The 53,259-nt window shown below is 31.4% G+C and overlaps 1 protein-coding gene across 1 annotated transcript; it reads left to right on the top strand.

Moving 5' to 3' along the window:
* The first annotated feature begins 2,051 nt into the window (after positions 1–2,051).
* LOC129231171 (intermembrane lipid transfer protein VPS13B-like) lies at positions 2,052–51,233 on the top strand. Its single transcript, XM_054865419.1, has 15 exons — positions 2,052–2,138; positions 8,936–9,460; positions 17,437–17,737; positions 20,495–20,607; positions 25,707–25,922; positions 26,827–27,058; positions 27,315–27,491; positions 29,742–29,917; positions 30,438–30,635; positions 37,591–37,888; positions 39,941–40,057; positions 40,141–40,194; positions 45,864–46,013; positions 48,138–48,301; positions 51,099–51,233. The coding sequence occupies exons 1-15, from the start codon at positions 2,052–2,054 to the stop codon at positions 51,231–51,233; spliced, it is 2,943 nt and encodes a 980-aa protein (XP_054721394.1).
* The last annotated feature ends 2,026 nt before the right edge of the window (positions 51,234–53,259 follow it).

Genomic DNA, 53,259 nt, shown 5'->3' with positions numbered 1-53,259 from the left:
TTGTAAGTTTTTTAAGAGTTTTTGGGGGAGGAGGGGAAGTCTACCAAACTGACCAAGGGGCTGCCTTGGTCCTGGACGGCCCTAAATTGAATTGGGAAAGAGAGCAGGAAGCCCTAATAAGTACCGAAATTTTAAGTACGCTTTGCAGCTAATGAGAACCAATTGCTTATTCTGCATTTCTTCAAATTTTCACTCGTTTAATAGTTACCCAGTTAAGACTTTAAAAAATCCTTTCTTCTATTTCACGTTGCAAAGTGTTTCGGGGGAGGGGGCTGGGCCCGTCGCCCCCCCCCCTCCTGTGGATTCCTCCCTAGTCTGCGGGTACGTAGATCCGGGTCAGAGTTCCTGAATTCTTTAATAAAACTTATGTGTTATGATGTTATGATTTTTCTAATTACATGACATTTTACAGCTAAAATATAAATTAATTTATAAAAACTCAAATGAGGTATGGGTTTATTTAATAGCTTTGCCCTCGTGTTATAATCAGTACGACAATGTTCCTAATTAAAGCCGCTCATTTTATAATATCTCGGTGATGTTATATTGGGTTTAGTATTTAATTCCCTTCAGGGGTGCCCATCCCCTCCCCAAGTTCAATGTCACAAATCCCCCCCCCCATTTTTCTCAATCCTCTTTCTGTTTTTTAAAAGTTTTCATTTGTTTTTGCTCTCTTTTTTTGTTGTATTTATATTTTTATTTCATTTTATTTATTTAATTTTAATTGCTATTGCGATTATTTTATCAGAAAAGTTCTGTGCTACGCCAATGACATACATACACACACACACTAAATAAATAAATGAAATAAATTATAAACAGAATGAAATGTAATAAAATAAACAATTTAAATTAAAAATTAATCAATAAATAAATTCAAATAAATAAATAAAAACATTAAAACAAACCCTCTCCGCCCAAAAAAACTTTTGATTGCGCAACTTGCGCCATAATCCCCTTTTGTGGGCACCCCTTATACGCCTGAAATGTTAAAGATGTTTTACGTCCACATTCAAAGCATATCAGTGTATAATATTTATGTACCTAAAAGTAGACGAAAAGGCCCTAAGTGATCCTAAAAGAAACATTTAAAAATAAAGTCATTAAAACTTTGTTATGAAACATTGTAGCGGGAAGGGGGGAGGATGCGCTATTCAAGTTCCGAACCCCTTCAAAAGTTTTTTTTGTATCCGCGCCTGTCACAGATGAACCGTTCTCGCTGAAGTTTTAATATTTTGATGCTTGTATAAGAGCAATTATATGCACTAGAAGTTGGCATTGATTGTTACAAAAAAAAGCTATACGCATCCGATTTAAAATCCAACACTGGAACCACATTGAACAATGCAACAATGAACAACAAAAGAGCCCTCGCGTCACACTAAACGTGTCTATAGTATTTGGCGACAAGCAAAAGAATCTGGCTTCTTATTGGCGTTGGTGTGGGGAAAATCAGATGGGGAAGAAACAGAGGCGAAGTCGCTTTTACTTTTCCCTGGAAGATTGGTGCCGTTTTACGGTGGCCGGTGTCAACGAAAGCAAAAGTTCTGTATTCGTGTTTTATTTCGTTATCATTCAACTGAAAAGTGAAACCTGCTTTCACCTTTCATGAAAAACACTAGCCGAAATGAATTCAAATATTCTCGTACTAAGAGTTGATATTATATTTCACACCCTATCCCATTTGTAATTTCATGTAAACAGGTAAAGAAGTAGTATCTGCCAAATAATTTTTCTGTATTTTTCAAGTTGGTCGTACTTTTCCCTTTTGTTAAATAATATCACGAAATGTATTGCGTAGAATTTTTGATTTATTTTTAAGGCTTTTTTCTCAAGAATATCGGTAATCCGTACTAAATGTTTTGTTTTCTCACCAATTACATTATTAAAGTTTTTATTTTGTCATCCAATCAAAATAGCTCTCATTTTTAAAATGTTCAATTTGCGTATTTTCTATGAAACGTACGCAACATATTATGCTTAGAATTTTTAAAATTTTCTGCAGGATTGCTATTAAGTGTACTTTTTTTTGATATCTAGATCTGTGAAAAATGTTCAAGTTAGAATCTTACATAACTCCTTTGTTGCTCAATTATGTTGATAAATATATTAAGAACTTGAAACCTGAAGACTCACAGGTTAGTATTTTCATATACTTTTCATTTAAACTCAATCTCAATTAGGAATGCAGATTAGTATTTGCTTTGCTCAATTCCATTGCTTGGAAATTTGTTACAAATTTCCTTTATTTTCTTTGTTCACTAGGGTGTGGTTAAGTTCTTATTTAGTTTATTAATATTTTAAAACAGGTTGTCATAAAACTGTTATTGTGTTTTTTTATCTATATAATATTGGTATTATTTTTTCATTAAAGAACAAGACTTTATTTTCAGAGTAGAAATGTAGTGAACAAGCATTAAATAAGCTTGCCTATCAAAATATGAACTACGCTTGTAGCAATAGGATGTTTCAAGAAGAACTTGTTTTAAATTCAATACTTTAGCTGTGGTATGTTTAACCCTTTGTGGCACAGAACAAGGAACTGAGCTGAGCCAAACTTATACATTTGAGGAAGGGGGGGGGGGGAGAGACTCTCAATTTGATGAGTCGAATAAACTCTAAATTTTTCTGCGTGATAAAATATGGGTGTACGTTGCATACGTATATGCAACGGAAAGGGATATTCAAGCATTTAAAAATCCCTATGTTCAGGGTTGTCCCGCCACAGGGAAATATTTAAAAATGAGGAAATTCAAATATCACAAAAAAAAAGAAAAGGGAGGACAAATCCAAGGAATTTAACTTGGAAAAAGCGGGGTAATTTTACTTTTTTTAAAAAATTGAAGTAGCAAGAATCATTGCCTCAATATTAAATTCACTAAAAAACAATAATAAATAAATAATTTTCAATAACAATAATAATGAAGTAAAAAGTGGTAATTTTATTTCAATGTTTTTTTGCCATGGTTTAAATACAGTAATTTGTTTAAGAAAATGCCGCCAGATTTACCTGTTTAAAAGTTAAATTTTCGGAGATGCGGCTTTGTTGCCAATGCAGAGTTTGTGATCAACTTTTCTTCAGGGTTTCTTTTTATCACACTGGTTTCATTCCAACTGTTCTAACAAAGTAACGAAAAAATAAATACTGATACATTCTCATTTATATTACATGCTCGTTAATTAAAGACTTTGATTACAGCGAACGGTGGAATGTTCAAAAAAGTGGGAAAAGCTGAATTTCCTGTCCACAATTTTTTTTATATCGTTGATTGCAATTAAAATGGATCCCATTTTTTTAAACAAAAAAGGTAATGAAAAACCTTAAAAGGAATTTAAGATAACAGAAATTGGAAAGAACGAACCATTTTAAAACATTGCCAAAATGAAATTTTTTCATGTTCAATCAGTCTACATTATAAACATGATTGTACTACAGTGAAGCACCGTTTATACATTTTTGAAGGGACTGTATGAAAAAGCGTATAAATGAAAAAACGTATAATAGGTGTACGTTAATGTGTATTATACTCTAGAGGGATCAATTTAAAAAACGTGTAATTGATAAAAACGTATAAAAGAGAAACCTATAAACGGTGCTTCACTGTATTTTATTTTCTTTCTTTGTAAAGAGTTTTATTTGCAAAAAAAAAAAAAAAAAAAAAAAACTGCAGCAAAATGTTCCAAATTTTTCTCAAAAAATTTGAAATCAATTTAGACACAGGAATTCGCTTTTTCTTTTAAAGTTGGGGGATAGAGTTATACACAAGTATATACTGTAAATTCTTTCTTTTTTACATGCTTTTTAATGGATATTATCTATTCTGACACACCATGGAGGAGTTAATCTTTGTTTTAAAGTGCAGCGTTCTAGACGATATGGTATTTCTGAGCATTTAAAATTTTTCTGAAACACTTTTCATGAGGGTGTGGCAATTATGCTAATGTGGCGTTTCTACCAAAAATTACTGTAAGTATTAAAATGTCTTTCTTAAATGCAAAGATATTTAATGCTTTATTTGACATGCATCTTGAGTTTTATGCTAATTTAATTAAAATCGCTTTACAGTATAGTTATCAATATTATTGTTCTGCTTAATTTCTTCAATTTTTTTTCTCTTAAGATCCAAGTAATGAATGATTAAGGCATATTTTTTTATGTATATAAATAGTTAAATATAAATATTTGTTAGTAACCATGCTTTTACAGTTGAATACCTTTATAAGGCCAACCTGTATAACGCAATTCTTTATAAACCACGCAACTTTTCAAAAGCAAGCGGTAAGTTTTACAGTTAAAAAACCCCCCTCTGTTCTGTTACTGTATCTGTATATATAAATTGTTAAGCAAATTAAATTTTGAAACAGTTGTTCATCTTTCCATCTTAATTCAAAGTTTTTAAATAAAATCTAGTTTTCAGAGTAAAAAAAAAGATTGCTCTTGAAACTGCAGCTGTTATGCAAACCATAAAGCTAGCAGAAGTGTAGGATAATTCACTTTCCTTTGAATATGAAACTTATTTATTTGCAAATAAAAATGTATGTATCATATTGTATAATTACAAATACAAATACAAAATACAAAAGTGACGACCAGCAACAGGCTCTGGGCCCAGCTAGACTGGTCCTATAGTCAATTTACAATCCCCAGTGAAGATCAATGGCCCTCTCAAAACTGTCTACTCCTTTGCTCATTACCACCTCTTCCGGTAAATTGTTCCAAGGTTCCACTACCCTGCTAAAATAATAATTTTTCCTAATATCCATGTTAGCCTGAGATTTAAATAGCTTAAAACAATGACCCCTTGTCCTGTTTTCAGTGCTAAACTTTAGCCCCGTAACATCTTTCGTTTTAATAAATTTAATCAGCTGAATCATGTCCCCTCGGTCTCTTCTTTGCTCAAGACTGTACATTTTTAGCCTTCTAAGCCTGGAATCATAATCTAAGTGGGAAAGTCCACTTATTAGCTTTGTAGCCCGCCTTTGAACCCTTTCCAATACATTAATGTCTTTCTTAAGATAAGGAGACCAAAACTGAACAGCATACTCCAAATGGGGTCTTACCAAACTTCTATATAAGGGCAGAAGAACTTCTTTAGATTTATTTGAAATAGATCTATTGATAAACCCAAGCATCTTATTGGCTTTGTTGCTAGCAATGCTGCACTGTTGGCTAAACTTTAAATCCTGACTTATTAGGACCCCCAGAATGCTTTAATGCTCATTACATTAAAAACTTATCCTGAAGTGCAAATATATAGATACATTCTGAATATTAGTTTCAAAATTTGTGAAATGATCTATATACCGTAAAATCCCGAAAGTAACGCCCCCCCCCCTATTTTCAAAACAAAACTTGTCGATTTCAGAAGGGGGGGGGGGTTATAATCGAGATTTTTCTGAAAAATTAGCCAAAATAATTGTTTTTAGTAGTATTAATTTTAGAGTATAGAAAAGAAATAATAAGTAAATAAGAGTTAATATTAATGAAGAAAGAGAAATTAATTAAAAACAACCTGTTATAATTTTCTAGTAGTAATAAATTGCATGAGGGCGCCATTTTTTTTTCGAAAGAAAGGATTTTGCACCTTAAGTTGGTAAAACCCCTATAATTTATCACTTGAAAATTCGTTATGTACTGAATGTAATAAGGTAAAAGAAGTAAAATCTTAATGTTCTTGTTTCAGAATAGAAGCAAAAATCACAATCACGGCCGCAAATTCGTTACGAAGATCGTAATTTCGAAAACTGAACTTTACAAAGTTCGCGAACGCAAACACAGACAAATCTCTTACTCGATTTAGTAAAATTTACATTTCTGATGATCCTAAACTTGTTCAATTACATTATTTCTCCTTTAAAAAAGGTTATTTTTAAGTTTCGCACTACTTTTTAAGCAACGCGTTTCTAAAACGGCGTCACATTTTCGAAATGTCGCCATGTTGAAGATCGTTCAGTTTCACAAATCAGAACAAAAATGCTCCTTCCAAAATGAATAAAAAGCAGTACAATCGTATAAATTTCTTTAGTAATACTTATGAACAAAAAAAAAAAAAGACGCCCTTGCATCAAAAGGAGTCTAGACATTTTGAAAGGAATAAACCGGGGAGACCACTTTTTTTCCTTTTTTGTTTAAATCATTGTGGATTCTTTCTTTCTTTCTTTTTTTTTTTTTTAGAAAAGCAAAACTGCACATGGAGGGGGAAACTGAACCTTTTTAAATGCTTTCCAAGTAAAGCAGAAAATGCTATCCTTCTTATTTTGGAGGGAGTGGCAAATAAAGATGATTGGAAAATGTTCAGGTGAAGAGGGGGGGGGGGGGTATATTCAGGATTTTAAATTGATTTCACTTTCCACAAAAAAGGGGGGGGGGGCTATAATTGATAGGGGGTTACTTTTGGAATTTTACAGTAATGTCAAAATCTGTATAACACTAAAGATGAGCCCTCAAGGTGTGCGTTATAATGGTCTTCTACTGTATTTCAGTTTTAATGAATTCTTCTTCACTGAATTTATTTCAGATCAGAGGATCAGATAAGAGGATTTACCATTGTGTTTTTTTCCAGTGATGAATCTAGGGTTTCCAATCCCACAGCGAATTCAGTCTCGCAAGTTTTCGGGATTGGAACGGGCCAATCCCACAGGATCCTGCATTCTGCCGGATTGACTTTATTCTTCCCAAAGTTAATTTTTAGTGTCAAATAAACATGTTGTGCTTTTTAGGAAAGACTTCTTTTGTTACTTGGAATTCGAGTAATTAATTGATACATATTGGAGCTGTTCCATTCTTGCTCTAAATATGTATGGGAAAAGGGGGCCCATGTGAACATTTTTTTTTTTCATTTCTTAATTTCTTAGAAAATATTTTCAGTTTCTCACAGAAAAAGAGTCCCTATGATTGAATAGTCTTTTCTTTGTGCCATGGAATTTTTTCAGATTAAAAAAAAATATTTCAATACTTTAAGGAATTTTTAAAAAATGTCTTCAATTGTTCACATATGCCACTATCGGGGGGGGGGGGGCAGATGTGAACAAGCTTGGAGCACATGTGAACATGATTGAAAAATGCAGGATGAGCATTATATTTCAATGAAAAACTCGTTATAATGAAGCATATACGTATATACAAATTACATTCAAGGGTTTGTAACTTACCGTATTTTACTGTATATAATCCGTGGGTGGCCTATAATCCGCAGATCCTAAAATCGGCCTGAAGAAAAAAAGCTTCATATAATCCGCGGATAATACTATGTAAAAAAAAAGTTTGAATTTAACATACCACTTGAGCAACTAAACAAAAATCGTAAAAAGGTAATTACTTTGAAGGCATAATCAATATTAATCTGAAATATAATCTATCTATAATGATTTCTTTTTGAAATCAAGATTATAGTTCGCTAATTACTTGAAAAACATAGTCAAGACAAAGGAGCAAATGGTCTTATCTTGTGCAAATGGCTTCCTAATTCACTGTAATGTTGATTATTTTATAGGGCCTGAATGGTGTAAGAGGAACATGCAAGCAACGTAAAATAACCAACATTCAGGGAGGGAGTGAGAAGGAACATGCAAGCAATGTAAAATAAACAACATTCAGTCGGCTTACGGTCTCTATTGGTGCGTCGAAGCGAAGCGTTGGTGTTAAAAAAAATCACAGATAATCCGCGGCAGCCTATAATCCGCACCTCATAAACTTTGCCTTTTTTAAAAGATAATCCACGGGTTATACGCAGGTAAATACGGTATACTGTGTCAGTTTGAATTGCATTAAGAAAATATTTTTTTCTGAATTATAGAACTCTGCTCACAGTCAAATTTTAAAGTTTCATAGCATGTTCTAATCAATGGATCAACAAGAAAAAATCTTATAGGACTAAACAATGCAAAGAATATTTTATTATGTAAAGTATATTCTTGTTATATAGTACGTTTAAGCTTCCTACAGAATATGATGATGAATTTAATAAGTTTTCTAAACTTCAGTTTTTAGTTAAAGAAAAATATTTTGTCTTTAATTTTCCATGCAAACATTATATACCACTAAATTTTTAGCTAACTATTTAGTAATTAACAAATAAAAAAACTGAAAATAATAAAATAAATAATTAGTAATTACGTAATAATAATTAACAATACATTTACAAACTGATTGCAGCAAAATAGTAATTATAAATATCTACATCTCTTACAGCACTTATAATAAGCGTACACTAATATTTATATATGCAGAGAGGGTATGAGAGTTGTTCACATGTGCCCCTACATGTTGCATTCACAAGTGCCCCGGCATCTACCTCAGATGTAATTTTTAAAAATAAAGAAATTTTAATTTAATTACAAAATTTGAACATTGGCATAAATTTATGTGAATGTTCATATAATGGTTCATAATAATTAAATTTAGCTTATTAGTTAGTTTAAAATATGTTTTTACACTGAGAAGACAGTGATAAAAGTACATCAGCATCAGCTAAAACAAAGAAGCTGTCACCGCAGGAACATAAACTAGCTTCTTGCTCTGAAAGTTGGGTTAAAAAGTAGGGCTGGTACTGTTATTGCTGGAGATTTGAGATTTTTTGCTTGACGTTATCCTAGTAAAACATACCATGTTCACATGTGTCCCCTTTTCCCCCCACAATAATCCAAGAGAAGTTTGGAGTTTCAATAGTAATGCAAATAATATTAAGTTCTATGAAGAAAACAAGACAAATCTTGTGATAAATAACACTTTTAACTTCAAAATAATACTGCATTATTAATGATTGTTTCCCCTTTCTCCTGAAACGTAGCCTGTTGAGCCTCCTTCCCTAACTAAAACTCCCGAATCAGTTCTTGTATTTGAGTTCTTATGGAAATGTTTCAGTATTTCAAAGACGGTAGAAAAAGTGATTATTACCTTGTTATGAATGTTTAATCTATAGTTCTTTTATTTCAGTTTTCTTTATGGGGTGGAGATGCTGTGTTTTGCAATTTGGATTTAAGACTTGATGTTTTGGAACAAGAACTGCAATTGCCATTTACTTTTGTAAATGGCCATATTCATGAATTGCGCATACACATTCCATGGACTAAATTAGGATCTGAACCTGTGATCATTACTATTAATACAATTGAATGTATTCTCAAACTGTGTACTGATAGTGATGTTCCTGACTGTGATGCAAAGACAGTTTTATTATCTAAGAAGATATCCAGCAACAAGCTTTTAAAAAGACCTGAAGTTATTGAAGCACCACCTGGATATGTACAAAGTCTTATAAATCGTGTTATTAGTAATATTTCAATTGTTTGCAATAACGTTATTTTGAAGTATGTTGAAGATGATATTGTGCTGTCTTTGAACATAAAGTCTGTGGAACTATTTAGTGTTAATGACAAGTGGGAAAAAGCTTTTGCAGATTTAAGTGCTGCTGTTCGAAAAGTTATACACATGCAAGATCTGACTGTCTGCTTAGACAAGGTATGTTTTACTGAAGCAAAATCAAATAATTTTTTCATGATAAGTGCTTATTATTTCCATTAGTTATATTGATACTCCTTAGATTAACACTTCTAAGTATTTAATTTTTGATATGTTAAAAATATTTATTTAATTGTTTTGAGCATTTTGTGTCTAAGAGGCTAAAGAGAATTAAGGATAAATATTATTATTTTTGTGTTCTGTTTGGCAAAAAGAGAGAGAGAGAGAGAGAGAAAGAATGAGATCATGAGTATTAACACAAAGGGGAAGGGTGGGGGGAAGAATTAAGAATGTACAAAATACAACGTGTAAATAAAAAGGAAAAACAGTAAAATATTTCCTTTGTAAAAGGCAATAGGTTCTCTTTCATTAGCTGCTTTTCATGCCGAAGGTAATCTTAAGTTTAAAATCTTACATAACATTTTTTTTTTGAAAGGAAAGTAGGGTAAACTCTTTTTAACTTCATGTGAAAGTACCGCATTTTACGAAAGCCTTTTGCCCAAGGGCTTTGAAATTAAAACTAACAGTTGAAATATTCTTCATCATATGGTACATTTATTTTTTGTTCAAAAATAAATAAGTTAGTAAATGGGGATAAAATGGACAAAAATATTTTCTTTTCCCAAAAAAATTCGGAAATCTCATATTTAAAAAAAATTCCTTTCACATTAGGTACACATGACACTTGTCATTTAATAGAATGGGTAGTTCTCAAAAGGTGGGAGCAAAGTTGATTCTGAGCAATTTTAAAAATTTTACAATTTGACGTCAATTTTGGTTTTATTGCATAGTATATACACCTAGAATATCATATATAAACATAAAAAGACAACAGGTATTTGTAAAAATTTTCAATTAGCAAATTTAATGATCAGTCTGTAAGTGACAAATTTTGGACATCATCATAATATAAGTTTTGCAGTTTTCGAGCTTTTCCAATGTAAGTAACAGATTTTGGACATCACCATAATATAAGTTTCACAATTTTCAAACTTTCCAAATGAAAATATTATTTATTATTTCTTAAATTTTGAGAGGATGAATGAAGTACTTTAATGGCTCTATGTACTGGTCTTCACATAATAGAAATTTGTTATGGTTTTGCAGATCGGGAGGGAAAACATCCATTTTGCCAGATTAAGTTGCCAAAACTGACGCAACTGATGAAAGCGGGAATTCCCTGCTGGGTAACCCTTTGCTTATCGTATGTTGTGAGTTGTCGCCCATAAGGGTTTCTTGGCGTTTTTTGTGCAAAGAAGAGAAATACCTGAATATTAAAGCATTAAAGACCTATTTATTAAAGAATTGCTGTTTAGATGTCGATTTATTGTCATAATTTGCTAGCTTTTTTCCCAAAGTATCAGTTAAATAACAGATAATCATGTTCAAAATTTCATAGATTTATGAGCTACCACCATTTTGTTTACTTAGCACTAGAACCGCGGCAGTTTCGGTATACCGAAAACCGCGGGCTCGGCCAAATTGACCCCAATCAATGAAAACCCATGTTGTTATGCTAAAAGTATGCTGTAACTATTTGGCAATGACAATTATTTATTTTAACCATTAAATTGTTATAATAAGTGATAAAAAAATAAGATACTACAATACGGAATATTGTATACAGTTACTGAGAGATACAGACAGCTGAAATAGAAATATTTAGTTTCTTACCAGTCAGTAGTAGTCAGAAGTATTTTTTCTGCTATTACATCATCATCATAGTTGGCTCGACAGCCCAGGGTGGGCCAAGGCCTTCCTTTGGAGAATCTTCCAAGACGTCCTACTTTTTGCCTGGGTTTTCCAATTTTTAACTTTGAGAATATCGAAGTCAGATTCAACAGAATCCAACCATCTCATTTTTGGTAAAAGTGCTTTACTTTTGTATAAAGACAAAACATTCCAGCTTCCAATTCTCAAGTCCATTGTCCGTTTTCCAGGTCGTTTTCGTAAAACAGTCGGGTTATTTTCTCCATTGGATTTCGAAACGCGAGTTTTTTTACGAGGTGGGGTTGTCAGCCCCACGCCCAACCCCCAACCTGGAGGACCAGTCCCCTGTACAATCCCCAGGGGCAGGGTGCCCGGCTATCCTCCCAGGCACTGAGCACCTATTTTAGTCGCCTTTTACGACACGCATAGGCTACGTTGGGACTATTCTTACCCCCCGGTCACCACACGGTATTTCTGCTATTACATTGTCCAGAAAAATTAGATGCTGTATCTTCATTCGAGGAAATATTTTCTTCATCTGGGGGCACATATTCATCATCGCTGAAAACAATTTCTTCATCATTATCGTTTTCGGATTCATTTTCCGATAATTGTTGCATATATTCCAGGGCCTCGCCATTTGTAACAAAAGTTCCAGATTTTATTTCATCTGGATTTGAATTCGACAACTTTTTTCGTTTATGTAAATATTGTCTTTTCTTCCCAGAAGTATAGTTTTTCTGCTAGTACATTGTCCAGAAAAATTAGATACGGTATCTTGATCCGAGGAAATATTGTCCTCATCTGGGGGCACATATTCATCATCGCTGAAAACAATTTCTTCATCATTATCGTTTTCGGATTCATTTTCCAATAATTGTCGCATATTTAGAGGGCCTCGCTAACTGTTAATTTATGCGTATTTCTTCCAGCCATTTTCACGTCAGATCAATTTTATCTCCGTGTAAACAAGGCGCCAAAAAATCGAACAGACTGGTACAATCAAACTATCAAAGACAATGCGAACAACCAGTTGTGAAGTCATAAAGAACCGGATGTGTGCCAGTTCACCACTTTCCCTTCTAAGCCGAAACAAAAAACATCTGAAAGAAAATATTCCTTGAATACAATAACCAGACGCATTTTTCCCCACAAGGAGCGATAACGTTAGGGGAGGGGGGGGGTCTGCAACACTTGTTACTACTACTGCAGATGCACCCCCCCCCACCTGCACTTCTGTCATCAGTAACAATTTACTTACCTTGAAGTATTGTTCTGCCTTCATTTGGGAAATGGAGAGAGGACTGAAAAAGCTTTTCCTATTCTAGGAAACGTTGAACTGCAACTTTAGTGCTTGTGATTATAATGGGGTCAAAATGACCCATTCTGCGGTTTTAGGTATAAGTATTAAAAACAAAAAAGTTTTAAGTATTTAACGTATCATAATTTCAGATTATTATTGGTATAAAAATAGGAAAAGTCACGAATTTTTTTTTTAATTTCGTTCGTAACTTTTTGAGGAAATCGGAACCAAAATTGCTTTTGGGTCAAAATGACCCCATCCGCGGTTCTAGTGTTAAATGCGTTCGTTGAGATTGCAAATTTAACACATTTCTTCTGATATTTATGTTATGTTCAATACATAACATATTAATTGTGCCAAAGACTAATGGATTAAAGAAATTAACATTATAATATCCTTTTTTTATTAAGGTTATAAGACAGTAGAGCATCTATAATAATGAATTAACAGACAGAATTTTCGGCATCTAGATCATATGCAATTTGGACTTCCCAAATGTATATTTAAGAAAAATGATTTTATTTCAAACATACTATACAAAAGCACACTAGCAGTACACACACGGCGATGCCGTGATAAGAATTTAAAGGAAGTACTTTGAATAAAAAAATCCCCCCCCTCCTTCTGATGTGAAATGATCCTTTTTCTTCAACTAAAATGTGTACACACCTTTTCAAAAAAACTATTAAAGTGTCTTTGGAATTTGAAATAATTCGCCGAAACACATAAAACAATTAACGCTAGCTTTAAAACTCAAAATAATCCTTCAACTGTATAGTTCATCGCTTAACGTGCCAAGCAACCACGCTATCATGAGCCTGCTCTTTAGCGAGTGGAGCATTTTTTTTTGCTCTTTAAAATGTTTTGCCACATAAACAATACTATAATAAAAACGTTAAAAAGAACAATAATACAACAAATCAAATTTTTTACTTAGATGTAACTATCTTCAACTATAAAAGAAAGAATAAAGAGAAGAAATATAAAAAACAGAACCAAATAGAAAAATTCTACAAAATCAAATTATGTACCTGAATATTGAAATAAAAACACACAAAAAAAAAAACATTCAAAAATCAGTTCGCTGAATCTTACCCCGGCATCTATTAGGAACTCATTGAACGAAACAATTGATTAAACATTTAATTTGCAATTACAAATATTTCAGTCAATCTGATTTAAAAAAAAAAAGCCTATAGCCTTCCTCAAAAAATGGACAATTCAACGCAAAAAGAATTTTTTAATTCGAACCAGTAGTTCCTGAGATTAGCACGCTCAAACAAACAAACTCTACAGCTTTATGTTATTGGTATAGATTTAAAAACATTTTTTAACAATTAAAAATTTATTTTGAGGAAAGATTTTTTAAAAAACTTATATTCCTTCAAAACTTATTCATTGTATACTTGGTTCTCAAATTGTCATGTCCATATTGTTATGTTTGGACATACTTCAAACTACCAACTTACTTTTTTTGTAAATAGCCCAAAATAAATAACATGTCTTTACTTTTGAAATTTGTGGAAAATATTATCAAAGAATATTTAGTTCAAGGTTCATACCCTTAATTTTTTAAGACATTTGGAAATAATTTTAAAAATTTTGTTTTTAATGGTGCATTTTCTCATTTGAATGCCCAAAATTGTACCTTTTATCATTTTTGCCATAATGTATGTCAATTCCTGTCTCTATACAGTATTATAATTTACTCAAAAATATTTGTGTGAATTAAAATAAAAGTTATTTCGTGTTAAACGCTTTAAAGGTAAGGTCTGTGTTTGTTCTCGCCTTTTTAGAACTGCCCAAATGCAGGACTCTGCAGTGGCCCTAGAGAGTACCCAAGCAACTGGGTTGTCCAACTTTTTTCATATCATTAGTTATATTTCATAATACTTTGTAGTATATCTATGCTTGCTGCAGAGTATAGGGTGTTAATTCCAATAACTGTCTTGTTAAATATAGTGTGTGTTATTTATATAAATACAAATATGGGGACCAGCAATAGGTTTTGGGCCCAGCTAGGCTGATCCTAGTCAGTTTATTAGTCCCCAATGAAGATCAATAGCCTTCTTAAAGCTTATCTATCTCGTTTCTCATTAAAACCTCTTCAGTAAGCTGCTCCAAGTGCCCAAAACCCAACTAAAGTAATAATTTTTCCTGATTTCCATATTAGCCTGATATTCAAATAGTTTAAAAGAATGACCCCTTGTCTTGCAATCTTTCTTTGTCTTTCTGGGACCAAATCAGGGAAAAGCTTCTTTCAAGGAGCGTACAATATAAATAGTCAATAGCAACCTGCTTCTTTTTTGTATAGACAGGCATTAAGAACAACTGTATGTTGAATTCTTTATATAGCAAAAAGATCTGACTGTTGATTTCCTTGGTTAACTATCTGCTGCTTAGAGATTGGTCTGTATTATGTTATGCACTTGTGATCTCCAACCTACGGCAGATTTTTCCCGGCCCGCGGGAAGCATACAACTGAAAAAAAAATTTTTTTTTTAAAATTTTATAAAAAAATTTCTTTTAAACATTTAAAAAGAGTAAACCCTAGAAAATCTCAAATGCCTCTACTGAGCATGAGCATAGCCAGAGTAAAGCAGGCAGGATCTGTTGCCCCTCCATAGAGAAGGGTCATTGAATCTCAGTTTCGTCCTTAAAGTTTCCGAAGATAGTTTAAAATTGCATTTTAAGGACTTCAGTTCCAAGAAATTTCTTTGGGAGAGCTACTTACCTGCCCTTTTTTCCTTTTTTTTACCCAAAAAAAGCTTAAAATGAGGTTTTGGGAGTTTTAATTTCAAATGATTTCTGAGACGAGCTGCTATCCCCTTCCCGAACATCTCAACGTATCTAGCTTAAAATTGTGTTTTTAAACTTTCACTGTCAAAAAATTCCTGGAACAGCTCCTGAATTCTAACCATTCTTCTAACATCATCAAAGATATCATGATATGTGTTTATGGGACTTAATTGTCAGAAATTTTCCCAAAAAGCATCAGGGCCTTCTTCATTTCTTTAACATCACAAATGACTAAAGATAGTCTAAAATTGCGTTTTTAAAACTTTAATTTGTGAGGGGAAAAGCCTTCAGTGTCACCAAAGATAACCTTAAATTGACTTCTTGCTTGGAAAATAATTTGTAGGAGAGAATCGCAACTGCTCTTTTTCTTTGACTAAAACTTGGAGAGCTTAGGGTCACAGAAATGTAACTACATTTTTCCCCCATTACTTTTGGGCACAGGCATATCAGACTTCAACTTATTTAAGAGTCACAAGAGCGTATGTCCTCCTGGCTGGAGTTCTGATTTGTGCATGCATATCTACGTATAATGTATATCGTGTTTAGAAAAACATAATCCTAACGGCTGATGCGACTTTGTGTCATTGAAAATTTATGGTGAGTGTAGTTATGTTAGTGTGACCCCAAGCCCCTGAATTGTGTTTTAAAGAACTTGGGAAATTTCGGGGGATATCACTCAATCCCCTGCACCTCTGTCCTTCTTCTGATTCTTAGATTGCCTAAAACTTTTAAAGACTTGTAACTTTTGGTATCTATATTTTCTTCAAAGCAATAAATTGCTCAAAAAGAATTTCTTAATGTTAAACTTTTCTTAAATTTTAAATATTTTATCATTTTTTTATAAATTAAATGTTGTGATATGAAATTGAGGCAAGATAAAGGCGGCAGAGTAAAGTGTTTGACTCGCCTTGAACAAACAAAGCACTGTGGACGGGGGCCAGCTAAAAACTTCCATCTTGTTGTACCTCATCTTGCCCCCTCATAATGTGAATCCTGGCTAGGCTCATGCGAGGGCCCGAAAATTATATTGCCCTACATGCCTGGGGCATGTAAAAATTCTGATCGAGCATGAATCTTTAACCCTTACATGCCGGCAGGGCATGTAATTATTATAATTTTTTAATTATAGTATTTTAATTAAAGTATTGGTAATTTTAATGACTACTTATAATGGACTATTTATTTGAACATTTTTTAAAATGTTTTATATTGAAATAATTCTTGATTCAGATATAACGCTGTTAAATTAATTTTTTGTCTGATTAATGCTGTACGACAAATTTAAATATCTTAATTTTTCTAGCCCTGGCTCATTCTACTGACCATTTTTTAAGTGAAAGATTATGGGGGAGGGGTGATAGCGCTAACTAAACCATCTGAATTTAAATGTTGTTGGATTATTGGCCCGCCTCACCTCTAAAAACTTACATTGTGGCCCTCCAGTAAAAAAGGTTGGAGACCCCTGTTGAAAATAAATTACAAACTACACAGCAAGCAATGAAAATATCCTCAAACCTTTTTTTGATCCTTGACATTTAGTAATCATAATTAATCATTCTCATGGATGTTATTCATCCATATCATGATAATTTAGTGAATGTCTTACTTTTGATGTAGAAGTTCTTTGATTAAACTAGGCTGACATGTTTCTTAGACATGAGCCCAGTTAAACATATTTGAAACATTCATTCACAATTAGTAACCGTATAAAATTTATTCTTATGCATGATTAACCATTTCATGATAGTGTGATGCACTTCTTATTTTATAATGAATCTGGTCAAATGTGTTTGAAAGGTTGTAAGCGAAAAGGTTATTGATTATTTAGCTTTCATGGTAGTAATTTAGCTGCTGGAATATGAGGAGTAGGAACGTATACACAAATCATCCCTACATATTGTTCACTTGACACTTCAAAGACGTTAAGTTTGTTTTTCACTCAAGCATTGTTGTTTTAAATTTGTAGGAAGATTTTGTAAAAAATATTTCATAGTGTCTCATGTATTATTATTTAAATGAATATCTTCCAATTAGTCTTACCATTCAATTTTCACTCTCATAATCTGTCTAGAACTTGTTATTCATTTTTATTCCTTTTAACTTGTGCTGATGTAAATGAAATTACTATTCTAATTATCTATCCTATTTGTTCTTTTTGATATAGCGGGATGCCAGTGGTAAAATTGAAACATACCAAGACCCTTTGTTGTATCGTTGTTCTTCTACATGGCGGCTTTATAGCATTTACAATTCTCCTCATTCCAAATATCCAGCTGTAACGAGGATACATATGTTTTGTGAAAATTTAGACTTTTCACTGACTAATCAGCAAATTCCTATGTTTCTCAGATTGATGAATCTCTGCATAGCATTACAGAATCAAAGTACTTTCAAAGATAAAGAAGCTATGAATGTAATAGATGATAAGACTGATTGTACTACTTCTACCATTGATGAGCATACAGGTACCACTTTAAAAAGTGTTCTCTACATAATTACTTAAAATTTTATAATATGTAACATGGTGCTTATAAATTGAAAAAGTGAATGTTCTAGTGTCTTCTCGAGCACAAAAACTGTACAATTCAAACATGGATGTTTAAAAAACACAAATTCCTTTATTTCTTATGCTATTCTATAATTTTTATGTTGTTTTCAAAGAATTGAAATGCAGTCGGACCTCCGTATATCGAAGTAGCAAAATTCCGGAAAAAAATTTGATTTATAGAAACAATCTTATTTAATCCTAAAAATCTCCTAAAACATTAAAAATTAAAGCTAATTTTCGTGTATGAAACCCAATTTCTAATTTATATGAGCATCGAATTAAATAAAATTTAATAATTAAAAAAATAACAGAAATTACATTTTTGCGTCTTCATACATCTTCATTCTTCGGCAATTCAACTTGATCCGCAATATTAGGGAATTTTCGTCTTGACAATGTAATCGAGAGAAAAGTAAAAAATCAATCTACTTAACGTGAATGATTTTTACTGCAGCTAAAAAGACTAGGAATGATAATCAACAGACAAAAGGGATAACTTGAAACTGATTTTACAATGTTACTGGTTATAACTAAGATTTGAAATAAACTTGAGGGAATTTAAGAACTCTAGAATGAAACAACCACCTTTCTACACACCCCTCAACCCCAGATTCCTTATGAGTTTCGTAGCAACCTTTAGTGGACATAATTTTCTCCTCTAACCTTCATTTTTCATGAGACAAAGTCTAAAGTGAAAAAAAAAAAAAAAAACTACGAATGTCTCGAAAAAAATTTGATATATAGAGATTTTTTTGATATATAGAAACACTTTTTCTAAGTAATGAACATATAAATTTACTGGGATTTCGATATATAGAAAATTTCAATCTTTGGAAGTTCGATATATGGAGGTTCGACTGTATATATTCAAGTGATGCATGTACACAGTTGCATAGCTAAGTTTAGGCGGCCCACCTTAAATGCCATCTGTTTGTTTAGGAGTTACGCCTGGGCATGATGAGCACCCCCTCCCTCTCCATTAAAATCACTTTGAAATGGAACAATAGCTAAAAGTAATATTGCTCTGTCATTTTTTTTCTTTATTATAATTAACGGAGCAATATTTTTTCTTTGAAAATTGTATTCTGCATATTTTTTAAGCGCTGAAGTTGTTGGGGATTCAGGATTTTTAGAGAGTGAAAAGTATAAAGAAATAGCAAAATACCTCTAGGTTTTACTTTTACTCTTGCATTGTCTTCCCTGTACAGTAGCAGGTTTGTCAAAAGTGGAGGGTGCTGAGGTTTTCAAACACTCCAAGAAAATATTTCTATTAACCTTTAAAATGTCAAGTTTTAGATTGGTCATCAATATAAGCTTACGTTTAGAACATTTCGACTCCTTTAAGGTTCCTTGTCTTACCCTTTTTTACATGTTACATTGAATATGTAAATTTTCAAATGTTTTAAACTTTCAGAAAAAATTAATCAAATTTTGCCACCTTAAAAAACATAATTTAATAGTTTGCATTAATTTCAATCATTGTCTTATTGGGTTTTTTTCTGATTTAAAATTTCATTCTATTGTATTTAACTTTCTTCAAGTAAGCTAACAAAGGAGTTTGAATATACAGTCAAACCTTATTAACACGAAACGGCAAAATATTTCGTGTTAGCCTATTTCAGGTTAACCAATTTCCACGTTTACCAGAGTTTTGTATACGCAGATAATGTTTTTGTGATCTGAATCAAAGTAAGTTTCTACGAAAATTTACACACGAGAATTTATATTTATAGTTTAAGTAATAAACTTATATTCATTATCAAAGTAGAGGAATAAATTTTAATCTGTGTACATTAATTAAAAAATATCTTCTGTAGATTTTTGCTTCAACCTTTTGCAGTAACCACATGGCATATAATAAAACGACCAAAAATTCATGTTCATTATCAAAACTTTGAATGGTTTTTCAGACCATTTCTCTACGTCTACATTTTCAGGCATTTGGTTATTCCTTGATCGCAAGGCTGGATTTTAACTGCAGTGTTGGAGGATAAAAAGCACTTTATCACTTTGAGACCTTAAACCTCTACATGAGCAGAACGGTTGTCCAGAATTAGAAATTTTTTTCTTTTTCATGATGAAATTTTAAATCTAATTTTGTCAGCCACTTGGTGAAGATTTCATCGTTCATTCAAGCCTTTTTACTGTGAGCATAGTCTATAAGTAAAGTTTGTACTTTAATGAAACAATGAGGTTTTCCCAATTTTCCCTCAACAAGGAGAGGAATTTCCATGCTGCCATCCATGTCCCTTGCATTTAAGTGCAGATCTTTCGACTTTCAAAAATTATTTCATGTAAAAGAATGAGGATTTTCTTTTCTTCTCTTCCTTTTTTCAAGACCTAAAAATGTTCTTAGCCTTATGTGGAAATTCGTCTAAATCATCTTAGTGTTAAATGACTGTTTTAACACTAATTTCTAGCTTTATCTCATGAGAAATGGCATTTATTTTGCACTAAGCGTTAAGGGATTTGACTTTTTGTTTTTGGTAATTCATTTGATAAACACTTATCAAGTTTTAAAACAATGATTTTCAGTTTTGTTATTGGAATTTTAATTTATTCACTTCAGCCAAAATTAGCTACTGTACTAATGCACATTTTTCAGACATTAATATAATTGATGTATTTTCAAATGAAATATGCTTGTTACTCAAATTTATCAAATTGATTTCAGATGACAAAGAAAGCAGGACTCAAGAAGAAAGTTGGGGAAATTGGGCTTGGTCATTCATACCAGATATGACTCCAATGTGGAATGCTTCTGAAGTTGAAGAACAAGAAAAAGAAGCAAATTTATTAAAATCAACTAAAATTCTTCATTTTGGTATATATATTGGGAAGACCTCCTGCATTTTGAAGGTATTTCTGGAGATAAAATATAATGCAATCAAATCTGCCGTGAAACCCCCAATTTAGTACCATTCAAATGAATAAAAATAAATGATTGTTTTGTATGTGGAGCGGCAAAACATTATTGATGTAATAATGAGTTAAATGACATGCATATTATGTTTTTGTTTTGGAATAGTTTATTGATCAGTTTTAAATGCTATTTTCATCAGTTTTGAATTACAAATTACTCTTTAAAATTTCCTTTTTTACTACTGTGCAAACTGTATAAGAAAATGTGGTATAACTGAGAGTCCCCCCCCCCCTCATGGTAGCTGTATTGATTGAGATTTTGTTTTACTAGAAAATTTGATGAATATCCATATGTAAACCAATGTGTAATAACAGAACAGTATGCTAATAAGTTTCTGTAAAGTATTCTCTCTGTTAAAAATTTTTTTTCTTGGTTCATGTTCTGTTGAATTGCTTTTCTTATTCTTAACAGAATTTATTTTTTTTAAAATTTTCTCCAACTAATATTACTATTATTTCCATTGTTGTCTGAAACAACATTTGGTAAAGCAGTCATTAGCATTTCAGTGGTTTCCACTTACAAGTTAACCCTACCCAAGTGTGAATCACATATTGGAATAAAACTTTGCATATTGATAAATTGACTTAAAAATATTGAACCCATTTTTTAAAAATATTGAAACAAACATCTCTAACAGTGTGAAATTCACCCCTAAATATTGGATAATGATTATTTTAAATGCTACCAATTCCTCCATGACTTTTTTTTTTTTTTTTGCAACTTTAGAAATAATTTATTTCTTAGGAGACTATTTTTTTTCTGTTCTTTCCTGAGTTTCCAAACTAATTTCAAAATTTCATGCAATTTCTTTCAGAGAAATTTTTATATTAATGTTAATAAAATCGCATAATGTTAATTAGACATGAAAATTCAAAAAATATTAGGTCACAACCTGTGGTCAGCAGGCAAATTAAGGAGCATTTTTTAATTTAACTTTTAGTATTCCAAGTTTTTTATTCATTTAAAAAAATTATGAGGATATCTAAAATCACTATTCTAAAGAAGAAAAGTATCGACTCATGAAACACTATTCAACATTGTATATATGTGCATATTTATTCAAAATAAAAAAATAAATGGAAAAATATTACTTCAACTATCAGTTAGAAAACAGAAAAAATAAGGTGAGCACACCAGTAGTAACCAGTAGTAGGCACACACACACAAGTAGTGGCCTCGCTTCAGTAGTAGCCACTTCAAGGTTTACATTTGAAAAAATGGGATTCCAGTTGCCCCTATGGATTCAAACGTGAAAGTGGTAATACCTCCTGCATGTTTGAATCCATTGAGACACCTGTAATACTATTTTTTCAAATATAAACCTTTTAGCCACCTCTACATAAGCACTGGCCACTACTTGTGTTTTACCTTCGCGTATGTATCTAATTTTTTTTACATCAAATGATAGTTTAAAAAAATAATTTTCTTTTTGTTGAATCAAAAATTTATAAACTAAATAGTAAGTAGTAAAATGTACAATGTAATAATATGTACATCTACAAGGAACAAAATAACTGAAAAAAGAATCGAGTTGTGTTACCGAAAGCTGGGGTGAGGAAGATCTTTTTAGAAAATGATTCTGATTTTCTTTAAGAAATAAAACAAAAACATTTGGAAACTTTTTCTTTTTTGTTGGAGAGAGCTAAGGGGAGGTTCCAGTGGGATCATGTACACATTTGTTTATTTCTGTTACATTTCTGTCCATCAAAAGATAAATGGAAATAACATTAATAACACAAAAATAAAAAGTAACTGCGAGACAGGTGATATGAAAGAAGTAGGGGAGGGCTGGAGAGGATAAATATTTTTCGCATTTCAAGTTAAAGGTCCTGGAATTTAATTATTCTTAGTAGTTTCATGTGAATATAAGATGTGAGAAATATTTTTTAGTATTTCATTCAGTTTTGCCTTTCTAAGCTATTTGTTTTTACTCAAAAAACTTTCATACTGAAGTTCTATTATAATGTTTGCAGCAAATTACATTCATTTATTGTTCATTAATGTATTCATCATAGTTTCTTGTTAAGTGTATGCTTAAAAAAATATTTTGAAAAATATTTTTTTTCCTCCGTTTAATCGGAAAGATTTGGTTGATTATAAATAATCGAAAAAGTGGCTAATTAATTGGTTCTGCTGATTAGTCGATGTATCCCTATTAGAGGGTACAACATATTATTTTATTTTAAATACAAAAATTCAACCAATGACTGACAATTTGATAAAATTAAACAAATTAAAGTTGAAGTGTTTATAATCAACTTAATCAATTTTCTAATTTCAGAATTTTGATAATTCTTGACTAGACGATGAATCGTAAAGGATCGTTTGCAAATAATCCATTCTTATCACGAATCACTCTGCAACGATAGCAGGAAAGTGTTGCCAGTTTACAAACAACCCCTTACCCTTCTTCGCCTATCCAAGAGTTATAGAAATTCGGCTCATTAGATTGCTGATAACTTTATAAATTTTACAGATATTGATTTGGAATTTTTTTAATGAGTTTTAGAATATATCTGAGTTTTGGATTATAAACATTACAAATTGCTATCTTTTGCGCATGCGCAGTGAAAAATTAATTAATTTAAACGTTCATATTTCATTAAATTTTCAGTATTTTCACTTCAAATTTTATTATCATGTTTCTCTAGTATGCTGTCAAATATTCTGAAAGTTTAGTAATGTTTGATAGAAAACTCTGCATGATATGAGCCGAAAACCTGAAAAAAAATCACATTTTTGAAAGAAATGCTTATATCTCCATGGGTAAAAGAGATACTTTCAGGAGAATATAAAAATAAGTTCTAGATAGGTTTTGACCTAATTTCTGAATTTTATAGCTTATTCCCAGCTATTTATAATGAAAAATGGTCAAAAAAACCTTTTTTTGTTTCCTCAATTTGTTGTTCATCCCCTAAATGAATAGTAGAATAGTAGATGAAATAGACTTGGCTTTTATTGGAAAATGACAGCTAGAGTATACTTTTTATGTGAAAAAAATTACAGCGCAATTTGTATTTTATTTCTCGAGAAACCCATAAAAATGTGAATTTTTGTAAGTGTCCCAGTACTTTTGATCATATAGTGTAAGTAATCCTGCCGATTTTCAGGTTTCTATTTTGAAAATTGTTCAAAATATAAGCCAAAAAAAGGGGGGGGGATGAAAAGTGTGTTTTTACAAATGACTGTAACTTCTTTCCTAATTTTAGTAGAATGAAAATTTAAAAAACATTGTAAAGCTAAAAAAATAATGCTTTCTATTGATGTATAGCATGACTTTCTTACGATAGATTTAAGTTTGAGGGTCATTCACGGTGACGGGGTAATATTGCAAATTATAGTATATTGATTGCGAATTATAGTACAGCTATTAATAGTATTTTCAGAAAAATCCTGCGACATGACAACTTTATATTTTTTAAATTTTTCAAATTTTCAATCATTTTTTGAATTTTTGTCATTAAAATTTAAAATTGAAGAATATATTGTACCCTCTACATAATTCCCTACTGTCCATTAGTAAGGGGTAAATTTCATTCCGTTAAAGGTGTTTGTTGCCAATAAAAAAAATACTGGTTCAATGTTTTTAAGTATTTTATCAATGTGCAAGGTTTTATTTCAATTGGTGATTCACACTTAGGTAGGGTTACTTGTAAGACATTACTGAGCCTTTATCTCAAAATTTTCATTGAGCAGAAGCTTGTTAAAAATTCTTTCTTGTGAACATTTAAAAACTCTTCTAGAATGCTGTACCAAGTGTGTTAATTTTTTTTTATTTGCTTTTGTATTGTTTCAGTATTAGCTTCAGCACTTTTACAGCTAATAAAGTTTTTTCTTTTTTTTAAAAAGTTTACTTCCCAAACAGAAGCTATGCACATATTCTAACAAATCTACTCAGAATTGAAAATATTATTAAAAAGCTGTAAACAAGTGCCTTACCTTAAATGAGTTGTTTAAAAAAATTAAAAATATTTTTTAGCCATTGCTTTGTGAGTCGAACTTTTTGGATCTCTAATATTAGTAATTTAGAAATCATTTCTCTAGTCTTACCATTTTAGTGAATTAACTGCTATGGAAAGTTAATATATTGGCCTGCAGTTAAAATCATGAGAATTCATCAGTAAATGCAACTTTTTTCCGTTCTCTGGCACCCAGATTTTGTCTTGTGGGATTCTATGGCTGAATACAAATGTCTAGTAGCAAAGTACTTTCTCATGATTATGTCTAAAACAAAACTTGTAACTGCAGTTCTGTTTATCTTTATTTATGTCAAAATCTGAAAATTTCGAATTGTTTTTCCAGCTGAAACATCTAGTATTCTTTACCATTTGCAATTTCACAAGTCTTCTCATTAATTGACAAAATCTAACTAGGTTGACCTGACAAATAGTTTTTTTAAGTTTTCCTTCTTCTTCTAAATTAATGAGACAAAACCTTTGAAGGTTATTGCATTGAAAGATTTTTGAATGCTTTGTGCATGCAATTTTTCGAATTCTGTTATAATAGTATATAATATGAATGCAACTTTGAAAATCATTATATAAGAGGATTTTTGAGAGATGAAAAAGTAAATTTTGTAGTAGTCTGCTTTGGCAGTACTAGATTCTCTTGTCCACTCATTTAATCATCTGCATGTGCTAAGTTGCCTACAAAGTTTTGTAGCTATGAAAATATATTTTTCTTGATGTCTGTTTTTGAAAGTTAGTGTATTCCAAAGAAATTTAATATATTTTTAAAGTTCTTTAAATATATTGAATAAATAAAAAAAGTCTTTTGCCAGCAACATCAGTATCTAAAGATGTTTCATAAAAACTGAATGATTAGGAACCAAATATTCATAACTTTGTGCAGTAATGCTTATGAAAATCATGCTGTAGTGTAAAAAAATAGAGTTTCATCTCTAAAAAATAATGTTGTCCAAGTGCACTCCTTAACATTTTATTTCTTTTTTTTCTTGATATAGCAAACTGTTGTTGTACCAGATCCTACTTGCTGTGGCTCTTCGAAATTCATTTTTTCTCCATTATTGGTTCTTGATTTGTATGGTTGCTGCATGGAATTCACTTCAAAAGGCAAAGACTTTGTAAATATGCAGATTGGTATTTCTGGCAGTACAGTAACTGGCTTAGAAGATTGTGCATGTGGATACGAAGATTTTTCAAGCAATGAGTCTGTGATGGTAATTTTGAAAAATTTATAATCTTTATTTTGACTATATAATGTTTTTCCCTCTTTCCTCCACCAAAGTCTGCATGTATTTTTAGAGACAATTTTTTCATTTTATTGTAGTGCGTCGTTGCTGCATGTACATCTTTCCTAGCATTGATTCTTTTTATGCTTTTAATGTACAGCTTTGCTTGCAGCAGTATTGTAGGAATTCGATATAAATTAGCAAAAGTTACATTGAGCAAAACCCAAACTTATATTTCAAAGCAAAATTATTATCTATTAAAGCAGAAAATGTGGCAAATATTAATGAGTAAATATAAAATTTAATGAAAATTAAAATAATAAAAAAGTAAATGTTGAAATACTGAATGAAAATTAAATGAAGTTTATATGTAAAATAAACTAAAATATTACTGAGAGTAAAAGTTCTGTAAATTAGCAGACAAATATTTTGATCTTTTATGTCTTTAAAGGCAACCATGCTTGTTATTAAAGGAATCAGTGTGGGAGTCTATTGCGACACACCTCCCCCCTAACATAATTTAATAACGAATTTTTATTTGTATTTCAGTTTTTTGCATTTGAAATGTATCATTTTTTAACTTTTTACCCCCCCTCTCGCCACAAAAAAGGAAAACCCCCCCCTTTGAAATTGTGTTTGATTAATTGTAACACATGCATAATAAAATGCGAAGGCAGGTTTGAATCTATGAGTTAAATTGGAGAACTGAGCATTCTAATTAATGTAATAGTATTGAGGGGGGGAAACCCCCGAAAAAGGGGGGGGGAGAGAGAAAGGAAATTCAAATTAAATTGACATGCTTGATTATTATATTGCATAAAATTTTTTTAAACTAAAACTTGTATTTTTGTACACATATTTAAAGTTAACATATTTACCTTTTCTTATGTAGCCAAAGGTATTTCTGAAATCTGGTGTACCTCCTAGCAGTGGTCATGCCTATAATTTTTTATCATCTTCCCTATTTGATCCATTAGCTGTCGAAAATTGCAATCAGAGGAGAAAGTATTGTTTCAACAAAGAAGAACATTTGTCAAAGTTTACGGAAGAAGTTTTAGTAGAGAGGTTTCCTGCCTTTGCTTTTGACTATCTTTATGAACTTGATGTTCCTGAAGAATGGTTAGGTAAATGAATTATTTGTTACTATAATCAAGTACATTTTGTGATTTCTTCAACATTTAGAATTTTTGAAAACTTTTTCTATAATGATATATTCTTATCAATTGATAGTAAATATAATTTCAAGTGTAATCATTTATTATTGCAATCACATACTTGCAATTAACATGTTCAAAGTATAGAATTGTAAGTAAATTTGTTTTCCAGAAGAAAGTTGCATCATTACCATTCCTAATCCTGTGATATATTATTCTTTTTTAGATAAAATGTCTACTGTAACAACTCTTTTTTTGGAAGAAAGTAATTGGCATGAGAGTTCTACATGTCGTTTGGTATTTGGACCCTTATGTGTTGATGTAACCAGTAGTTTGGTTCACAGAATATCAAAACTAATATTTTCTGCCAAGGATGGTGATTACTCATATTATTCTGAATCAAGTAAGTTTTTTGCTGCACTTCCCAGTGTGATTAAGGTGAAAAAACAACGTAAATAAAGCACAAATATTCGAGAAAATGCAGCATATAGCTATTTCAAGGCTACAATGGAGCCTCTTCATCAGTGCAAAAAGCTCACCAACACAACCAGAAGTTGCGAGAGAACTGTCAGTTCTCTCGCAACTTCTGGTTGTGTTGGTGAGCTTTTTGCACTGATGAAGAGGCTCCATTGTAGCCTTGAAATAGCTATATGCTGCATTTTCTCGAATATTTGTGCTTTATTTACGTTGTTTTTTCACCTTAATCATATTGTAGCACAAAGCTTATATGATAATTTTTCATTTAACTTCCCAGTGTTTTTCTCTTGGACATATTCAAGTGTTTTGTTTATCCAACAAAATTTCTGTCTGTTATTGTTGCATGTTTTTAAATATTTTGGAGCAATAGGATTTGTTATTGATTTTTCTTTGTCATGGCTTAATATTGTTTTTATTCTCTTTTCAATTATTAGAAAATAAGATAGTCTCATAATTCATTGCTTTATGTGGCAAGTGACCTTAGGTTCGGTGATCTTGGGTGGCCAACCTAAAGTCCTTAGTTTTGGTATAGAAGCCTTTTTTTGGCACTCTTAAGTTAATCCAGTAATACAAAGTTAAATAAACAATAAAATGAAATGTTACTGCCTTGGGGTTCACTACCAGTGGGAATAACTTCAAGTCTTTGGTGGCGAAATCCTGACTAATCTGCTGAAGAAATCATGAGCATTATGTCATGTGCAAGTATTTAATTTTGAATATTCTGCTGCAAAAATGCAAGGATCGCATAGGCAGAAAAAGGTTGTAGAGAGATATGATCATTTTGGGAAGGAGTAATGGTCAGTTTTTTTAAATCTTTTTTATGGGGGGAAAAAACAAACTTTGTTCTAAGGGGAATATATCCCCAACCCCGTGAATGCGCCCTCAATGTGCATGACATTGAATCTTAGGTGTTGGCAGTGGGTAAGGCAGGATGAATGTTGAATCATTCTCCTGCATACTTTTTTCGTTGGTTTGTCAAATATAATATTCTACCAATTGAAATCTTTTAAATTAACTTGAAGTATTTTGAATGATTTCAATAAATATTGGTAAAAGAACAAATGCTTGACAGAAATTATGAAGATATTTTTCGATATCCAATCTGTGCCAGAAAAAAAGTCATTATAAAGAAAAAAAAGAAGACTGATTTATGTTGAAGAAATTCTCGAGAAATAGTGAAATTATGCTTAGAAGTTAGTTACATGCTAATAATAAAATAAAGTGCTCCACTCACTAATAATAACATTTTGGTGTCAAGTGTCAAAAAGCTAGATATTACAAAGCAGCAAAACGGATATAAAAGCTATATGACAACTGTTTGATCATAGAAACCTACATTGTTCATGCACTGCGAACATCCAATGGTTCTCAAAGGCTTGAATTGCTTATGAGTAGATATTGCTGTTAAATAAGGGGCATACCATTAGGCTGACTATTTCTATATCACTGATACAGTCCAGAAAATGAAATGTTGTAAACTGAGTTCATTAGATTGTTTTCCTTTTATCATTACAAAATTTTAAATCAAAAGGCTATGTTATTTGTAATATACATGCCTGAAAACCTGATCAGTTGTAGTAATAGGTTTCATCTAGTGGTGCCTTTCTAAAGAATACAGAACAGAATTTTCTGTAGTATTTTTCTGTAGTTTTCTAAATACAAGTTTAAGAAAAACTTGACAGCTGAGATTCAGAAAGTTTTCCATTGTGTAAGAAAGCTTTGTTGGACTTTCAAAATAATGGTTGGTAATTAATTTAGTAATGCTCTTTTTTTAACTTTTTAAGAGTTGAACATTTTCTTTGAAAATGCGTATAAATATTAAACTTATGTTTTAGTATAAAATTTTCTCAATGAAAAATTTCACTTCTACTTATTTCATGAAGAGTAAAGAATACAGTTTATATAAAGATATTGATGAAGATATTTCACTTTTTACTAATTAATGAAAAGTGGACTGCAGTTATATAATCTCTTATATACCCTCACTTCTGCTCTGAAAGTCTAGCTTTACATCACTGGACACCAAAATATTTATTCATCAGCATGTATGATCTATGCAAATTTGTATGCTCAATTCTGTTACATTCAGATAATTCCTTTTATGTCCTTTAGCAGATGAAAAATATGTGCGAAGTTTTGTTTATTTTTTTTAAATGTAATTTACATCTCAATTTAGGTAAACCATCTTCACATGCAGTTAATATTGATGATGATGTCATAGAACAGCTTGAAGAATCTGTACCTGTTAGAATGTATCATCTGACTTTATTCAAACCAGTCATTCGATTATATGTTGCTGATCATACAACCTCTTTTACAGCTGCAAAACATGAATCTAAAAGGAAAAAAAAGGTACATCTTTGATAAATTTGCTAGCTAATTAAGTAATATTCAGTGAATTGCTTTTTTTTAGATGAATTTCTGAAGGGTTTTTGCCTTTTGTACAAATAATAATTAATCCATTTTATTCCAGTTAGACCTTTTTTGCCCATAATTGTAAGTTTTAATTTAATCTATTTCCTTGTTCAAGACATGCTTCATATAATTCTGTAATTATTTCCCTTTTTAAAGTAGTTTTCTTTTAAAGTTAAGTCCTTGGATTTATATAATACTGAAAAATGATACGCATTCCATATTTTGAAGCGGTCAAATAAAATATTATGTTCTGGATCCAGCAAACTCTGATTTAAACACTTTCTCTACCTCAATTTAAAAATAAATCCTGTTTTAATGTTTCATCACTCTTCCTAATGGTTTTTGATGTTGTGCTGTGCAGGAAATTATAATGTATGTCAAAATTCATTGTTCTATAATTTTTTATTAGCTCTTTTCTGTGTTTAATATATTGTTTTTTTTATATCTTTTTAAATAGAAAAACATACGGTCATCTAAATATTCCAGCATTCCAAAAGCATCTGAAGCAAATGTTTGCGTGGAGCTATATGCAGACTGTGTGGATCTGCAGTCAAGCATGCCCATGTATCCTCTACGTCTTGTGAAAATCATTGATAAGTTGCCAGATACTTCTCAGTTTTTACTTCATCATTGCTACAACTCTAGTTCTGTTAAGGTATTCCAATTTGAGACAGTTAAAAAACAGAAATAATTTTTTAGCTGTGTGAAATTTGGTAATTTTAGATGTTGGTTTTACTTTTTATAAATTTAAAAAAAAAAGAGATTTTTTCCTGTATTTTTTTTGTTAAGATAAAAGGATTAATTTTATTACACATTACTTGAAATTACTGTAATTTATTCTAGCTTAAATATTTTAACCATCATGCATTGAAATTGCATAATGATATTTGCATTTTAAAGAACCAGAATCGTAAAATTGCTATCAGCAATCAGTACTTGATTAAATTGTGAACCTACATAATGCAGACCTTATTAAGTCAAAATTAGAAACAGTATATAATTATAGAAGTTTATGGGGAAAAGATGAATCAAGTTTAAGATTATTCAGGTATTAACTGTAAACATCAGTTATGTGGTTTATTAATTAGTTTGGCATTGTAATTTATAAGATTATTTTCAGAGGAAAACTTCAGCCTGTATACGCAAACCGTTACGGCACTAAAAACTAATACTACTGAAGATATTTTGAGCTTGTGTTTATTTCATGGAAGATAATTCCAAAATATGCCAACTTAACAGTCTTTGTAATTTTACTACTAAGCAACATCAAAAGTTTTTTTAAAAATAATTGCAGCAGATATTTTTTGGAAAATCTATTCGTTACTTAACCTGATTGGTCAGAACCTTTATATCAAACACTGATGCAGTGAAATTACAATTTTATCTATTACTCAAGAGAAAATATGTTGTAATGCTTTCATTGCCTTATTGCAGTCGTGCTTAACTCTTTAAGACCGGGAAGGGGGGAATTTTTTACTACAGTCAAGTCCTGACTTTTTTGACCAAGCTATTTTAGAAATGGAATCTTCTACTCTGAGACCCCCATTGGCAGCAGCTCGTCAGTTCTTGTGTGCACTAATTGCAGGAGGCATTGTAAGCTGTCGCCTTAATCGCTGTTGCACTTCAGGCGCGTGGCCTTTTTCACTATTTCCCTAGTCTAGTGTTTATCGCGCATCTTTCTTGTTGGTTCAACTGTCTGCGATGTATAGATACATGGGATGTTTTAAAATTACGAATAAAACATCTGAACAAGAAAAAAGTATTCAAAAATCAAACGCAACTTTGGAATGAAGAATTTCAAAGGGAAAAAAATAGAACAAGTTGCGTGAATGAAAAAGTTACAATGAATATCAAAGTTTCTTCATTTCCCCTTCCTCCCAAAAAGCGTGTATCTTCACAAGTTATTAGCTATCAATCCTTGTAGTTGTCTTGCCATTGGGAATTGTATATCACTGTCACTTGTCCCATCAGTTGAAAATACTTGGGTCGGAAGAAAGGATCTTTGAGGTGGTCTCACATCATGACTTTCCATCAGTTCCTACCCATATTGCTAATTAGTTCGTTTTTTGTAGATATTATGTTCAGCCTACAGCGCAAAATGCCTAACCTATCTAGTAGCTTTAGTTTTTGGAAACATTTCCCCCAATTTCGATTGATTAAAAAAGTTTGAGCATAGCCAATAACATTTATTCTTCTGTAGAATAAATAAATTACAAAACATATAGTTCTTTTTAATACATGTTTTCCTTTTTTATAAAATTATTGAAAAAGGGGTATAGTAAAATTATAAAACATTCTTTTTTTTAGAAATATACATATTTTTTAAATTTTTAAGAGACATATTTTAGAATTACAGAAAATCAGAAAATATATCTCTGTACATGTGTTTAAATCTACCTATGTCTGTATCCATCTATCTATCTATCTATCTATGTCTTTATATTTTTCTAATTTTCTGTAAGAAAAGGTAAGCATTGCCAAATTCGTAGCTCAACTTATTACAGCCACGTTATACGTAGCACAACACACAACAACTTTTTTTTATTTTTTAAAATCTCATCCTTAACTGAACTGTTCCTGAAATTTTCATTGTTAGAGATTTCTAATGATTGTCGCAAGGCAGATAAACACAGAACTTCTTATTTCATTATTTTAATATATATAAATATAGATATGTATGCATAAAAAATATTGCTTTGAGCGTGAGTGACAGGTTGTTCAGAAGAAAATTAGAAAATGCTATTTTGTGATTACATTTTTAGAAGTGCAAATTTTTAACATATTACTAGTAAGTATGGCTTTACTCAAAATTTTGAACTCAAAAGGAAAAGTGATCCTTCGCTAGATTAAATATTTTATAATATGGTAGCATAATTCTTTTTTTCTCTCCCATTCTGGGAGAATAGTTGCCAAAGCATTTTCTTTAGTCACCAGAGCAACCTGAACCTTGGAGTTGGTCGAACCATGCTTATGTAATATATATATATTATTATTGTGTGTGCGTATATGTAGTTATTATCTCTTAATGTAATTATGACCTTGTATCTCATTTTTTGTTGTGCTATTTTTTGGGTAACAGTTGTGTGTGTGGGGTGGGGAAAGGGGATGCAGTTTATTTTCAAGGGCCCATTCAAGCTCTAAACAGATCTGTTTAGATGTCTTTTTAGCTCTGATTTGCTAAGTGTTGCTTTTAAGATTCTAAAACTGGAAATAAATAAGTACGTTGAGGCTGAAAATAAAAATAAGGAAAAAAGTTAACAGATAGCAAAATTTTGCAAATAGAGTTGCATACACGTGTTTCGAAGTTCCTTTTAACCCCGAAGCATGTATATGTAATTATTTGCAAATTGTGTGCTTTATCAACATTGTTTTGTATTATTTTTATTAATGATAATTCGTACATAAATTTATAAAACCAAAATACCATTTGTTTCAAAAAACTGGCATAAAAAGGTGAAAATTAAAAGTTCAGGAAAATTAAATGCAATTGTGCAACGAATTTGTCTTTTTTCATTTTTCGAGGATACCACGGGACCTCAAGTCATTAGCAGCTCTCTATGCATGAAATTGTTGCTGTCACTTGCTAAATGACTACCGGCGAGAAGAAAGAAGCTTCCTAGGGGTGGTCTCCCAATAGGGGTCTCTTTCTGCCCACTACCCCCGAATTTGTTTAAGTGGGCCGGATTCGGGCGGACTCGGATCTAAGCTACAAAGCCGTTTTTGGGCGGACTCAGTCTTAAGGAGTTAAAGCTCAATTGAGCAAACATACCCTGCTAATAAATTGAAATTATTTTCTATATCTATATGATTGACAGTCTTGAAACAGTATTTCTACAGCTGACCATATTTTTTATTATCTGGTAGCAAACCTCTTGAGGAAAACAACATATCTTGTTGGTATTATTACATGATGGCTTGAGCTCAGCAATCACTCCTATCAATTTAAATATACTCTTGACTGCTTTGGACTCTGACAATGTTCAATCAATGTGACCCTGCAAGTTACAAAGAACCTAATTGCTCTTTTATAGATGATAATATACTGAGTGAACACTTAAAGTTAATTTGTTAGAATAGGGAAGATATCATTGAAATATTAAATCTAAATGCTACTGAAGTTATGAAGAACATATTGGAAATAACATGCTTGATAAATGTTGATGAAACTTTGAATTTACATTTACATGCAGCAAATTCACTTTAAATTTCTTTAAAAACATTTCATAATGAGCAATGTAAGGAAAAAATAGTCATAACATCATAATTCAGTTAGGTTCTTTTAAGGTAATTGGATATTTTATTCGTCTTGAAACTAGTGCATTGTATCACAGATAAATATTCAGGAAAGGAGAAAATAATTATCAATCAAATATAAATTTGTTTTTTGAGGATTTTTTAGGAGTTTTTTTTGAGAAGTGCTGTTCATTTTTAAAGCAATTTAATATTCTTCTCACTCATAGTTGTTTCCCTTTTGTAATTTATAGAACTGAATTATGATATCTAACTAGGGGGCTATCGCCCCCTGCTCGCTAACGCTCGCCAACCCCCGTAACTGCTTGCGCAGTTCCTTCGGATCGCTTCGCGATCCGAGCTCGCTACGCTCGCTCACCGGTCACCAAATATTGGTCTAGCTTTATCTGTATTAAAAAAAAGGTAGTTTTTCTTTTCTTAATATGAATATCATAACACTTATGATTTTCATACATTTAAAAGGGGACAATTACTTTGACATGCAACTCGTGCATTGGATTATTATAAAGAAAAAGTTTGCAATTCCATTATCTTTTGAGAGAAGTATGCAAAGGAACATTTTTGTACTAAAATTACAAACATAATATAATCTTTCTTTCCTACATTTACTGAATGCAAAAGAAATTGGAGGGGAAAAAACCCTACAATGTTAATACACTTAAAAACATTTCATGGTCTGGTCATTATACTATGCTATGCTCAGTGTCAATATGTGTATATATATATATGTTTTAAAATGTCTAACAGTTGCAAAGAGCAAGCAACTTCTGACATTCTCTGACAGCAGTGAGTTAGTGAAAAAAAATGTTAGAAAGTGTTTTAAGAGTCAAGAAACCAAATCCAGTGGCACGACAGCTTATGAGGGCCAAGGCCTACTGTACCCATCTCACTCCTTCTGACCAAGGGCTCTGGGGTGCTAGGCAGATGTTAAGAGGTCAGCCTAACGCGGAACCCCCAGGGTTTAGTTCCCAAGCATAATTGGTACTTATTTTATCGACCCACTGAAGGAATGAACAGCTGAATCAATCATGCCCGACCCGGAGATCGAACCCGGACCTGCAGCGTGGAAGGGCTACCACTGAGCCTCTGGGCTTCAGAGCACTTGAATATAATTTACAAAGACAAGAGCTTTGGGCTACGGAGTCTTTAGATGAAAGCTCTGAACGCAGATTGGTCAGAAATGCTGCCGATAACGCTAAGGTGCACAAATTTACACCGTCTTCAAATCGGGAGAATTTTGCAAGTGTTTCCGAATGCATTTACGGACTAATCATGCACTTTACTGGAGAAAAAGGGTTGACCTAAGACTGATAATTGTAAAACTGGAGAAAAATATTATTGTAGCAAAAAAAAATATTGATTATTATATAACACTAATATTTGTGATACTCGGATACCATTTATTTCATTCAATAGCAATATGCCTTTTAAATTCCAATGTAAACAATTTCCTGGTAGATTAGCCTTCCTAATGACTATAAATAAAGCAGAGGGTCAAAATGATTTTGTGAAAACATATTAGCAGTAAAATCAGGTTTCCGATTCAATTTGTTGCTTTACTTTGCCACTGTGGCTCAGTTCTTAACATCAATGCCATTGCAAAAGTATGTGAAAAGTTTCGCTCTTCAGGTCTTCAAGATTCAATTTGTTGCTTTACTTTGTCATTGTTGTTCAGTTCTTAACTTCAATGCATTGCAAAACTAAGTGACATGTTTTGCAATAAGAATTGTCCAATAAATTCATTTAGTCTACGTGGAATAACATAATACAGTGAAGCACGGTTTATACGTTTCTCTTCTATTCGTTTTTATCAATTATACGTTTTTTAAATTGTCCCTGGAGGGTCTAATATATATTTACTTTACCAATTATACATTTTTTCATTTGTACGCTTTTTTCATAGTCCCTTCAAAAATGTATAAGCGATGCTTCACTGTATATAAAACAATGTGGTTGGAAAAAAAATTCAGTATTTACAGGTTGCAGTTCGTTAAGCTTGACCACGAAAAAAAGAAGGCGGATGACCTTGAAGGGAAACATCATTTGTAATAGGTAGAATCTTCCAGAAAGCACCAAATAGTAAGAGGCATGGTCTCGCTAATCCTATCTATTCGAAAATAATAACAAACAACCTATTACAAATGATGTTTTTGCATTAAGGTCATCTACCTCCTTTTCATGGTAAGCTATAACAGGACTGTGGAGTTGGACCAGTTTTATGGTAAAGGGTCGGAGTCGAAGGTTTAAAATTTCAAGAGACGGAGTCAGTAGGATTTTCTCTCAAAATTCGCAGCTTTCCCAATATTTGAGTAGTCACAGCCGGAGTCAGACTAATTTTGGGTAAAGGAGTCGTAGTCTCTAAAAATCCTGTAGTCGGAGTAAGACATTTTTCCTCCGACTCTGCAGCCCTGGTAAGTAGGGAACTTTATTTTTTGTAAGCACTATAGTTAAGGGAAAAACCTTTCGACATCAACATTAATTTTGCAAAGGATTTTTTAAAAAAAAGAAGAAAATCATAATACTTCTCTGCATACACGATAGAAAATTTCTGGGTTTTCAGATACTATGACTCTTGAATGATGCCTTACATATGACATGTCTGTGACTGAAAAGTGGTTTTGTCAAATCTAAAAAAAATTTACCAAAAGTTTGACTCTGTGCGTTATTTATAGTTATTAGGAAGGTTAATCTAACAGGACATTGTTCACATTTGAACTTAAAAGACACATTACTATCGGATAAAATAAGTGGTATTCGAGAATATAAGTATCAGTGTTATTATTAGCATTTTTTTAAAAATAAAATAATATTTTTCTCCAGTTTCATTACTATCACTGTCATTTCAACTCTTTTTTCCAGTAAAGTGCATGATTATACCGGAAATTTGTTTGAAAACACTTATACAGAACTCACTCGATTTGCAATTCGCGGTTCACGGCGTGCGTTTGCGCGTCTAATCCTATCGGCAGCATTTCTTACCGATCAGCGTTTAAATCTTTCATCTAAATACTCCCAAGCACACTGCACTTTTCTTTGAAAATTATATTCAAGTGATCGAAAACACTCATTCAAAAATCAAAATTCTAACGCTAGACATCTAACGCTAGAAGCGAGTCTGCAGTATTTGTAAACAATGATCGTAAACAAAGCGGATCGTTGCCAACGGAGAGAAAGAAATAAAGGCTCATTTTGCGCCACGCATAAGCGTTTTATATATATAGATAGCTTGGTATTGTTATTGAAGATTTTTTTTTTCAAAAGCACATGCTTTGTAACAAACATATGAATGCAACATCACATTCATACAAGTTTATGTTTACAATAACTTTTATCCTATATTTATTTTATTTTTGTTCTAGGTATTTGACCTTGAAGTGTCTCTTCAAAAGGAAAGTGTTTCACTGCTACCAGAACGTAATATCTTACAAAAGACTTCATTGACGTTTTTCATGAAAACTCTAATGCTACCTGATATTTGGACTAATCTCAAAAACATTACTTTATGTGAATATGCATTTGAATGTGATAAAATTGGCATTGCTTTGCATGAAGCCCAATTTTTTATTTTATTAATTATTTTTCACTCATGGACTTCAAAGCATTTCAATTCTATAGGAGTGGAAAAAATTAGATCTATGATGCAAATTTTAAAAGTGGGTAAGTTTCAAGGTAAATACTTATTTTAGAAATTTATGTGTTAGAACTGTTTATAATGTGTAGAATTTTTTACATAGTAGCAGTTTTCTTTTAATTCTTTTTTTAAATTTTCGTACCTGGTATTTGTTTTTTTCCTTGTATGAGCTCTCTTCTTGTTGATGCATTTAAAATGAATAAAAGTTCTGCTGAATATTCACAGAAGGAATGAAAAAAAGCAAATCATGATGGCTTTTGGACTGTACACACACTAATCACTGAAATTAGATTTTATGGTAAGTTTTGGGTTCATGTCAGTATTGAGGTATAGAAATTGTTCTACTGTGAATTGAATAAAGAATTCGTCATTTGACATGGTCAAAAATGGGAGAAGATAGTCTCAAATGTAGGAAATTTCGCTGCTGATCATCTATTATTCAGTTCTTATGTAACTACTGGCAATCTAGCCCCCTGCCATTGCCTGGGCTCTCAAATATTGCATCATTCCTCGAGAAAAGAAGTAAAGTTATGTGGTACAAATCCTATGCTCTTCCAATTAGGGTAAATATTTCCTATTAGAATAATGATAACAGCTCTTGAGTAAACAGTATTAGAATATGAACAACAGTCTTTAAAACTCCTGATTTGAGTATGGTTGCAGTCCGTTAAAATCTTGTTGAAGTAATTATAACTGATTATAAGCTATATCTGTACATAGATAAATGGTTCCTAATATTTCCCTCTGGAAAAAGTCTTGGAAAAAAAAAAAGCAGACCCTCTAAATTCTTGTTAGAGAGTGCAAGAAACATTTCTTAAATAAGGTAAATTGCTTAAAAATATCCAATAGAATGTGATCAAAAGTCTAAAAATTCTTATTATAGTGTGGTCAATAGTGCATAAGTATTTTAATATATACATATATATATGTTATCCTTGATCACATTAAGCGGCACTTACTGTATTCTTTTGGCAGAGCCATAAGAGACCTTCAATGCATAAGTAACATCTTGAACTGTAGCATGTCTGTCTGTAGCATGTCTGTCTCCTCAGATCAAATCAATTCATCAGCTTATTCTTAATTTGCATCTGTGACTGTTGTTTGCTTCAGAGTTCATCATTGCTTATGTCTGTTTCAGCACCAGCATAAACATTCTTCAAGCAATAATGAACTTCCTTTGTTGCACATCCCTTTTTTGCCAGAAAGTGAATTAGAACTTTTTTTTTAGGCTTCAGATCCATGATTATAACATCAGTTAGATGGATTTAGTGTTGTTCTACTTGCCATTCAGAAATGCAGTTTTAATATTACAGTGACAGTCGGTTTTTCTTTTGCTGCCACTGATAATAAAGTGAACTGTATTTGATCTACAAAAAGAGCAAATGTCTCATCATTATTTTCACTGTGTGATGAAAAAGCCCTTTATTGACTAGACATGCTTTGCACTGCTGGATGCTCTCTTCTTCAATTCTTTTCATTTTAAACACTCATTTGCTGCCAATTACGTTTCAATTTTCAGATTAGCTTGCATAATTTCTAGGTTTTGCTTTCTTCTAATGATGGCTCTTTTTGCATGGCTTCTGTTTGAATTTTCTAGAAGCTGCTTCATAATGACATTTGATCTCATTCACTTTGTAAGATTCAGAAACAGTTGAACATTATATTTTCTGTTAGAATAGTTGTGATTATTCAATTTAACAATGTCACTGAAAATCTACTGTTTTGCTGCAAAAACCAAATGTAATGGCTGTAATTCAACTAGAAATCAACACTACTTAAAATTTAGTGAGATTCTGTTGGATAGTTACTGTGAAGCTCATGCAGTAAGGGGCAGTAAAGTCCTACATTATTTTTCAAAGAAAAACTTGCATGCCTTGCCGCACCCTTATTGTTTTTGTGTTTATCCAACTGCAGTCCAGGCTTTGCATTGTGGATATTCTAAATGTTGATCAATTGTCATACTAATGGAACTGGCATGTGCCAGTTGGGTTCTGAACATTCTGTGTTGTCACTGAAATAAATGTTGAAATCCTGTTTAGTAAATTTAATAAAACTTTTATGTTTTTACTGTGCTCCAGGATACCCTCTTCTTTTTGCTCAAATTAGTGATGTGAGAAGTTCCTACATGAAAACTGATGAACTGTCTTGCTTAAAACTTACTATGCATTCTTCATGCTTGGAGTTTCAGAATGAAGGTATGCTAATTAAATATGTATCCTTAAACATGAAAAAATGCTATGATATAATGAATATGTTCAATTTTTGTTTTCTGTTTTAGATAATGTCACAGTGTTGTTTAGTGCACCTGAGGCAACATCAAATGTGCACAAGGGTCATGATTTTTTAAAAGTTGATGATTCTCAATTTATTTCAAGAGATGATAAAAAGCAATATTTTTTACAATTTCTGTTTCAAGTTCCTAAACAGGAAGGTAAAAAAACAGATTTTTTTTAAATTTAAATATTTACGGACTGAATACTTATTTAACTTTCAATTTTAAAAGGTTTCATTTTCAAATAGTTATGAATTGTATATAGATATTTAACGTTGCTGCATAAAATAGTATTTATGTATACATGAAAATTATGTTTGTTTTTATGTTTTTTTGCTTTAAATTTGATTTTCCTTTTTATCAGTTTTAAAAATTGTTTATACAATCTATAACTATAAACCTGTCTATAACAATATTTTCCTTGATCCTAGCAAAATGGCAGCATAAGTAATCAAACTGTCTTATTACGTAACCTGTCTATAACAATATTTTTTAATGTCCCAAGAGTATTGTTCTAGACAGGTTTTACTGTATATATGCAGGGTGATTCAAAAGTCCTTAGACAAACTTTAAGGGGACGTCAGGCATACTGAAACAAGTAACTTTCGCTACAGAACATGGGGTCGCAAAGTAGGTATTTATGTATGTTATTGTGTGCTTTTGCCTCCTACTAACTTTAACCGTTATGCTATGTACGACTTGTACCTTATGTTGTTACCCATGCATCTTTAAAGTTGCAATCTTGTCAGTTTGTTTTCCATTAAACATGTGAGCTACACTGTTTCTGTCCTCCTTTTCTTGTACTTACTTCCCTGTCGCTGAGCTCCCTCTATTGCTCATGCCCTCATGTTCTATAGTGAAAATTACTTGTTTTGGTATGCCTGATGTCCCTTAAGAGGGGGACGTCCCCCCTTAAAGATTGTCTAAGGACTTTTGAATAACCCTGTATATACAGTGGAATCTGCTTAATTGGACTTCCAGTTAATCAGTCCAGCTGCTTATTCGAACCAAATGTTGAAGAACCCAAACAAATCCCATAACACAAACCTAATATTATTCGCTTATTGGGACCAAAAATTAGTTTAATCAGACCAAGGAATGTGAGATCAAATCAAACTTAATAGTTAGTGCAATAAAATTTAATAATGGTTCCTTTAATCTTTCAATTACACCTAGCAATATTTAGAGGAAAAAAAATGGTTAGTGAAACTCTCATTTCACGGGGGCACAATTCCAACAAAAATTAAATTTTCAGTGAAATTTCAAATTTCTTCGATTTAGTTGTAAAATATGTAATTTACATTTAATTGGAAATTTATAATGACCAATTAGTTCTTTTTAGCACTTATTGTTTCACTCTCACATTTTTATTTACTTCTGGTTGTTGAATTGAATCCATACTAACTGGAAATAATAACTGAAGCCATATCGGGATGGGATGATTTATTTGCTTTTCTTTAATTTATTTTTTATGAAAACATTTTGTAAACAGCAATTTTTCTTCTTTGTATGCTTGCCATACATATGGAGCTCTGAATAATCATAAGGGCATTTATATGCTTTGTGTATAGCTTGTTCGGTCAAGCTACTTAGGTCCTGTTCGCTTAATTGGACCAGCCGGTTATTAGGACCAAATTGGCCCGTCTCAATATGGTCCTATTAACCCGAAACAAATGTGTATATATATATATATATATATATATATATATATATATATATATATATATATATATATATATATATATATATATATATATATATATAATTAAGCAAACAGAATTTCAAATATTAAACAAATTATAAATAATTGATGATGATAAAAAGGAAAATTGCAAACAGCTATTAAGTAGGAAAAGATAAAGTATGAATCCAGAGCTCATCAGCCGTGGAGGATTCATTAATTATGGTCAAAAGACCAAAATTTTAACTATGAACTAAAAGAGAATGTTTAAGCTCCAGTACATGCAATATAGAGTAACAATGGGCAAAAGCACCACTTGCTAAACTAAAAGCAATAAACTAGAGCTCAAACCTAAACCTAAAAGCAGGGGGTTTCGCCTCGACTAATTAGGAAAACAAGTTCCGATAATTAGCCTTCCACGGGACAGTACCTGCCTATAACAAAATTGTCTTACCTTGAAATCCATGTAAACAAAGCCAATTCCATTGTTCAACCTGATAAAAATCCATTCCATTTGTCAACGTAACAATAAAATAAAGATAAAACATATCCAGAAGATCAATCCATAGACATACCATGTCGTCTGTTTCCCAAGTGTAAAAATTCATCCAACCTGGTGATTCATAAAAAATGGTTTGTCACGGTTGTATCATACATTTACACAGTTAAACAGTTTCAAAAGAAGCGAAATGCTCATCGAAGGCTATACTTAAGCAAATGTTTTCAACTAGATTTTTAGGGAAGTTATTATTAAAAAGTAAGGTTTTGAGTACTGAAATTTCTTGCTTAAATGCAGAAATGGTATTGCAAATTCTTTTTATTCTGATAGCTTGCGAAACAACGATGCCAATAAAAACCTTTTTACTTAAGCAGGAGGAAAAATCTTGTAAGCTGTTAACTGTGAAATTAAATTCGCATCTTTTATCATAGATTGTAGTGGAACAATTTGAGTCAATTTGTATGTGGATATGATAAAAGACGCGAATGAAAAACAATTTCAACTTGGTTTTTTTCACCTAAAAATTTAAAAATTCTAATTTTATCTTCAACCAGTAACCTCACATTCAAAAAGTTCTCAGCAGCTATTTAGTTGGAGTTAAAAAAGCAGAATGATGAAAATGATGAATACATTTTGCGTTTTCGCTTGATAACTGACGGACCAAAAATCCACCCTCAAAGTGGACAACATGTTTGAGAGAAATGCAAAGATTTTAAATTTTGGGGAAAACACAGCACCCCCTTCATACCACTCCCCTTTTATCTTGACCCAATCCCCTATTCATAAAATTTCCAAGAAAAAGGATGAAAACCCTAAGCAATTATCCCTAGAACTGGTTTTACTGCAAAAACTGCCAATTGAAACTTTCTTCTGTGCAAAAATTTCAACATATCAAGGGTTTCAAAAAATAAATTTTGAGATAACTATGGAAAATACATAAGGGTTTTTATAGAAAATGCTGGGGATTTTTTTTTTCCTAGACATCAAGGGTTTGAGATAATGAGGTTTGAGATATCAAGGTTTGACTGTATTACAAAATGCAAACAATAAACACATAAGGGATTTACAAAATTAACCAAATAAGAATACTAAAACTAATAATAAGACTAAGTTGATGAAGCCAGAACTCGTCAGCAGTGGAACCTTCATCCTAAGGTCAACAAACCCAAAAGTTTAAACTAGAAACTAAAGCGAGGAACTGGACATCCTGACTTTGGTTTTTAGTTTAAAATTTTGGGTCTGTTGACTTTAGGATGAAAGTTCCACTGCTGAGGAGTTCTGGCTTCATCAACTTAGTCTTATTATTAGTTTTAGTATTCTTATTTGTTTAATTTTGTAAATCCCTTATGTGTTTATTGTTTGCATTTTGTAATATTTACCTTACTGTTTGTTTGGTTGCTTTGCGAAACATTGGGCTTGTGGTTTACTCCATTTTATTTTATTTTATTCTTTTCTAATTTTCTTTTATTTTATTTCAGTATATATATATATATATATATATATATATATATATATATATATATATATATATATGCTGCCAAATTTATTTAATTCTAGAATATTTACTTGTAGCACAAAAATAAGGAGAGAGAAAAAAAAAAATACCCAAGAAACCGAACCTAAAACTTTAAAATGAGAAAGTACACAAAAGGTTGAAGTTATGAAAGGTTATTGCAAACTTTTTCCTCCCTTGTATGATCTCCTTCCACACATAAAATTGAGAGAGGAGTCGCCTTGGCTTAAGAACTTAAATTTTACCTCCTGACATTTGCACATAAAAGGTATAAACCAGTTACCATAACATTTAACTTTTCACTTCCATAAATATAAGTTTAAAATTTTGCATTACCTCTTAACTGTGAATTAAATCACTATACTGAAAATATCTCTTAAAACCCGTGGATACTTAACTGAAACTTCCTTTCATTGATATTTGTCGCACTTATATGAGCACAGTTTGTTTGAACACAGCTTTTGCCTTTCTTTTTCCCTGCATTGGCACGCTATGTTTTCTAAGCACTGTAGTAAGGTTCTCAAAATTTTATTCTTGTGTAATTTTTTGCAAAACTGTGAGTAATTTCCCAATTAATTTGCAAATTAGCTTTTTGTATGTACAGTAACGTACCTATGGGGTCGAGCACCCATGGCGAACTTAAGAAATTGCACCCCTCCCGCAGGTGGCTCCAATGTGAAGTCACCAGAGGTCACTGTGATCTCCCAAAACATTATTTTTTTGGGAGGGGGGAGGGTGTGGATATTTTGATTAATTGATTCGACAAATTAGGAGATAGTATTGCAACTTAATTATTTTTATTTTCTTTTTTTAAATTGTTTTCAATGATACTTCAATGTTCCTTCGCAGTAGATGTTATGTATGTATGTTTACGTGTGCGTGCTCAAATTTTATCATTCGGTAAAATTAGGATTTCATTTGGCAAATTGAGAAATTTCCCCTTCCCAAAAATTTTAGTTCTCCTCCCACGATTTCACATAAGTTCAATTAAACCAATAATCTTTGCAATTCGCCAATAAATATAAATATTGTAGGTTTTTGAACTAAATGAGAATAAGCATTTTTCAGTTCCGTTTGTAGCAATGTATATATTATTTTTTCAAAACAGCTCTTACTTTAAATAGAATTTGTTTCAAAACACCAGGAGAGTATACAATAAACATAATTTGCACATTTAGTAAAAGTAAGAAAGAAACCTTAAAAATTTTTTTAGATAAAAATCAAAGCATTTAAAAAAATCCTAGTATAGTTAGGAAAGTAAAGCAAATACAAAAAGCATTGCTGATCTGAAATTGGCTTATAAAACATGACCATTCACTTACAGGCAAAATAAAAATACTATATATTAGCTAATTACAACCGCCCGATATTTTATTGAAATAAGACTTTTAATGCTTACATTATTTGTTGTAATGAGAATAAATACTTTGTGTTGTAAAAACTATACACAACACAGTGTTCCCCTCTCCACAAAAGAAAAAATAGGAGTCATCAAGTATAGAACGCCCTCTACCACCACTCCCTGGTATATTCAAATTGTGTATAAAAGTCTTTAGCTAACTCAGTGAATTGAAATGAAATTTAACACTACGGGTAACCACCCCCCCCCCCTCACACTTTTTGTTTGAGAATTAAGGATTGTTTCATTTCCCCCCTTTAACTCTTTTTCTTGCAAGTTTTTTTTTTTTTAGCATTTTTTTTTCTACTTATATGATCAATTTTTTAAAAAAATTCAAAAAAAAAAAAAAAAAGAAAAAATCAGTCACTCAAAATGGCGCCTCCCTGGCGAGAGCCACTCCTGCCAACCTCTAGTTACGCTACTTTGTATGCACATCCATCTTTAACAAATCTCTTTACATAGTGAAAATAACTTATTTTTGAGTAAATCTTTTTTATTATTTAAAAATTGACTGAAACGAAATGTTTTAGAACATCTGTAAAAAATTAATTTGAGATATTTGTGTATACTTAATAGAGGGGAAAGTATGATTGTTATTCCATGATTTTTTTTTTTTTTTTTTTGGCATTGAATTTAGGTCCTGCTCTGTTAATATTGCATATTAGTGGGTCGACCATTTGTTTTGATCCAGATTTCTTCTCCTGGCTATCATCTGTTGATAAAATAATGCCTACAGGTTTTGATTCAGAGCAAGAGTTGAGCTTGACTAGTTCTATTGATTTTAAAGGTATGTTATTCTGTTGAAAATATTCAATTTCTACTTCTTATTTTTGTAATATTTTTTAGTAATAATACTTAACATTCATACTTTATTACTAAGAGTACATTTTGGTCTTTCTGTTTTTGTTTAACACTTTTCATTGTGTTTCTTGTTCTAATTTTTTTTAAAAAACTAGTTGATAGTAAATTGTAAACGTTTTTTCCAAATGGAAAAAAATAAAGAGAATGCTATGAGTAAACAATCAGTGATTTCAAGACTGAATTTAGAATGTTTTTTGATTTGTATGGTGTGTCATAAGTCTTTTGTGAACTGAATTTCCTTATGTATGTTTTTTTAAATTGATGAGCATTTATAAATTAGTGATGCAAATGGCAATAAACATCTGGCATTTTTTGTGATAAACATTGTCTTTTTATAAATGATGAATGTTTTTTTCTGTGGGGTATTTATGACTTAAAAATATTTTAACTGTCAATCGTAATTTTTTGTTATACTGAAAAATTATAGATGGGTATGGCTTTCTGTGGGTGTTTTCTTCATATTGGTGCTGTCTTATAGTTTTTCTGTACGCTATTTTCAATATCTCTTAAATATTATACAGAAATTTGTTTGTTTAATGCTAGGTAGGGTAGACCGACCAGTAGTGAATGAACACCACCCAGTCAATGAATCTTTTGTATTTTTTGTGAGAAAATGAAGGTTTTAAAACTCATTTTTTAGATGAATTGGCAGTTGTAACACCCTTCTACCCAGAAAGAAAACAACTAGACAAAACTGTATTTTTCCACTGGTATGATTGTTCATTCACTGGGTCGGAGCACTTTTTTTTATTTCAATCCCTCAAAAAGCCTTGATTCTGAGCCATAAAAATTCTCTCAATTAAAAAAAAAAAAACTACATCATTTAATGCGATTTTACTGTGATGTGGCAGATACTACAATTTCAACAATGCTAGGAATTTTCGAAAATGAAAAATTGCTAAAGTGTTCATTCACTGGTCAGTCTGCTCTAATATACACAATGTTTATTGTAGTTAGATTGAATGAAGAGTAGAAGATATACTCTTGATAAACTATTTAAAAGCACGTGTTTCAACTGAAACCATTTTTTCATTTTACTGTTGTATATTGTAGTAATGATACATAGTGTGTCAGGTATCATATCATTATTAGTTTGAATGCTCAGTTGATTTTATAATGCGGTTGCTAAGAAGTTTTAAGCGTAAGCTTAAATTTTCTCCATACAAGCTGTCTGGTCTGCTTTCTTATTTAGTTTATCAATCATCCTTATGTGCAGTCACTCTGCTGTAATCCTACAATGTTTTATTTCAAAATTCATTTCCTAAAGTGTTAAGTTTTCTTGTTTGAGCTGAATGCTTGTTGCATAGTAATTAGAATGTTCTTTTGGAATCTTGATTAACTAAAAATTCTTTGATATTCTCTTCAAAGTAAACAGGACTTTGAGTACAGTGACCATGGCTTATTTAAATCACATTTGTTCGCAGGACATTTGATTTTATAAAGCGGCTGATTTTATTAACCAACATACCTACATTTAAAAAAATTAAAGGTTTGAAGTTTAAATACTTTAAAAAACAAAATGCATTACATCATTTATTTTTGTTTTAAGTATTTCAAAATACTATTGTCATTTTTACTAAACATGAGTTTTTTTTTACACAAGAGTCTTAAAATATTGATGTATTGCAGTTTGTTTAACAGAATTGAAGACGAAAGATTCAATATCGTTTGAGAGTTTACTAATTGTTTTGTAACGTTCAACATAGTATTTTCTTCTTTGCTCTAAAAGGCATCGATGATTTTAACATATTTTGGTATTGCAATGATTCTGTTCTTCCAGATTTGATTTTAAAAAGTGACTGATTTTATAATCCAGTGATTTTATTTGTGGCGGATACTGTACTGTATCTTTTTTTTGTGTGCCTGTGTAATGATGTCTTACTTTTTGTTAGAAAATTTGATAATCATGCATTATATCTCTTTCCAAGATTTAAATTAAAGTAGCTGTTACTTTTTCCTTTATCTTGTATTAAAATTTAAAAAAACAACAATTCTTATACTTGTTGAATGTATATGAAAATCTTTTTAATGCAGTCACTTTCTTTTTCAGAAAATTCAACTTGTAGTAGTCGTACAAAAGAGCAGTCTGTTAGCCAATCATTGTCAAAATCACAGTCAACTCTTCTTAATTTTGCAAGTAAAGAAGGATTTCTTAAACGCTTACAAATCACTTTACTTGAATGCAGTGATTTTTTGTCTCAACTTGTTTTAGAGGTATGCACATTTAAAAAAATGTCACGTTATTCTCTTAAGAACATACTTTTTGCCAATATCTTTTATTGTGAAAAGTATCATTAATTTTGTCCTATTCTAAAATAATTGAAGGCCTAATTTGTTTCTAGTCCAGTGCTAAAGTGGTTAACAGGATTGAAAATGCTCCAGTTTTAAAGCTTTCCAAACATTAAAGATTAAATATTAGATCATAATGAAAGATATTAATGACAAAGAATATGTTAATTAAAAAGGTGCGCTGAGTAACCTTTGTATGGAGCTTACTGTTTCAAAGAAACTTTCAGTTTTACTTGTAATTTTGTTCTTAGAGAGTTTACTTTGATTCGTCTGAACTAGAAAATGTCTTCCTAACGTATGTTTTGAGCAAATTTCATTATATTCAGCATAATTCATAGCATGGTATTACAGTCTAGTCCCGAGTTACGCGAGAGATACGTTCCAAGACTCCTCGCTTAAGTCGAAATTTCGCGTGTAGGAAAGATATATGCATGCAATTTTTTTAAAGGATACCAAATTCTCTTAGACATTTATAAACACCCCTCAAACTGCTCTAAATCATTCCTCAAATATACACTACTGTTTATTGTATAAAGAACTGAACTTTTACTGTATTTAAAAAAATAAAAAACTATTATTCAACATGAAATACTTTAATATGCACAAAATGAATGACCAATGAGAATAAAAGACATAAAATATAACAACACGGTACACACAGCATGTAGTAAAATTAAAATGATGCACTTTAATAGTACTGTATAGTAGATACAGTAACAATATTTAAGAGTTAAAAAATGAAGATATTGATGATTGATTCTCCATGATCAGATCGTTTTTCTTATCTAATACGTTTTTAAATACAGTTGCTTTGCAAAATGAATGAATGACCAATGGGAGCAAAAGACATAAAATGAAACAACACGGTACGCATAGCATGTAGCAATAATAAAATGATGCTCTACATTGTATAGAGGGTGTTCTATTTTACACTACTAGACCTTTGTTTTTGCTAGTCCTTCCAATTGCAAAAATGTTCAAAATCAGATGCAGAGTTAAGGTATTGAAAGTTCGAAGTGAATATAAAAAAGTCAAAAAATACAAAATTTAATTTTTTATATGGGCCCAAAGTCCTGTAACTTATATTTAGTGAAATAATTTCCATTGAATAATAATTCCAACAAAAAAGTTTGAAATTAGTACGACCATTATTCACCAAGATATGAAACGCAGTGTTTTGTGACTTACACCACTTTTCATCAGCCATCAGTAATTCTTTTTGGAGGTAAATATAGCAGTTAACAAATGATTGAAATCATATGTGTGCATAGGGTGTATTTTTTCAAATTGTTAGAGGTTTTGTAGTGTATTTTTGCGTATCACAGCACAACATTTGCATTTATTTGTGAAGAGCAATGAAAAATTATAAATACTTTGATAACTTGCCATTCTTCTGAAAGGGCAATAAGTTTCAATCTCATCTTCTGTATGGTCCCTTAAAACTTTGAAATGGAATATCTCCTTGAGTTTTGAACGTGCAAATATCAAGTTTTTTGTGTAGTGATAGTTTTAAATGGAGATTATTTCTCTAAATATTAGTTAGGAAACCTAGGGCCTGTATAAAAAGTTAAATTTTGTATTTTTTGACTCATTTTAATTTTTGCTTCAAACTTTCAATATCTTAACTCTGCGTCTGATTTTGAACATTTTTGCAATTGGAAGTATACATCTAGGACTCATGGTTGCGAAAATAAAAGTCTTGCAGGTTAAAACAGAACACCCTGTATACATATAGTACTGTACAGTAGATACAGTAGCAATATTTAAGATTTAGAAAATGAAGATATTGATGATTTATGCTCTATGATCAGATCGTTATTCTTTTATAATACATTTTTAAATACGGATGCTTCGCCTTTTCTTTTATAACGTTTCAATTTGTGTGCTAACATCTCCTCTTTCTGATCTCTTTATTAATCCACAATAGAAGAGCCTTATTGTCGTGCTACTGTCGACGTTTCGTAGTTCTTCAAGCATATCGAGAATCTTAGCCTTTTTTTTCTTTATCAGAAACTTATTTTTTCTTCCCATCTTCACAAATTTTAGATGCAGGTGCCACTAAAGTGCCATAATATTTCATCAACTTTAATATTCAGAATAAAATAAATAAATAAATGAAAGATGCTGACTGATCATTCGATGCACTAACAACGCGATGCGTAGACTAGTTTGATGCGGGAACTTAGGCTGTCAGTGATGCTTAAAGGGATGTAATAACATTCACGAAGTCAATATTTAGTAGCCAATAGCAAAGCTGATACTTCCTTCCCAAAAAATTTTTTTGTGCTGTGGTGGGCGAAAAATTCGCGTTATCTCTAAAATTTGTTACTCGTGAAAAATTCGCGTTATAACTATTTCGCGTAAGTTGAATCGCATTGTAGCGGGAGTCGCTTGTAATATTAAATGCATTATTTTTTTTATACAGCAAGTGGTGGTGCTCATTCTTTTGAATTTCTGTTTCCTGAAGTCAAAAATTGATTACAGTCAAGCCAATTTATCTCAAACCGGTCTGTCTCAAAAATATATCTGTATTGGTTATTTTCAATTCTGTGTTTATTTTTATAGCATGCATACAAAACTTTTCCCCACGTTTCTTTCAAATGAATTTTCCCAAAAACCCTATATTTCAAAATCCAACTTCATTGTCTTTTTCGAATTTGATCTCCACCTATCTTAATCAATAATAGAAGTTTGAGACAAAAAGCATTTTTTCTCATTTCAGCAGTCATATAGTCCCTCAAGTCTTGTAAAAAATGTAGCTCAATTGAATTATATGTTACAAAGAGGAAGTTTTCTAAAAATTCCATCCACTTGGAAACTGGGGAAGGCATTCTTAAATAGAGAAAAAGCTTCTTGAGTATTACTTTTGGATCATTTGAGAACAAATTTTGCGGTGTTCTCTGGATTTATGACCTTTTAATGTTTAAATTATTTCAACTGAGAAAAAGGAAAAATCTCAACATTTTTGAAATTTCGTTTTTAAGTTGTGCATAAATTTGCTATCAATGTAATCATTAAAATTAAAACGTGTAATCACAACATGTCGTACAATGAAATGTTTAACAATACAAATGCGGTAGAATCTTTGACTTTGCTCCAATGGCTTATTTTTATAACTTTTCCAAAACCTTCATATTTCAAAACCTCTGTACCTTAAATTTTTCTCCTATCCCCTGAAATTCAAGATAGACACGTTTGACTGTATTGTCTCATTTTATCAATTACTTTGAAAATATTGCAACATAAAATGAGAACTACAGTAATGTTTCTGAGTTTTAATAAAACTTAAATTTAAATTAATGAATGCCAACCTTATTATATTAACCTAACAAATACTTGTGCCAATTTTATTAATTATCATCGACAAAATAAAACTGACTCATGAATAACTTTCCTCTGTTGTACATTTGTAATCAATCCACTCTACCCAATATCTGTATATGTATGTCTATCTGTACATCTATCGATCGATACAAATGTATCTGAAAAAGGAAACTGCACTGAGAAAAATGCAAGTAAATACTACATTGGAGTCCCGACTTAGGCGAGATTTGCATCCCAAGACCCTTCGCGTAAGTTGAAATTTCATGTTGTGGAAAAAAGATATGTGTAAAAACTGTTATGAACATACCCAGTTATTTTATGCACTTGTAACCATTTCTTAACTATGCATTATTGTTTCTTACATAAAATGCTGAATTTTCATTTGAATTTTAAATAAAAAAAAAGACGTTTCATTCAACATCAAATACTGCTACAATGCACAAAATCAATGATCAATGGGAAAGAAAGGCATAAAAAAAACAGTACAGTACGTACAGTATGAAGTTAGAAAAACAAATGCAGTAATGCCAGTAATAATATTTGTAACTTAAAAAAGTGAAGATAATGATGATTTATGCTGTGTGATCAAACCGTTATTCTTATATATTTTTAAATGTACAAAAGGGTTGCTGCACTAGTTCTTTTATAACGTTTCTATCTATGGCAACAATCCTCACCCTAGTTTCTTAAATTCACAATACAAGAGCAGCATCCATTTTCATAATTTTTGCATTTTGCTTAGCTACTACTCAGTGAACTTTTACAGATATCCTCTTCTTGACTTTTAATTGTGCATATGGAAAATTCACTCCATACCTAATTGTCGTGCTACCTTCGACGCATTTTATAGTTGTTCAAGCACATAATCTTTAGCTTTTCTTTAGTTGTCAGAAACTTTCTCTTTTTCTTTCGATCTTCACAAGATGAAACAGCGCTCTTTAGGCGTAATTATATTTCAACAACTTTCACATTTAGAATGAAAGAAAAGGGGAAAATGAGGGAGGGGTAGTTATTTGTATAAGCAATTTATCAGACTAGTACGATGTGGGAACTTCCACTCTCAGTGATGCTAGGGATGTAGGTCCATTCACGAAATTTTTTTTTAGTAGCCAATAACAATGGCAATACTTCCCTTCTGAAAATTTTTGTGCTGCGGAAGAAGAATTCGCTTTAGGTCTAAAATTCTTTACTGGTGAAAAAAATCGCGTTATAGCCATTCCACGTAAGTCAAATCGCGTTGTAGCGGGAGTCAACTGTACTTCTGAAAAAAGTGTTGGATTGCTTGGTTTGTGCTACAACAGTAACTATTTAATTTACTTTTGCTGATTCATATATTTAATCCCTTTAATTCTATTTGTTTGCTTTATATTATTTTGTTTTTTTTATGAATTAAAATATTGTGCAAAATGAACTTTTATATGAAATGAGGTGGATAGATGTAGGTTTCCATACCATATAACAATCTACATTGCCATATGGACTTGAAAAAACTGATCACATCTCCTGGGCAATTCTAGAATGTGTGGTAACTCCTTGGAAGTACTAAAATGTTGAAAGTT

Source organism: Uloborus diversus, chromosome 10 (assembly GCF_026930045.1).
Source record: "Uloborus diversus isolate 005 chromosome 10, Udiv.v.3.1, whole genome shotgun sequence".
Taxonomy (NCBI): Eukaryota; Metazoa; Arthropoda; class Arachnida; order Araneae; family Uloboridae; genus Uloborus; species Uloborus diversus.
This window is presented reverse-complemented; position numbering and strand designations above follow the sequence as displayed.

Bases quoted from the DNA above. Each gene is read 5' to 3' on its own strand.
- LOC129231171 (XM_054865419.1), top strand. From the start codon at position 2,052: ATGTTCAAGTTAGAATCTTACATAACTCCTTTGTTGCTCAATTATGTT. The intron at 20,608-25,706 runs GCAAATTTATTA...TTCTTGATATAG, and splicing joins TTGAAGAACAAGAAAAAGAA to CAAACTGTTGTTGTACCAGA. The intron at 27,059-27,314 runs GTAAATGAATTA...ATTCTTTTTTAG, and splicing joins TGTTCCTGAAGAATGGTTAG to ATAAAATGTCTACTGTAACA.